This window comes from Impatiens glandulifera, chromosome 2 (genome assembly GCF_907164915.1).
Source record: "Impatiens glandulifera chromosome 2, dImpGla2.1, whole genome shotgun sequence".
Lineage (NCBI taxonomy): Eukaryota > Viridiplantae > Streptophyta > Magnoliopsida > Ericales > Balsaminaceae > Impatiens > Impatiens glandulifera.
In genome coordinates this window covers 36,744,158-36,816,246 of record NC_061863.1, presented here as the reverse complement: position 1 = coordinate 36,816,246, position 72,089 = coordinate 36,744,158, and the positions used below count along the sequence as shown (strand labels likewise).

Sequence of the window (72,089 nt, the reverse complement as noted above, 5' to 3'; positions counted from 1 at the left end):
TTTAAAGTTTTCTGTTGTACCTTTAAATAAGTCTTAACTAAGTTAACTTCAATACCTTGTCTAGGAGACTCCAAAATATTGTCACAATATTTTTTATTTGTATTATCATAACAAAAAAAAAATCAATTTTTTTTGTGTTCATTTTAATTTTTTTTTATCACATGAAAAGATATAATTTTATTTTTCAATATTCTCTTTCCATACTTAAAAAAACAATTTAATGTTCCTCAACAACATATTTATAAACAATTATTCATAAGCCAAAATAAGATAAAATTATTTAAAAATAATACACTTAAATAACCTTTAATATGATCCCAAAACCATTTTGTTTATTTGGTCGGGAGGGTTTTACACTTACACTACTAAACCCTAACTACGATTCCTCCGCAAGACACAGAACTATAAACTCCGCGAAGCACTCTGCTCTCAGCGATGGCAACATCCATCAGACGCGCATTCATTTCTTGTCGATCCCGCCATCTATTGCATTTTCTCGCCACTCCTGATGTCTACTCTCGCAAAACTATGTTGGTTCCCTGTTCGCCAGCCGTAGATTCTACCAGAGAAATTCGAAGAAATTATGCCAAAGGAAGAAAATCAAGTAGTCTCTCTCTCTCTCTCTTTCTTTACATGTATGCTCAGACGTGTTGATAGCAAGAAGATTTATGGAAATTGTATTATTAGTCCGTGCTTACGGACATTTCTCATTTTTTGATCGGGCTATGGAGATGTATTAACGAGTTAATGATGAACATCTTGTTTAATTTTGAATCATACGTTATTTGAACTTGGCGAGCACTTGCAAAGTATTGTGGCAGAATTCTCAATTGAATCATACGTCCATTTGATTAAAATAATCTGTTCGATTTCTTATGAAGTTACTGACTTTCAGGGGCGGATGATGATGAAGACGTCGTAGTAAATGTGAATATCCAGCCAAGTTTGAAGGCAGCTGCAGTGTCTCAGATGGAGGCAGCAACCGAATCACTGTCACGGGAACTAAGCAAGCTTCGAACTGGGAGAGCATCCGCTGGTGCTGATTGTCTCTGACTAGTTACATGTCCAATTAAATTTGGTTAATTTGCTAATGGTTGAAGTTCTTTTGTTTTTTCTTTTTCAGGAATGCTTGACCATATTATTGTAGAGACAAGTGGAGTCAAAATGCCTTTGAGCCGAATGGCCCTTGTTTCGGTTTTGGATCCAAAGACACTATCTATATCTCCTTATGATCCAAATGTAATCTAACTATCCAAAATCAATTTATTTTATTTCTTCTGTTTCTCATTTCACATCTTTTTGACCTGTTCTTCTTTTATATATAATCTGTGTTATATGTGGAGAAGCTAACTATCCATCAAGGGATTGAGAAGTATTTGTTTAATTCATTCTCGATGTTTGAAGCCTAATTTGTTTTTGTCCTGTAAATACTGCAAAAATCTTATCATTGGCGTTATCAGCTAGCTAATACTTATAAAGATCTTCTTTGTTTGCAGTCTCTGAAAGAATTGGAGAAAGCAATCGCTTCTTCTCCATTGGGTTTAAATCCACGGACAGATGGCGAGAGATTGATTGCAGCTATACCTCCGTAAAGTTCTTTTTTCTTGTACATTCTTTTTTTATTACAATCTAACATATATTAGGAAGGTCAAAATAAAGAGTTACTAGCAGGAACACAACAAATGTGGATATTACAAACATCAATATCCCCCAAACTTAAAGACTGATTTACCATTTACAGAGTTAATGGGGAGGCATTACATACTGATGAGAAAGAAAAGCTCTAGAAATAGAAGTGCAATACTATTTTGTCTTAACCATTTGCAAGACTACAATTGATTCCCAGGATATATTGTCTTGACCATCCTGCCTGTATGTATGAGACCAGCTGTCGTGAGTCACTGAATTATATAATTGAATTAATCTAGTTGTGAACATGATTGAATTGCCAATTCAATACCTCGAGCTTATGAAGTGTCTGAAAACCAGCAAGTTCCAGACCAATTGCAGATAAAACTGTATCATTCTCATCACAAACAATAAGAGGAAGTATTACCTGTGGGTAAGAAGCTGCCATCGCAAAAACACCAATAGTCTTCTTATTTCTGATAATAGAAACTTTGAAAAAATCTGGTAATGTTAATGCCTTGGGGTTTGGGGGAAAATGATCAGTGGATTCCATTACTATCCAAGAATGTGCAATAGCCTTTGATGCAACATAGACATTTGCAGCTGATGGAATAGAGATAACATCATTTCTAGTGCACCCATTATATCTTATCTGAATGTCCACAACTGATTGGGTATACTAAGATAACTAAATTGGCTTCATATACATCTTCTGCTATAAGCATTATACTTTGAGTTGCTTGGTTGCATTATTGTTAGTGCAGGAAACATAAAATATTGCAATTTTTTAGTTTCTTAGTGATTTTTTTCTTATGGCTTCTGAATCTTTTCTCTGAACAGATTGACAAAGGATCATATGCAGGTGAGTTCTTAAAATAAAACCTTGTAGTTTTGCTTCTTCATCATTCATCTATCATGACAGTGATAGAAATGATTGTCCGTTCCCTCTTCAGGCTTTAGCTAAAGTGGTTTCTAAATCTTCTGAAGATGTAAAGCAGAGTATTCGAAGAGCTCGCCAGAAGGTATATTTGCAAGAAACATTTCAGAAGCTTAAGTTCTCCCCATGAAATTCACGACCAAATATGTTGGTGACAGTAGAACTTGGTAAAATAGAGTTACTTCTAAACATTTCCTTTTTTATTGTTACCTAACATGGAAACGAGTTGAAACCTGAATAAGTGATTGATTCCATTTGGATAAGGAGGGCATTAACAATCTTTGTATTTTTTTTGGTTTGTCAAATAGCTTTTACAAAATATGAGCAAGTGCATTTTTTTCTAAATTTTTGTTGATCATACATAAAACTACGACTATGAAAGTTACAAAACTCGTATCTTCATCTAACCACACTTTTCATACCGAAAGAATCTGGATCTAGATTAAAAGCTTTTTCTCTATTTCTCAGCCAGATCAGATACACAAGGGTTTCAATTCCAGGCTTTAACAATATGATTATCAATTGCTGCACTTTGTGTATATATTTTCTTCCATTTCATCATAACTTGCATCCCCAATCTCTTAATTTGGTTTCTTTAATTCCTATTATTAATGTAAATTTTCACTGTTTATGAAATGAGAGTTGCACTGTCTAATTTAGTTGCCCTTTTAAAAAATAAAATATTTGTTTAATTTGGTTGTTATACAATAAACAAGGCTATCGACTCACTAAAGAAAGCAGGCTCAAGTATCTCTAAAGACGATGTAAGAAGATTTGAAAAAGAAGTAAGTTGGATCATCGAGATAAACTTTTATTTTGGCAAATCTTTTTGTCTGATACACTCTGATTCTTAAACTTACATTTCAGATTGACGAGCTCACAAAGAAGTTTATAAAGTCTGTGGAGGATATGTGCAAGGCAAAGGAAAAGGATATCAGTCAGAGTTGAGTCTTTTTCTTTTCTCGATCAGACTTTAAAAGGTGACTCCTCAGTAAAGTGGTGTTTTATTTTTTTCAGTTTAGAAATTTGTGTTCGACACTTTACGATTCAAAGTGAATTCGCCAAAAACTTCATTTGCTTCGTTTTTAGTTATTTTCCAGAAAAAATAAGGTGCTTTTTGTAGCTTTTAGTTATTTGAGACATGTATGCAAAAACTATATATAGCTGAGAGTTTGTCCTTATATCATGTATACTCCATTCCATCTTTAATTCCATTGAGCATGTATTATTAATTGGACCATTTCATCTTGTTTTATCATCGGGTTCGAATGAGTAACCGTTTACAACAGTTTATTTTAACTTAGTTTCGCCCAGATCCGCATAAAAAATAGGTTGAATTTTCTATCTAGTCACACCTTTTATACTAAATCTGTGTCAAAGATATTTATTGGATGTGTATTGGTTAGACTATTGGTGAATATGTAAATATTATTCACTAGAATATGGTGTCATTAACCAATAAAATAATAACAAAACGGTGATGATTTAATCTTCATTGACTCATTTTTAATAAATCAATTTGTGAGATATTTGTTATAGTTTACTTTGTTTGAATAATAATTTATTTGCTTTTGTTAATAATATTGGGATTTTGTTGAAGCTTAATTGCAAGATGGGTCATAACACTTAGAGGAGTGCTGAATTTAAGGTCATTTTGCTGCTATATTTATTTAGTAATTCAATTGTTTTTTATTTAATTGAAAATTTTCATTATGTAATTATTTGTATATTGTTAAAAATATATTAGTTTATTAGAATATTTCAAAGAATTATTATTATTTATAAACTTTACTAGTTTTATTTAACAAAAAACTTTGCTTAAAATTATTGTTAGATTGATATTTTTATACAAAAGTTGTATTTTAAAGTTGATATTCAAAGATACTCATTATCTAAAATATTAGAATCTGAGATTGGATTTGCAGGTTGAATGTAAAATCTTAATAGGTTGAATTTATTGTTTGAAAATTTAAATTTGACAACAACAATCCGCTGTCACTTATATTTACACAGAAGTCAAAGAAAATCCCAATTTTAAAATTTGATTTAAGATTTTAAAAGGGGAAATTTGATCAAATAACCTCAAAGATGAGGTTATTTGATCTGATGGTAAATTGATGATTTTATTGCGCTCGTGGTGATTTTATTTTTTTTGGACGATTTTGCCCTTGTCGCGAAACGTTAAGTCACTTAGCGTTTCGCGAAGTGACGACATGTGAAATGTCCAAATTGCCCTTACTATTTAATATAACCTCCGTACTTTTTTTTCATTTCTTTTCTTCTCCTTCTCTCTCTTCCCGCTCTTCTCCTCCTTCTCTCTAAACTCCGGCGGCGGCGGCGGTGATCTCGTCGGAGATCTCGGCGGCGAAGTTCGTTCGAAATCCACTATGAGCTCGACGACGTGCACGAGCACTGTTCCAATAGGTACGTCTATTTGAAGCATGTTTTATTGATGTTCGTTTTCTGAGATTGATTAGGGTTTACTTCCCGTTTCGCTAAGTGCCCAGCGATTCGCGAAGGACTTCTCGTTTCGCTAAGTGCCTTACGATTCGCGAAGGCCTTCCCGTTTCGCTAAGTTCATAGCGATTCGCGAAGTATTAATTATCCGTCTCTAAATCAAATCATGTTTTTATATTGCAGCTGAAGTTTTCGTTTTCTATAATGGAGAGTGGAAACTTGATGCTGATGGAATACTGTATTTTGATGCATCTTCAATAAAAACATTTGATCTACCCCAAAATACTCGTTATGCTGAATTACTTGATATACTCTACGATAGACTTAATCTCCAGATATCAGCATACGATTTAGTGCTCCAAGTGAAGTATGATATTCCGAATATCAGAAATCCAAAACCTGTTTTTATTGATAATGATGGGGATTTGAACACATATCTATCACGCTTGATTTTGGGTCGAACAGTGTCACCATTGTGTGTATCTGTAGTGGAGAAGTCAGCGTTTACTAAAGAAAAGATACTACTACTTACATACCCAACTCAAGAAAGTATACTACCACCACAACTTACTCAGAAATTTGTTCCACCTGTTGTACCCTTGGAATTCTTTGTTGAAAGTCAAAATGAAGCCGGAGAAACCTCTTTGCCTCACATCCCACTTACTCAGGACTTGCATGTTAATAGTGGTGAAAAAGCATCAATACCTATACAACCAAGTGCAAGAAGATCATCATTGGGTACACCAACTAGTGCAAGAAAGGCATCAAATGGTACACCAACAAGTGCAAGAAGATCATCAATGGGTACACCATCTAGTGCAAGACGATCTTCAATGGGTACACCATCGACAGACCCGACAGACACATCACCGCCAGACCCCACATTTGCGATGGCATTAACTAGTGAAACCGTATTGGAAGTTGGTTCGTTCTTTGAAAATAAAAAAGAACTTCAACTTGCTCTATATAAATATGCGATGGCCAATCATTTTGAATTCAAAGTGGAGAAGTCAAGAAAAAATCTTTGGGAACTCAAATGTTTGGATGAGACATGCAAGTGGAGTTTGCGGGCTGTGAAAGGTAAGTTTTCTGAGATGTTTGAGATCCGGACATTTGAGCATCAACACTCATGCTCAACTTTGTCGAGGCCCAAGAAAAAAATGCAAACACCAGCATGGGTTATTGGGCAGTGCGTGAAGAGCAAGTACATGGACCATCATCATAACCACTTGCCTAAGAAAATAATTGAAGACATGCAGACAACTTATGGGATATTTTTGACTTATAATAAGGCATGGAGGGCAAGGGAAAATGCTTTAATAGCGGTGCGAGGAACGGTAGAGGATTCTTATGGAATACTGCCATCATACCTTTACATGTTGGAGAAGTGTAATCCTGGTACCATAACCGACATACAGACAGACGAGCTCGGTCACTTCAAGTATATGTTCATATCCCTAGGCCTCTCAATTAGGGGTTTCAAATCCTTTTGTCGTCCTGTATTATGTGTTGATGCTAGTTTTCTTAAGCACAAGGTGGGTGGTCAATTATTGGTGGCTATTGCATTGGATGCGAATGAGCAACTATATCCTGTCGCATTCGGCGTTGTTGATTCAGAGAATAATAACTCCTGGACTTATTTCATGCAAAAACTGAGAGACGCAATTGGATTAGTTGATGATCTCGTCTTCGTATCCGACAGACACCCAAGCATCGCTAATGCCTTGTGTGCTGTTTTCCCAGAAGCAGACCACGGTGCGTGCACATATCACATAAAGATGAATATTGTGGCCAAATTCAAAAGTGATAAGTGTCATGCGGAGTTTGATTCGGCTTCAAGGGCATACACTGTCCACGAATTTAATCGTTGGTTTGAGAAAATCAAGGTTAAAGATCACCGGATTGCTGCCTATTTGGAAGAAATTGGGTTCCCAAGATGGAGTAGAGCATTTTTTCCCGGTAAGCGATACAATCAACTGACAAGCAATTATGCTGAGAGTTTCAATAGTCAGAGCAGGGAAGCCAGAAAGTATCCCATTTCAGAAATGGCTGAGTATTTAAGATTCACAATACAACAATGGTTTAACGATAGAAGAGAAAGAGCGTCTAATCACGAAGAAGTTTTATCTCCAAATTATGAGAAGGTGTTACGTGAGGGAATCGAGAAGGCCAGATTCTATACAGTCCAATCGCTTAACCGATTCGAGTTTTATGTGCATGACAATCAGTCTCATTTCAAAGTCAATTTGAAAGACATGAACTGCACTTGTAGAGTATTCGAAGTTTCGGGACTTCCTTGTACGCATGCAATGGCTGCTGCCCGTAGTCGGAATTTGGTTTCTTATGACTTCTGTTCAAGGTATTAATATCTAGCTCACGTGTTCATTCTGTTTAACCAATTAATAATTCGTTATATTTTCCCTACACACAGGTATTACACAACTGAGTGTTGGATAAATTCATATGCCGAGACATGTTATCCTCCTGGTGATGAAGAAAATTGGGATGTTCCTGAACATATCAAGCAACGTTCGTGTCTTAAACCAAATGTGAAGGTTAAGAAAGGCAGGCCACAAACAAAGCGTAGGTCATCCCAGGGTGAGGTCCGTAAGATCCCGAGACGATGCAGCTCATGTGCTGGGCTTGGACATAATAGGGCAACATGCAAAGCAGTTATGCCTGCACCATCTACTGCACGAGCTTCATCATCTAAGCAGCATGACTCATCATCTAAGCAGCATGACTCATCATCTCAACAATATGAACCTTTAGCTTGATAGATACTATGTTGTAATATATGTTGTTAATTGAACTATGGTACTGGTATGTTGTTAATTCAGGTTTAATGTTTATGTTGTATGTTCTAGTAGTAGTAGTATATGAGTAGGGAAACGATGAGTATTAACTTAGCGAAACGGGAGGCACTTAGCGAAACGGGAGGCACTTAGCGAAACGGGAGGGACTTAGCGAATCGAAAAGTGCTAACTTAGCGAAACGAAAAGTACTTGGCGAAACGAAGAGTACTGGGCGAAACGAAATACATCAATTTTGTTGCTTCCTAACTTATCTTTTTTGTAGGTTGAAGGGTCAATTTACAATACATCAATTTACACAAAATAATTTACAATACATCATCCAACTTCCAAAATATTCATCAAGGTTTACAATACATCAAAATAAGTTATCCAATTTACACAAAATAATGTTTAAGGTTCCATAATCTGATGGAATAACCGGACCGCCATCTTCTGCCTAAAAAACCCCATGTTTTCTGAGGTCACATTGTGCAAGGGTTGATTAGCGGTCAAGTGTTCCATGTACATTAGCGTGAAGACCCCACAGTCCCCGCTCTCTGTTGCCCGTGGGACTTCTCCAACCTTAGCAGCAGCGGTTTTCACTTTGGGGTGTGGAAACCGTTTGTAAGTCATTGGTTGGATGGGGCCTTCGAAGTTGAAATTAGGATACCTTACCCTCTCACCGGGAGTGATTGTTTTGGCGAATATAATTGGAATCATGTCGCAGAAGGGTTTCAAATAAGGATCCAGATTCTTATAAAGATAGGCATCACAGTCGTACACGTCAATGCGGTACTTTTGAAGACGTGCTACACATAAAATCCAGTGTTTCTAGTTAATGTTCACTGGCATGTAGACATCGTCAATTGTTGACCATTCTGGCATATATCTATGTGGTGCGCCCATATAATAGTCTTTAAATTCGTCGACTGGATATTTGGCAGGATCCTTAATAAAAGCCCTGTGCAGTCGCCTGATTCTATCCGACAATACGCAATCCCCAATTGCCGCATGTGTATTTTTATATGTCTTGGGATAGCAGGAAATCATTTTCCGCAGAAGATGGCAGAATGCATCGATTTCCTGCACAATGGGAGCATACAACATACATTTAGTACATATCAAACAACATTGACTAAGTACTTAGCGAAACGAAGAGTACTTGGCGAAACGAGAGGTACTTAGCGAATCGACAAGTACTTGGCGAAACGACAAGTACTTGGCGAAACGACAAGTACTTGGCGAAACGACAAGTACTTGGCGAAACGACAAGTACTTGGCGAAACGACAAGTACTTAGCGAAACGAAGATTAATGAATTGATTTGCACGACTTACAGTGTCTTCAATCCATGTAAACCTTGTTACAACTCTAACCAACACTTCCTTCTTTGCTTGAACCGTATGTAAATCCGTTGTCGAATTATCGGTTTTTGGATCATCCAACCACGCCTTTACTTTATCCAGCAGCTCATCTTCAAATTTTTGAAGGTGATTCACTTTCATAGGATCCTTTGTCTTGGGGATTTTTGACGAGGAAGGGTTGGTGTACGAGTCATCTTTTTTCGGCTTCCTCACTCTCCTCCCATAATTTCCTTTAGGAGGAGTATTGTATAACTGGAAATCGTCATTGTCATCATTGTCATCATTTGTCTGTGCCTTCACATCCCCCACAGTCTTCTCATCCTTCACCTTCAAATCCTTCACCTTCAGTTTCAGATCAACCTCCACATCATCCACCTTAGCCACACCATCCAGCTTCTCACCGTCCTCCAATTTAGCCTCAACCTCCATCTTTACGTCCTCCACCTTCGCATCGTTGTCTTTTCGTTCATCCTCCACCTTCTCATCATCATCGACCTTCTCATCGTTCTCCACCTTATCCTCATCCATCTTTTCATCATCATCCACCTTCTCATCGGTCTCCACCTTCTGTGCGTCCTCCACCTTCTCACCGTCCTCTTTTTGTTCATCCTCCACCTTCTCATTGTCCTCCATTACATCGTCTTTCCCATCAGTCTCATCATTCACCTTCTCATCATCCCCCACAGTCTCCTGCATCGCTATCATCTCCTACAAAATAGACAAAATTCACACTTAGCGAATCGACAACAAGTAATTTGCGAAACGAAAAGTACTTAGCGAAACGAAAAATACTAACTTAGCGAAACGAAAACTACTTTGCGAAACGAAAAATACTAACTTAGCGAAACGGAAACTACTTTGCGAAACGAAAAAAATTTTATTGGTTTCATAGGTAATCTATCTCGTTTGACAAGGTATCAACAACAAAGTCATGGTTTTGAAAAGAACATGTGTTAGCAAAACAAACCCTATAATTTTACATGGAAACATTTAGATTCTTCAGAAAAAGTCTTTGAAGAAGCGATCGTTGAACTCCAGATAAGAGAAAATTGTTTGAAATTTATTTCTTTAGCTTAACGACTAACGAAATCAAAGTCAGCCAATCTTTGCTTATCTGGAGGTCAATGATAGATTCTTCAAAGGCATTTTCTGAAGAATCTAAATGTTTCCAATGTAAAATTAGAAGGTTTGTTTTGTTAACACATGTTCTCTTCATAACCATGAAGTGATGTAAATACCTTGTCAAATGAAGTTCATGATTAACTATAAATAACAAAAAATCTTGATACTTAGCGAATCGCGAGGTATACTTAGCGAAACGGTAAGTCCGTAGCGAAACGGTAAGTCCGTAGCGAAACGGTAAGCAGATCTGAAACGGAAACACATACGCTCTTATCAGACAGAGATTTTCTGCAAATATGAACAAATAACAAATAATAACCTAACGAAATGCTTAAACATGAACCAATATGAACCATATAAGAAATAAGAATCAACAAAACGGAGAAAATGATGGACATAAAGGAAATATGAAAAGGTTTTTGAAATGAAGAAAATGTAAACAAGAACATAACTGTTAGAATGAAGATCTACCTCGACGCCGTTCAAATAGTTAGAATCGGAGAACTCACATAAACCCTAGTATAAGAAACCTGCATGCAAAATAGATCTAGGGTTAGAAATCGGCAATAGATAAACATAAATGAATTAGTTAGGTTAGAAGAGCTCTGATCGGGTTTGATTTGTATGGATATTGGAGGAAACGGAGACGTCGTCGCCGCCGGCCGCCGTCGTCGCCAGCCACCGTGAGTGAAGGAGAGAATTGGAGAAGAGAGAGAAAAAAATTTAGGGAAATGAAATTATTTGGGTATTTATACAAACCTCTAATCCACTTCGCGAAACGCTAAGTGACTTAGCGTTTCGCGACAAGGGCAAAATCGTATAAAAAAAATAGAACACCACGAGCGCAAAAAAAATTATAAAATTCCACCAGGTCAAATAACCCGGTTTGCAAGGTCATTTCGTCAAATTTCCCTTTTAAAAGAGGTTAACTATTCCGGCGAGGTATTTATAAATTATTTATTTTTATATATTTTAAAAAATATAACTTATTCAAATAAATCAATAAATAATTTATAATTTTATATTTAAAAATATAAATTATTTAATTAAATGAATTTATGTAATTAATTTTTTAATTATAATTTATATTAGAGTTATTTGTTTTCGACTTGGACAAGTCGTGTTAGACTCTCAATCGTATCGTGTTGTGTCGTGTCTTAATCTTATGCGCGTCGTATCATACCTTGACCCTCTCAAAATATTATGAGCCACGGTCTCTTTCATGTCGTGTCAATTCATATTCACAAGTTTATTCGTGTTTAAATTCGTATTTTGTATTATTCCGACTAGAGTTTCGATTCAATCGTATCGTGTCGATGTCCATTTTTATGTGTGTGATGTCGTGTCTTGACACACTCATGTTAATTATTTATATATATATATATATATTAAATTTTATTATTAGTAAAAATTATAAAATATGATTATTTATTTATTTTAATTTAAAAAACTTAAATTAATTTAATAAGTTAAATGTGTTAAATATGTTATTTAAAAAATTAATTAATATGTTAAATATGTAAGATATATAGATATAAATTTTAACATATAATTTTATAAATAATAATTTGAATGTAAATTATTTAAAATATATTTTAAAAAATTACAAATAATTATTCAAATAAAATTAGTTAATAATTTATCGACGCGACACGAATAGGTCGAAACTCTAGTCGAAATAACGCGAAATGCAAATTAAACACGAATTAGCACGACATGAATAAACTCGTGGACATTAATTAATACGACATGAAAGAGTCTGTGAATTATAATATTTTAAGTTAGTGAAGACACGATATGACACGCATAAGATTAAGACACGACACGATTGAAAGTCTAACATGACTTGTCACCGTCGAATACAATTGTTTAAGCATGATGCTCGGCTTTAGAATGAATTATGGGCATATTATAAGTTCATTTCTAAGTAATTTAAGATTTTATTAAATTGTTAGAACCAATATTAATACATTTTTTGTTATCCTTTATAATTCTCAATCAATAAAATATTATAAATTATTCTGGTTAACCATTCTTGTTTGACTATTTATAAATTTTTTTTATTTATATATTTAAAAATATAAATTATTCAAATAAGTCAATAAAATAAATTTATATTTATATATTTAAAAAAACACAACTTATTTAAATAAATGAATTTATGTAATTATAATTTATATTTAGGGTTATTTGCTTACTATTGTTTTACAAGTTAAATTAGTTCCATTTTAAAATTTTATATTATTTTACATCAATAAAATTATGTATATTTAAAAAATGTAATTTATTCAAATAAATTAATAAAATAAATTTATATTTATATTCTTAAAATATATAACTTATTCATGATCCTAAAAGGGTTATTTGTTTAGGATTGTTTTTAAATTTATTTTATATTTACTTATATATAAAAATAATAATATATAACTAATATTTTACAATTATAGGTAAACTTTTGATTCTTACTGCGGTTGTATATTCACTTACAAATTCTTACATTTCTTATATACAAGCCTTCACTTAAAACATTATTTTCTTTGTCAAATATTTTGTTTTGATTTTAATGTTATATATGATTACATTTAGAATATGTCTGTCTACCTACAAATAAAAAATGTGTTATTTTTTTTATTGATCCACACTTTAGGTATATTTTTTTTTATTGATCCACAAATATTTTATTTTGATTTTGATGTTAATCACTTAATCTAGATAGGATTACATTTAGATTGCTAGTACCTAAAAAGAAAGTATTATTCTTTTTATTGATCCAAAATATAGTGCAAAGTTATTAAAATATTAAATTAATCCTTAAAATTTTATAATTTTAGTTAACATATATTAAGCTATTTATATTTTTATAATTTAGAATTTTAATTTTACAAATTTATAAATTATTTATATTTTATAAAATAAATAAAGTGAATTTATATTTAAAACTTTAAAATAATTATCGCACTCTCAAAAAATAACTCATGTAACTTAATAATTAATTAATTTTAAAATAAACTTTTATATACGATAACTTTAATACAATAAAGAATACTTCTTGTATGATGAAAAACTTGTTGAATAATTTGATAAGTAATTAATATTTAACAATTATTTTCCTGTTTTTATATAAATTAATTGTATTTTAGTTTTAAGAATTCTTACAATTAATTTCGCAATTATATTTTTCATTACGGTTAAGAAATTAGTCAACAATAGCAGGGGTTGACCAAGTATTGTTAATCGCAAAAAACCTTAGTTCGATATTAACTCTGTTAGAAGTTAGTATATATTTCTATTATACGCAAGTCGTCACAATTTCTTGAACGGAGTCAAGTACGGAAGTGTTTGTTTAGACTTGAAGCGGTAGATAAAGGGTTGGAAGATTCAGAAAATAAAGAACACAAGACACAAAGTTTGTTTATGGATGTTCGGAGTAAACTCTTCTACGTCACCCCTTCTTCTCGACCTCGAGAAGAATTCCACTAGAAGATTTGATTTGAATAACACCTTTACACAAATCCAGTCAGAAACCAAGTCTTAAACACTGCCTGTTTCCGAACTCCTAACACACATAACACTTGTAACTCTATCAACTTACAAAGAACTCACAATATAAAAGTGATACAATGATTTTTGGTATAAACAATCTCTCACAAAAGAAAAATGCTAAGGCAAAAGATTGAATATATATTTATAGAGAGATAGTTTTTAATTAGCAGGAGAGCCCCGAGTGTCAAGTCTATGTTTCTGTTTTCCTTTAATCTTCTTATATCCAAAGCACAACTAGGGGTGAGCAAACGGGTAAACTCAATCCGTATTACCCAACCCATATTCAACCCAAATTAAATTTACTTAACCCATAACCCAACCCATATTATTTACTAATATGGGTTGGGTATGGATTGGGTAACCCAAATTATTAATTTTTTATTTTTTATTTAACATGTGTTTGACTCATTTAACACATTTTAATCCATTTAACACGTTTTGACATTTTAACACGTTTTTCACATTTTTCATGTTTTTGGCACGTTTGACACGTTTAACACTTTTTTTACGTTTTTGACATGTTTAATACGTTTTTCACACGTTTAACACGATTTTGACACGTTTAACACGTTTAACACATTTTTGACATGTTAAACACATTTTTGGCACGTTTAACACGTTTTAAACGTTTTTCATATTTTTGGTATGTTTAACACGATTAACATGTTTTGACACGTTTTTCACGATGATGACACATTTAACATATTTTGACATGTTTTTCACGTTTTTAGCACGTTTAACACGTTTAACATGTTTTTCACGTTTTTCACATTCTTGACACGTTTAAAACATTTTTAACACATTTTCACACGTTTTTCACGTTTTTCTCATTTTTGGCACGTTTAACATATTTTGACATGTTTTTCACGTTTTAGCACGTTTAACACGTTTTGACACGTTTAACATGTTTTTCACGTTTTCACATTCTTGACACATTTAACACGTTTTAAACATTTTAAACACATTTTCACACGGTTTTACGTTTTGGCACATTTTGACATGTTTAACACGTTTTTGACATGCTTAACACATTTTTGACACATTTAACATGTTTTCACCTTTTTGACACGTTTAATACATTTTTTACACATTTAATGTGTCAAACATGAAAAACATGTTAAACGTGCCAAAAACGTGAAAACGTGTTAAATGTGCCAAAAACGTGAAAAATGTTAAACATGTCAAAAACGTGTTAAACGTGCCAAAAACATATTAAAACTTGTCAAAACGTGTTAACGTGCAAAAACCATGTTAAACATGTCAAAAATATGTTTAATGTGCAAACACGTGTTAAACGTGCTAAAATGTCAAAAACGTGTTAAACGTGCCAAAAACGTATTAAACTTGCAAAAAAACGTGATAAACGTGAAAAACGTGTTAAATGTACCAAAACATGTTAGATGTGCTAAAAATATGTTAAATGAGTCAAAAACGTGTTAAACGTGTTCAACATGTCAAAAACGTGTTAAACATGCCAAAAATTGGGAAAACATATTAACACATGAAAAACGTGTCAAATATGTCAAAAACGTCTTAATAATGCCAAAAACGTGAAAAACATGTTAAACGTGTGAAAAACGTGTTAGATGTGTGAAAAACATGTTAAACGTGTGAAAAACGTGTTAAACGTATCAAAAACGTGTTAAACGTATTAAAATGTGAAAAACGTGTTAAACGTGCCAAAAACGTGAAAACCATGTTAACGTGCCAAAAACGTGAAAACCGTGTTAAAATTATCATAAATGTGTTAACGTGTTAAATATGTCAAAAACGTGTTAAATGTACCAAAACGTGTTAAACTTGTCAAAAATATGTTAAACGTATTAAACGTGTCAAAAACATGTTAAACGTGGCAAAAATGTGTTATTAGTGTGAAAACGTGTTAAACATGTCAAAAACGTGTTAAATGTGCCAATACCGTAAATATGTGCCAAAACGTGAAAACGTGCCAAAAACTTGTTAAACGTGCCCAAAACGTGAAAACGTGCCAAAAACGTGTTAAACGTGCCCAAAACGTGAAAACGTGCCAAAAACGTGAAACGTGTTAAACAAGTGAAAAACGTGTTATAAGTGTGAAAAACGTGTTATAAGTGTGAAAACGTGTTAAAAATATTAAAAACGTGTTCGACTTAAAATTGGAAGATGATTAGTTTATATTGGATGAATAATAAAGAATTAAATTAAATTTATATAATTTGGGTAACCCTAACCCAACCCAAATTAAATCCAACCGATAGTCAACCCAACTCAACCCAACCCAAATTAACCAACCCGAATTAATATTTTGGGTTTGGGTAAACCCAAATTATGCTCACCCCTAAGCACAGCAACGGTCATATCTTCTTCAATGGAGACACTTGTCCTCCTTCCGTTGGATGAGTGTCATGATAGTACATCAAAGAATATGCTCTTTTGATCTTGTCTGTACTAGATGATAATGTGTCAAATATTTATTAATGGATCATGGTGTACTAGGATAGTACAACACATGCAATTTGACTGATAGCGCATACGTGACAGTCTTCTATAGGATTAGCTCAGTTGCTTTGCATTAAATGATGGCGTGTTGTAGAGCTTCGCGTGTTGATGTAGCGTAGCTCTACTTGAGTGCTAACATACTACTGGACTTGAACATAATACCGGATACTACCGGACTTGAACATAATACCGGACTTGAATATAATACCTATGACATCTATAAGGTGAGATTTCATTGGACTTGCAAGAGGATGTTTATGCGAACTAACAAAGTCCACTATTTTAAACACTCCATTTTCTCCCCTTTAGCCTCACAACTAAACATTGTTTTAGGACGACTATATTTGACATAAACATCTCTTTTGTCTTTTCTCCTTTGACCTTGTGCACTACAACAAAAAAATCATATCTAGTATTGAACCTAATTTATCATTGTATTTTGAACTACGCTTTATATAAAAATCAAATTTCTTTAGCGTAAGCTAAATAACATTCATAGTCATCTTCTTCTTTCTCAAATTTCCTACCCATATGTGGTATAAATTCTTTTGAAATACATAGGGGATAGTGCTCTCTAAATTCTGATTGTTTTGATCATAATTTAATTGACGACGTCAACTCGTAGATTCACTCTCAATTCTAGATCATGAAAAAAATGTTGGTGAACATGATTCACTATCGTGTGATGCTCGCTTCACATGAGAGATGGTGTACAACAACTCTCTGTGAAGCGTGTTCTCATGTGAAGCGAGCATCACACGATAGCTATTATACATCAACTCTAATGTGTAGTGTGCTTCACGCGAGAGTTAATGTACACTCTTAGGCGATGTGTATTAATAAAATACATTATCTCCCATCATTATCGTTGATGTTATTGTTGGATGTTTCCTTAATATTAATAAAATAAAACTTTGTTAGTTTTCCAAACAAAACATAACATTTCACATGAACAAAACATAAATTTGTTAGTTCTCAAAAACGTCAAGGGTACCATTTTTGCGATTTACGGAGCTTGTTTCCGACAAATATTTGTGAAGTTTCGACGAGCTACTAAACTTGTTTCTAGCAAATATTTGTGAAGTTTCCACGAGCTATTAAACTTGTTTCTAGCAAATATTCGTGTAATAGGTTTCATAAAAAAATCGTGAATATCTAGAAAAAATCATAAATCATAATAAAATTGTGAAATTGGAAAAAATGATAACTCAAACAATTATGTGAGATGATGTGATATAGCGCAACGATTTGGGTAACAAAGAAGAAACGGGTAAACCAATTTTTTAAAATCAATTAAATTTTAATAATATAATATTCTGCTTTAGTTTTAGTTTGATTGTTCACCATTGAGGGTACAATAAATTTTTTGATTTGAACCGAATAAAAAGGATTATTATCACCTTCAACTGAAATAGTTTCTAAATTACCTGACCAAAAATTAGATGAGCTTGACTTATGAATATCTATATACAATTAATTTACTTTTTAAATTTTAAATAAGAATTCTTGATAGAAGAATAGGAACTCTTAAAAATGAAAACATCTTCTTTTTTCTCATTCAAAATACTAGAGACCGACTTCATTCAATTTTTTGTTTTTTTTAAATAAATGATTATTTTATTAGAAACAATAGATTAAACAACATAAATAAATATCACCCACAAAATATAGTTACTATTCAATTATGAGATTTTATGATGATTAAGGAAGCAAACAATACAAGATATAAGAGACGTTAATAAGAAACTTAAATGACTAAGAATGAAGATTTTTATCACAAATTATCGTATTATTTTAAATCTAAATGATTTAAAAAAATAACAAGATAAAAATTAATCTTATCAATTAACCATAACTTATATAGTACCAAAAATTGAACTCTGTATAACTCATTCCCTATATAAAAAATTCAACCAATCTCAAATCTAATACACAAATAAATATTGAAGGAGAATGTGAAATTTATATATATATAATGATGCTTAATTTTTAAAGTGTCCGGATTGTCGGGTCGCGTGAGAGTAAATGGATATTTGGGTCGGACTGTGGGTTGACCCGCCCATAAACTTAAAATGGTTAAAAAAAATTAAAAATGCTATAGATATGGTTCAAATTTGCAACCTAACAAAATAAGTACAACATTTTAACCAACTAGACTAATAACACTTTATATTTTAAATTCAACCAAAAATTTGATAAACGCATGACATTTTAACAATATAAGTTCAACTTTTTAATTAAATAATCTATATATATATAATGATGCTTAATTTTTAAAGTGTCTGGATTGTCGGGTCGAGAGTTGTGGTTAATTTGGATATATGTGAGAGTAAATGGATATTTTAGTCGAATTGTGGGTTGACCCGCCTATAAAAATTTTACCATAATATTTTTTCACGGTTTTTTATATTATTACTCGTGCAAATACACGGAATACATGCTAGTGTTAATAATAAATCTTATCTAAAATGAATAGAATGACAATTTAGATTGTCAGCTTCTAAAAATGGAATGAAAGGGATTCTTCAAAGAATATTAAGGTTATGTTTTTTTATAGGAGAAACTAAAATAATACTAGTTAATGTGACAAAATATTAAAGCATATGATTTGAAATATTATCTTACCATATAAAATTGACTTGTTTCGGTTAAATTTGTCATATCAACTATTCGTTGTATTTTTACTTGATATACACGTTTATATTTAGTATTATTACAAGCTATTTAAATAATTTTGTTAACTAAGTTCACACATGATAACAAGTTTTAAGGAGACAATTACATAGTAATTTTTTATAATAACTTTGATAAGTGAGATTAAGATGTAGTAGAATGTGCCTTGTTTGTTTAGAAATATTTGGATAAATGAATTTTGAGAAAAAGTATTTGTAGATAATAAACAAAATTGAAAAAACAAAACATTTATATCATGACTAAACGAGAAATTTGAAGAAATGACCCCACTGATGGGCCTAATAAGGGATAGTGTCAGCGCTAGATGACCCTTATTTATTTTTTTTTGACGAAAATGCCCCTATTGCGTCGCGCAACCTGAGGTTGCGTGACACAATTTTTTATTTTTTTATTTTCCAAAAAATTTTAGTTATGAATTTTTTTTGGAAGAAAATGGCCCAGTTGCGTCACGCAATAGTGTCACGCAACCCCAGTTGCGTCACGCAATAGTGTCACGCAACCCCAGTTGCGAGACGAAGAAAAAAAATCTCGCGATTTCAGTTGCGTCACACAACCTCCGACATGGGTAAAATCATCCAAAAACAGTAAAAAGAGTCACCAACGCTTTTTTTTTTTTAATCTTTGCACTTTCCGCAATTACCCCTTTTTGAGGGTCATCTCCTCAAATTTCTCGCGATTTCAGTTGCGTCATGCAACCTCCGACATGGGTAAAATAGTCCAAAAATAGTAAAATCCAGCGCTTTTTTTTTAATCTTTGCACTTTCCGTAATTACCCTTTTTGAGTGTGATCTCCTCAAATTTCCGGACTAAACAACTAATTTAATATATGGTTAAATTAGTATATCTTGGTTGTTTTTAAGAAAGTAAAAATAGATGAGAATTCAAACAAAGCCTTGGATAGGTTATTTGAAGAATATTTCAAGGCTTCTTTGAGACTCTATTTGCAGTATCGACCGTTTCTTCTTCTTCTTCTTCTCGTAAGCGGCAGAGAGCAGTGATGGCGTCTCATTGCTGAGATTTTGAATTTTCAAGGAAAAGAGAGAAGAAATAGCAGTTGAGGGGACACGAAAATGTTCTATTCACAGTGTCTTCTTTCTAAAAAGGGAACTTTAGGTAATATTTGGGTAGCCGCTCATTGTCTTAAGAGGCTTAAGAAAGATCAAGTGGCTCAGACGGATATATCTTCTTCTGTTGGTCAGTCTCAATGTTCTCTTTCTCTGTATAATTCTTTTTTTGAAGATTAACTCATAGAAATGAAATTAGCGGTTTTACTTTTTTAAACTGCTCATCAAACTCGAACCTGAAATTACTGGTCTTACCCTTATGGAAATTGTGTTTGTTTGTTACACTTATTTTGTATGTGTTTGCATTTTCTGTATTTTGGAGACATGATTTTTATACTTATAGTTCATACATTTGGAAGGTATTGTTTCAGGTTCTGTTTACAAAGTCATCTCCAGGAAGAAAGCTGTTTTTGTTTGAAAACTAGGGTTACACTTATAATGTTTTTTTTTTCCAGGTTTTGTTTAGAAAATCATCTCCATGAAAACATGTCTTCTTCAAGTTTTTGTTTGTTTGTTTGTTGTGAAAGTTGCAACCTTAAACCAAAATAGCAAAAATAAAGGATACCCAATAGGCTGAGTATCACAAACACAAAGAAAAATGCAAACCTTAAAAAGATGTTCCTTAGTGAACATCAAACAAATGATCCAAAGGAAATAAAAAACCTACCTTACTCAAGTAAAAAATAAATCATCTAAAGTTCATCCTTGTAGATGAGATTGATGACCAACGATGGATTACCAAAGGGTTCAAAGAATGAAACTTGTATGTTTATCAGAAAGCCTGTTGCAAGTATGAAAAGACTTAATTATTCCATCACAATGTCAAGATAATACTATTACCAATTCAACATGACCTAATGGTTGAGATGTTCAACGTGTTCAAGATTTGCTATGAATAATGTTTGTATTATTAGAAACCGCCTTCTCCTTCGAAACAACATTATTGTGTTCCTTCATGCGCGTCACTAAAATTTGTTAATCTTGAAAGCTTTATTATAGTCTTTTAGTGTAAGCATTGTTAGATCAAGCGGTAACAGTCTTGAGCTAATAAGATTTCTACTAAACACCTTGATTTAAGTCTCAAGGTTGGGTGTCATAGAAATGGATGGTGTGTAGCCTCCTTAGGGAATAAAACCCTGGTCTCAATAAATAAATAAAAAATTCAACATCTGCATATATTGCTTTCTTATTTTATCTTTAGTTGAAAAATCTTGATTACTAAACCACATATAGATGCTTCTGTTCTAATTTTTCTTATACCTTATCATTTTGTTCTCCTTGTTTCCGAGTTCAGAAAAGATTCTGCTAGATGAAGTTCCTGTTGTTACCTATAGAATCCTGGCATATCTTCTTCTGGGTGTTGTGAGAATATACTCCAAGAAAGTAGAGTATCTTTACAATGATTGCAATCAAGTCCTCATCGAAATCTGTCAGTTTGCTGGCCAGAAAAGTTCCAGTATAGCTGTCAATCCTATTACATTTGCATCATCTTACATGACTGTGACTAGACCTGAGAGGTTTGAACTTGATGCTTTTGATCTAGAGATTGTGGAAGACGACACCAGGTGAGAAGAATAATCTTTTACCAATAATATATTTGTTGTTGATCACTTTTGACAGTTATTGTTTGTTCTGAGTTTTCTGCAGGCTCATTATGAACCCTAATGAAGATACTACATATCAAGGTACTCATTGTTAGTCACTTCTCTCTTTGCTTATTTGGATTTACTTACCATATTTTTTGTTAATTAATTCAATAATTTCACAAAATAGATGCTCGGACAAGTGGTGATGCAGGTCATTGTCCATTAGACAAGGTATGTTATTTTTTAACCTATAAAATAAATAAAATTATCCTACATTATTTGGTTTATGTGAATAATCATCTGAGGGTTTTGATATGAGAAGAAGCTCAACTTATGGTCATTAGTTGTACTGTTTCATTCTAAATGAACTGAATGTGTTAATTGGTTTTGGCTGAACCACATAAGATCTTGGTGGCCCTTGGCTTATATTGTTGCCAGTATGAATGGATTTACCATCGACACATCTCACAACTTTGTCCAATGGTTTATGCAAAAGTTCACATAAACCTCAATGACTATGGACTTGTTTGATACATTAAACCACCATCCCATCAACTCTTCAATCTTATCGTTCAAAGCATAAATCAAAATACCAAAATAACCATCTTCGTTTGTTCACATCATTAAATTTAAGGGTATTTTGGTAAAATACCCCAAATAAACTGTTTTTTTGTAAAGTTAGATCAAACAAGATTTTCTCCCATAATCCCTTTTGGTATCTTGCAGTATAACCCAAGATCAAACAATATGCATTTTCCACCAATTTGAGTTTCAGCAACTCAAAAAGTTTTCTAGACATAAAATTTTGTGTCTGCTCCTCATTTTTATATTCATATTGTTACTATTGCTAATAAAATTGTCCTTGTTAATCATTTGTTCCTCTGAGTTCTTAATTTTATGATGCAGTTATACAATGCACAGTATCCATCTATTGAAACTGCTACTTGCTTTGGAGTCCCTTCTACTTCTCAATCTGCCAATAGATGGTAAACAATGAGCCTATTTGAAAACTAGTGTTTTTTCATTATCTTTTGAAACAATTACGATCTCGTTGGAAAATCGCCAAAGCTAAAATTGAAAATGATTATTTTCGTTTGAAACGATTACGTTATCTTTGATATAAGATTTTTCTCACTCATAATCAAATTATTTTCGATCATGATCCACCAAATTATAGTGTAATTTTTGTATGGTATACAAATCATTTTCTATATCATTATCCAAATTATAGTGTAATTTTTTTGTTTCATTTGGTATTAGATTTTTTTCGGATCATGATCAGATTATATTTTAGATCATTGTGATTTTTTACAATCATAACAAATTTAGATTTTCCCCAACAATGATCTAACATGAAAAATAACAACTCTTTCTCACCCCCTTACTAAATTTTTCTAATTATGCAGCATTGATTCACTTACTGATGTTAACCATGGTAATTTGGGGATCTCATCACATAATGAAAGTACCACTATTACGGACGATGAAATGGTAAAGAGCCCATCACATTCCAAAAGCATATTGCAGAACAGCATGGAGAATATACGGAATGCTAATTTTATACTAGAAGAGTGCCTTGAACCTATGTTATTCGATGAGAGTGAAGAAGAACTAGACACCACTAGAGGAGTAGAACAAGTTAATATCAACACTAATAATGATGGTTTCATTGTTGATGAAGAAGAACCTCCTGACTTGATTGGTGAAGAGAAGAAGCAAATGGAAGAAGAACATATAGTTGCTGATGATCCGATGACACCATTAAAGAATACCGAAAGCCACCGAGTAAATTTTATACTTGATGTAACTCCAGAATCAAAGTTTCCTGCCACTTCAGGTTCATTTTATATTTCCATAAGTTGATTTTAATTTTTACTGTCTTTTAAATTGTATAAAAAAATGTTTGATAAGGAGAAGAAAAAGAAAATTGTTTCTTGAATGCAGGAGTGACCACGCCAGAACTTCTGGCCGTCAGCACTCCGGCTGCAAAGGAGCGAGCTAGGATTCCAAGGAAAAGGAAATGCGCATTTGATGATGTAATTGTGTTATCGAACAAGTATGTCTGAGTTTGGATTCCTCAATTTGCAATTTTCAAGAAAATATTGATAATTCTAGTAATTGTTTACACCTTCATAGATTTTAGGGCTTACCTATTGCACCTTATTTGGACTATGGTATAATTGTTAATGTGAGGGTCTTCTTGTCTTGGGTTATTTGAATTATTTGAAAATAGTCTTGTGTGATGAGCAAGTGGATTATTTGGATAAAGTGACCAAAATACGCATTTATTATTTTAAATCTAAATAAACCACATCAAACAAGCCCTGATTACAATGATAGGAAAGACCATTCACAATGCAATCTAGTCTCCCAGACTATTGCATCAATCAAATCATTCATATCATTGACTAAAATACTAAAATATCCCCCATTTTATTTTTTTATAACAATTTAAATATTAAATTCTAAGTATATTTTGGTCATTTGATCATAATAATCCAAATAAAGCACTTTTTTTCATCAAATGATATCTTACATCAGTAAAAGAACCCAAATCAAAACAAAGCTCTAGGTGTCTTCCTAGATCCCCTGGAATATGGAATCTTGCTAATTTATTCAATTATTCATTCAATGCAGAGTGTAGCAATGTAATGAGTAAATTGGTTTTCAGATTGATAGAGATGGGAGAGGAGGATATATTGGAAAATGTTTGTGTTCTGTGTATAAGAGAGAAAGAGTTGTCAATATGCATCTTTTTCGGGAAAGATGGGTATTGAAAATCTTAAAAACCCGTAGGTTCCCAATTTTAAAAGACGGTCTACTCAATAACTAACTTCTTCGGGGACCTTTAGGAAACTAACAGGTCTTGTAACCAATAACCATATTGTACTTGATCCTCCTTTTTTACAGAGTTGTCAAAGAGATCATAAATGACGCTTCTGACCTTGTGTGTAAACGAACAAAACTTCCTCATACATGTCTACACATCTGGAAAGCAACTCGGTTATCAAATCTCCTACAGATTTTTTCAGATCCCCTAGTGCCTTGTGAGTTTTAAATGTCTAATATTATGGTGCACTGCGGCGCGGGGTTGTAATTTGTGTCTTACAGGAAAAAAAAACACTTTGCAGGTGCTGCTTATAACAACTCGGGTTTCCTATTCGTTAAAAAGATGTCTAAAGCTCAAGAGAAAGATGAAAGACATAGAATAGCTAGAACTACTGAATCTGTTGATGAAGCTGTTAAAGGCCAAGATACATTAGATTATGATGCTCATAGTATATCTCCTGTTCCAGAAAAGGACAGAGTTGAGTCGATATCAGCTATTCGTGTTGGTAATGCTAAATCTGACAGTTTTGTACCCGCAAAGTCTTCTTTAAGCAACACAGAAGAGGGTATTTTGTTAGAAGAGAATGGAGAATTAAATTTCAGTCTTGCAGACGAGGTAAGTTTTGTACACCCCTTCGCTTTTTCTAAGAGCGCTGGATGTGGGAATGATATTAGTGAATAGTATAAGTGTAATATTGTAATTAATTGATTAAGATAGTGGGTTATTAGTAGTTTATATAGTAGAGTACATAATATGCCGGGCTTTGAATTAGGAATGATATACCCTTCTCTTCTCATTTACCTTTATTCTAAAAATCCTAAATCTCTAGGTTTGTACATTACAATGCGCCAATTCATATAGGCTAACTAACATTTTTTGTTGTAATTTTATACCTTCCTCGATGTTAAAGATAATGATCAATTATATTTAGATAATTATTAGTTTGTATTTATCTAAAGATAATTGTCATGATTGTCTGTCTATATTTAAGTTGTTTCCATTTTTTATTCAGTAAATAAATATTAGTTTTGTTAGGCTACAGAAAAGGGTTCTCTATCTATGGTTTTCCTTCCAACTTTTTTCTCTAAATACAAGTTTTCGTTGCCTCCTTCAGTGACGGCTATAGCCACTAGCTGATGTTTTTCTTAATTTCATTATTCGCATTATCTTAGTCTCATCATCAATGAAAAATATAAATTGCTCTCTTAAAATGAGGGGAATAGTAATTAATTCTAGGGTTTGTAACATTCATGAGTTGTATACTTGTATTCATCAACCCATCTTGATAGCTAAGATGGTGCTTGGACTAAGGGGCTTTACCATTTACCATCTTAAGGTGTCAGTTCTGATTCTCATGGGCGCATGGCGGCGGGTTGTTGTATTAGCTTCCCCGGGGATTAGTCTGGGTGAGTCTGCCGTGTGTCCTCCATAAATGGATGGTGGAGATCTATACAAATGGATGACTAGAATTAAGCTTCTTCTAGAACATGTGAAGCTTTCCTAGCAAAGCTTCCTATATTTCTATATCCTAGGGTATCTACAATCTTCTATAGACTTCTAGACTAGTCTACATGTTCTGGACATTTCTAGAAGTTGACAGATCTATCTAATTCGACATGTTGATTTCAATTCTGTTTTGCTGTTCGTACATAGCTTGATAATGGAGAATCATCGTGTATTTCAGGAAATGAATGTCTCAGGAGGAGGCAATCCAGAGGATGTGCAGAATGAGAAATCAAAATGTATATTTGTTTTCCCTAGATTCTTTTCTATTCTGAATTATTAACATTCATATTTTTACCTTACATAACATTCTGATGTGTTTTTGCTTGCAGATGAATTGTCGACAAGAACAAGGTAAATTTAATAAAGTCTATTAATTTCATTGTATTTTCCTTTTCTCCCTTTGACAAGAACATTTTTTTTCTGTGTTGTGCAGAAGGCTAGCAAAGTTTCTGTACAAAAACTTTGAAAACCGAAAGAAACAAAAACAGGATGAGGAGATAAAGTTATCGCACGTCTTGCAGAAGAAAAGCAGTAGAGAGAGCGCAAAGGCATTTTACGAGATACTTGTATGACGTGCCCTGCTTCTCAGTGCAAAGAATCTTAATTTCTAAAACCAAGCTGAAGTTTCCTCTTTTGGTGCAGGTGTTGAAGACAAGACAGTATATTGATGTGAAACAAGATAACCCCTATGATGATATATATTTGAAGGAAACTCCCAAGTTAAAGAGTTGTTGGGAAGAAGATCATGTTTAGTAGAAGTAGAAGTAGAAGTAAAAGGGTGTTAGGTGGAGGCTTTTAGCTTTTATTTAGGAGTAAATGGAGTTGGGAAGGTTTTGAATGTTAATATTATGTAGTTGTTTTTACATACTAGCTACAAGATCTAATTTTCCTACCTGCTAATGAATACCATCTCAAAATTTAAGTTATAATAGTTTTTTGGGATTACTAAAGGCTATTGAGTAGCTACATTTTTAGGAGATAAAGTTTGGTTATAAGGAGAGGGGACTTGATTAAAATTTCTAGGAATTTATCATTTTATTTGAGAAATTATATTCTATTGGAATGGTTATCCAAACAATGAAAAAAGAATGAATGGGTTATAGCCAATGCTGTTAAAATCTCGAGTTGACTCTTAAAATTTTACGATTTCACATTAGGTTAACGAGTCTGAGTCTGATTTTAAGTAAATTCTTAAATTGGTAAACTTTTACGATTTTAAATTTACTATAATAAAATTTTACGAGTTTATAAATAATTTTGATTTTACGATTTTACGTTTAAAAAACAAATTTATATTTAAAAATTAAAAAATAAAGTTATTATTTTTTAAATAAATAAATTAATATAATTAATTTTGTAAGAATAATTTTTTTATAGTGTTATTTATTTATTATTAATTTTTAAATAATTTTATATTTATATATAAATATTTTTAAAATTGGTTAGGTATCAAATATTTAATTATATATATAAATAAGAATAATATATAACTATTATTTTTTAAAATTAAACTATTACGATTTTAAGTAAACTCTAGATTTTACGAGTTTACAACTGACCAACGATTTTACGTAAACTCTCGATTTTGACAGTCTTGATTGTAGTCCTGTAGAATTTTTTTTATAAGGAAATATGATTTTTATTAGAAAAATGTATAAAATCAATAGATATACATCAATTTTATAATTTTAGAGAAACTTAATGAGTTTGATATAGGTACATTAAACAACTTTTAAGATTTTAGAGTTTATAAACAATTTTGATTTTATGATTTTGTATAATTTTATAAAATTGAGTTTTATACTTTAATTAAACTATCATTTTATTGAGTTCTCTAATTCAACATAAACTAATAAGTAACTATTTTCTAAGCTAAATTTCAGGTTAACCAACCAGTTTACAAGGGGAAACTTGACTGGATGAAATGGTTCATTTCTCTCTCTACATCTTGATTATCTTTCAATACTCTGTATTATTTTTCAAAGAAGAAGAAGAAGTAATGGATGAAATATTCAGCCAAGTTGACAACTGGTTCAGTCCCGATTCAATCATACTAATGAGAGTCTTAATCTCCGCCATGGACAAAGAACATGAAAACATCCATTATAAAAACGGGTCGATCGAATTCCTAAATTCCAGATCCAAATACTACAACCTCGCCATGATCCTTGTCGAAGGCTGTTCAAGAATGATACAAGAAAACTCAGAAATCCCAGAAACCAACAGCCAAAAGATGCTGTTGGATCTAAACGAGACCCTAAACCAGATTCAAGTCCGTCTGAGCGAACTATCAATTGCAGATTGGACTAATGAGAAGCAAGAAACGGAGAAGAAAGAGATGGCTTCGTTAACAGCTAAGTTTCATTGTTTCTCAAGGAACAGAGTGTGTAAACAGAGTAAGAACATTTTTGAAGATGATAATATGGATTTAGAGAAGATCTGGGGATTCGAAGTGGAAAAAGATACCATTTTAATTATGATCAAGGGTTTCATTGAGAATCTGAATCAAAGAAATTTCGATGGGCCTAATTTATCTGAATTTGTCGAAAAGGTAATTGTTTTAAGAAATGATTTTGCGGGTCTAATCGCCGACGAGACGCCGGCGCCGTCCAAACCAGCCATACCCACAAAACTTCAAAGAACAACGAGCGAGCCTACGCCGGAAATTCGAAAAGAAGGTAAGGAAAAGGAAGAAGATGAAGATAGTGATGGAAGTAACTACGTGGCTAAGATGATTAAGAATCATGAGTCTATTATAAGAAGACAAAACAGAGAATTGAAACGATTGAAAGGAGAGATTCTTGGTGGGAAAGTTCAACAAGCTTTTAAGAAACTTAAGGGGACAGATGATGATGGAATGGAAAGAAACCTCCATCAAGTTATTGCTCATTTGGATGAAATCATTGCATGGAATGCCGAGAAAATGGATAAAGATTCAATCTTGATTGATCAAAATCGAATGAAGTTAGAACAAGAGAGGGATGATTCAATTTTGACAATGTCGATCATGGAGGAAATTTATCAACTTCTTTTAAAAGGTTTGGTGAAAGATTTTCAGCATAAATTGGAAGATGAAACGTCTCATGATCTTGTAATTGAAGGGCTAATAAGAGAGGATGTTTTCAAGGTCATTTGCATGGAAATGATTAAAGAATGGACGACAAAAACTGATTCAACTTTCCATAATATGAACAAGGTCATGGTCCAATCGAGAAGAGAGTTAGAAGAAGAACGGGAAGATTCGGGAATCAAAATGTTTGTTATGGATAATATCAATAAACTTGTTCTAAAAGGTTTGGTAAAAGATCTCAAAACCCTAGAATCCATCAATAAATCTTCGAATTGTATTGAAATAGAGTTTTTCATAAGAGAGGAAATTTACAAGGTTTTTTATAGAGAAATGATCAAGGAAAGAAATCTAGACAACTTTGGAAATGTGATCGCGGAGGAAATCTATAGTGTGATCATGATTGAAGCAATGAAAGACGTTTACGACAGCAAAGAAGAGCCACATCAATTCGATAAATGGTTGAAAAATGGGTTGATGAAGAAAGTAATTTCTCTCGTGAGTTCCTTAAAGATGGGTGAAGTTTTGATGTGTAGGGCGAGCTCGGAGATAAAAGAACATAATACGAAGAATGAAATGGTGGCAATGGAATGTGATGAGGCCGATGAGCGAGATATGATCCAATGGCTATTAAATAGTGAGGAAAGTACATTTAGTTCTATAAGGGACAAATTGGAGAAATCTTTACAACAATTGCTACAATGTAAGGCATTGTTAAGGGAGTTTTTGTTTACTCTAGGTCAAATAGATACACAGGAAAAATTGTACACTTTTGGGCACACCAACGACGAGGTCTTGTCGTTAGGTGCAGCACGTCGGTTGTTGTCGCTTCCTTTGACGGGATTCAAGGAAACTATATTAGAATTTGAGACCGTGGCATGTCGAAGATTAGAGAACAATTTTTTCAGGTTCTTTTACTTATTTCTCTTTCTCTTTTACAAATATATAAACTTGTTTTTTTATAAGACACCAAAAATAACAACCCCCATAACAAGCTTGAAATATACATAGACATTCCTTTGTGTCATTTTAAAGTTTGGTACATTATCACCTCCTCTACTTGAGCATTATATTCAATTCGATCCTTTTAATTTTATTTGTACCAAATTAATATCCCAACTTTTAATACATGAGCCATTTTCAAAAAAATATGGACCATTTTCAAAAATATCTCAACTTGCACCAAATGTTAAATTCACCCTTCAACTTGAAATATGAGTCAATTTGAGATATTCAACAATGGGTTGAACATTTGTTGAAGTGCTTGAATTAGGTTAGAAGAATTGGAGCAACAAGTGAAGTCTTTGATAACCATCACAACTTCGTTAAGGAAAAAGGCGACACTTTATGAAAAGGCGTTTTTTATACGATGTCAAAATCTTCGTATCGCTGAAGCTGAGGTGCAAAAATACATCATTAAGTATTTCACATTAATAAATTTGAACCTTTACAAAGTCACGTATTTTATAATTTTCTTAATATTCATAGTTTACGTAGATGAAAATATTATTATTTGTCTCAGGTTGACATGTTGGGGGACCAAGTAGATATGCTTGTAGGTCTAATTGGGAAGATATACTCAACATTAGACCAACACTCTTCGGTTCTATCGCGTTATGTCCCAGTATGAAAGAAATCATAGCTTTTCATTCAAACAAATGCAAATATTTTCTCATTTTGTGTGTGCATAGATTGTCATGCATGCATGTCAAGATTTTATTAATGTTTTGTTTGTATGTAGGTTTGGGATGCTTTAAAGATGATTAAGAAGGAAATAGATAGTTTTGCTGCCCATAGAGAAAATTAGAGCCTGAGATTAATGTCTTATCAATTGAAGTCTTTCCAATTGCTGAGTTGATGTACTCAATGAACTCAGATATGAAGAACTCAGGCTCAATTCTGAAATGTATGATCAGGATTCTTAAAAAAAATTAATATAATTCGTTGTGTTTTTATCTAATTATTAAAAAAATGGTAAAATTTTACTTTTATATACTTGTTTTTTTCAAAATTTTTCTGTTATTATTTTAAGCCCAACCTAAATTTTTTTCAAGCCCACCCCAATTCAAAATTCTGGGTCCGTCCCTGTATATGATTGATAAAATTAATCCGATACAAATTGTAATGATTTTGCTGTATATAGTCTATAAGACCGTCATTCAACATGAAGAATGGTTCTTGTGCTATCACATACTATGATTCTCGAGCCATGTCGTGAAGATGCAAATTTCATTGTCTTGTATGTATAAATAATGTGAGGTGCATAAAAAAATATTTATATATTTTAATTGATTTTTCAACAATTAATAAAAGTATATTTGATTTATACAAGTAAATTTTAGAGGAGATTATTAATCTATATTAAAAAAAGGCATTTGTAATTAATAGGAAATAGTTTATAATGGTAGATATTCATTAATTCTATTGTCTAGTTTGGAAAATTACAATAAATACTCCTATAAGAGTGAAGTTAATAAACCTACTATTTTTACTATGAGTAAAACTTATATAAAATATTGTGAAATTTAAACTAGAAATCAATCATTTAAACTATTGTGAAATATATTTTATTTAGTAAATCAGTTAAGATGATAATTAATCATGTTTTTATTTATTTATTTTTTTGTTATTAAGTGGATATTTTAAAAATATGTTTTCTCAATTTTTTTTATTTCTTTTTGTTAAGCTTAAATTAGTCTCATTTAAATCAATTTGTATGGATAATTAAAAAACAAATAGTGTAAATTTGATAATGAAATTCTAAACACCCCACTTTTGGTCAATTTTGTAATTTCAACATATATTTTAGAATGATTCCAAAAATATTATTTTTAAATTTATAAAAATAATAGTTATCTATATATATATAATGATGCTTAATTTTTAAAGTGTCCAGATTGCCGGATCGAGAGTTGTGGTTAATTTGGATATACATGTGAGAGTTAAGTGATATTTGAGTCGGATTGTGGGTTGACTGTCCCATAAACTTATAACGGTTAAAAATTTTGTACAATCATTTAACCAAATAGGCTAATAACACTTTATATTATAAATTCAATACCAAATTTGATGAACGTGGTTGTTCATCAATAGTTTTTAATAAATATTTCACATTTTCACTTTTATTAGTAAACAATAATGGAAGAATTCAATCATATTTATAGAAATAGGGGTCATAATTCATATGGATATAGTAAGTCTCGCATTGACTACTTTAATTGTAATCTTTACATTTTTTCTTTCACTCGTAATATGAGAAAGAAGTGGACTCTAGAGGTCAAACTAATTGAGTTGAAAAATAAAAGTGTATCAATTGTTTTAAAGATCGTTCTGCAATGTGAGAGTAAATGAATACTTGAGTCGGATTATGGGTTGACCTGCACTCCTTCCACTTTTCATTTTTTCCAACCAATAATCATTCCCTTTCCAATTCCTTTCCAAAATTTCCTCCACCTATAACTCCTCTTTATATAAAGTCATTCCTTCATTTCCAAGCACCCATAAGAGAGTAATAATAAACATATAACTCATGTTCATCTAGTTGGATTGCATGCATGATTGAAGTATAAAATCAACACCCATGTTTTTCAAGTGTCCGAAAACTAACACACTTACAAACCATAAAAGAATCACTCATCTAAATAAGTTTCTCAAAAAAAAGATCATTTAATCACTATAAATTATTTGGAAGGAAACATTCAAACAAGCCCAACTAATCAAATCACCCAAGATCAAACAAGCTTATGCATATTTATCATTTTCAAATAATCCAATATCAATGTAATCAAACATGTTTGTCTTTAATTCGTTCAATTCTCAGGTCATTATGCATTAAGTACATACGTGGCAGATTTCCATTCGTCAAAAGATGACAAAACTCATGTTTTTCCCCGAATGATAGATCGCCACGTCATACATATGACCCTTCTCCCCCATTGGTCAACGTGAGTGAGTCACACTGTTTGCTGATCAGTTGACTATAAAATAATTGCTTTCATTTTCAATCCAGATCACTCTTTCTCTCTCTATAATCGCGTTAATGGCGGCCAGTTCGATTCTGATCTTCTTGATTTCGATTCTATTCATATCAAGTACCTTCTTCTGCTATACAACAGCAACTGTTTCCAAGTCTGAAGATTCCGATATTGATGAAGATCTCAAGTTTCTGGAAGAAGACAGCTCCGTACCAGATCTACATCAGTTCGGAGGTTCTGATTTAGGAGACTTCGACAACTATGACGACCTTGAGGAAGAGGGAGCCGCCGATTCTGAGGACGATTCGTATTCACCGCCGATCGTTGACGAGAAGGATGTGGTGGTTCTGAAGAACTCAAACTTCACCGATTTCATTGCGAATAATCATTATGTGATGGTGGAGTTCTACGCTCCTTGGTGCGGCCATTGCCAGGCATTGGCGCCGGAATTCGCTTCTGCTGCTACTGAGTTGAAGGGCGAAGTTGTGTTGGCGAAGGTGGATGCGGCAGAAGAGAGCGAACTGGCGCAGAAGTACGAGATTCAGGGGTTTCCAACCATATATTTCTTCATTGACGGTGTTCATAAGGATTATTCTGGCCAGAGGAACAAGTAACTACTCTCTTCTTTGATTGCTCTGCTTTTTATTTCTCATAATCTTGCATTTGCTTGAATGGTTCAGTTCTAAAACCAACCTTTTAGCATAATTAGCTAGCTGCAATACTCAGATGATGAACATACTTAAATTGAACCGATGCTTAATCGATAAGTTCCTCAATTTTCAAATGGAATGCTTGTATTCAACTAATTTTGTGTTAATCTTCGGGAATATAACATTGAAATCGTGTATCGGATCTTGCTTTTATAGAACATAAATTTAACTTGAAGCTTATGGATCTGTTACCATTATTTTGCTGGTGATAATGCATTAAACCTTGTTCTAGGTGTCTCCTTAAACATGGTTGTAGAGTAACCCATAAATCATTCATTTTTGCACATTAAAATTCTTGACTGTCTTAATTCTGTTTACAGTAGTTTGTGATTGTTGCTACATAAGAGTAAAAGCAACCTGAAATTAATCAAACTTATTAAGTTTATGTCTGTTTATTAATTTTGGAACATTTATCCGATCTTGATTGAGTCATCCACGATAAAAATTTGGAACCTAATGAACTGATTCACATGCTTATGTTAATATGAGATTCAAAGGAATTTGATTATGGGCTGAGAGCTTTCTCGGCGATGTCAGCACCTTTCTTCCATATTTTTCTAATTTATTGTATTTTAATCATAAAATCATCTTAAATTACTTTCCAAATATGTATTTATTAAAAGGAATCTTAACATATATTAGTGCACCCAAAATGTTATTATATTGCTGATTTTATAATAAGTAAACTCGCGAGCTTATAATAGATCTTGTTGTTTTCTGGGGTGGGATTGCGTGGCCAAGGTGCCACTTGTGCCAATGACACATCCCTATAATACTTTTTTTTTTCCAACAAAATACATCTTGTTCATTTTTCAGATTTATGAATAAGTTGTGCACTTTTCAAATTTTGACTTGTTTAGAAATTGAGTCAAGGTTAAACAAGGATTCATCAAATAGATACCAAACTGCTCACAAGCCAGTTGGCTCAGTTACAGCCTCATTCTGAATTTATTTATGCTTGACTATGCAGAGATGCTATTGTATCTTGGGTGAAGAAGAAGACCGGCCCTGGAATCCACAACATTACAACTATTGAGGAAGCAGAACGCATATTGAAGTCTGAAGCCAAAGTAGTCCTGGGATTCATTGACAATTTGGTGGTAATTGCAGGCTTCTTTTCAATATATATATTTTTGGCATACACATCACTTTATTTTCTAAACAATTACTAGTACTTGGTATGTTGGCAAGGTTCTTATCAGTTGCATTTCATTTCATTCCTTGTCATATTCTTTGGTAGATTTCACAAATTTTGTATTCTTAGACATCCATCAGACCTTCCATTAGATAATCAGATATAATCTAGTTTCTGAACACGCGGGATTCACTTTTCATCTGTTTCTCTAATAGAAGTGATAATTGATGCCTGCAGTGACTAGGTATCAGAATTAAAAATTTTGATTTAAAGATGTCAGCTAAGTAGAAAGTTATGGTTTAGTTCCAAGTGACCTTCAGGATTCAAGCTCCCTTCATTTTTCCTGGTACATACTCTTGATCCTTAAACAAAGATCCATCTCATAAATTTAAACTTATTATCTGAAAAGTTGGATATTTCTTGTTAGAGGGCACACTAAAACAAATTAGTTTTTTTCACTCACAATTTCCACTTGACGCATAACATAATTTATATGAGCCAATCATCCATTGTGCCATTAAGGAATACACTAGTAATGCTTATGCACAACCAAAAATTTTATGAAGAGGTGAATCCAAAACAAATGCTTGTCGATAATGTTGGTGATACATTTACCTTGTAAATTAAGCAATAAGGTTGAAAAGATGAAATTGTGTGGATCATCATTCTATGTAGAAATTTAAATCACATTAACTGGGTTGTTAAGCATCTTAGTTTTGAAGAGTTAGATTGATGGCATATTTATAACATGTTGGCTTTGACATCTCTTTTGTTTGTTTCTTTTACCCATTAATTGCTTAAGATTTTTGTCCAAGTGGATAGAAGACCAGCCCTGTAATCCTGTAGGAAATATCACTATTTTGTCATTGATTTTCCTAGGTTGTGAACCAAATATCATTTTGATGTTCAGATATTTTGTTTCAAACATATATTAAGTGCCAAATTTGTTAAGTGTTCGAAAAATTAAGATTGAATAAACCTGAATTTTAAGTATTTGATATGTAAGTTGATTTGATAAAATGTGTAACTAATGTTAGGAAAGTATTTTAAAACTATTTTATCCTTTTATTGACGCAATTTGATTAATTTTTAGGAGACACTCTTGTTATATTATAGTGCAAGTTATTCATAATTTACCGAATTACATCAAATTTTATTTGAGTTGAATCTAAATAATTAAGCGATTTAAAGAAACATGTTATCATATGAACTTAATTCAAATAAGCACTTACTTATTTGGATTAAGTGATAAATTGTGTTGTCAAACACAATTGACTTCTATGGAAAGCTGATGTTTTAGAATGTTGAGTTTCAATTGCTCTATGTTCCCCAGAGTGAACACAATAGAATTTTTCAGATGGTGTGAACTTGTATCAAATCTCAAATTGATAAATATATTGGTTCACTTTAGAGAATCCAAATATCTGCTTTATCAAAATTGATAAGTTGTCTGTGCAGGGAACTCAAAGTGAGGAGCTTAGTGTTGCGTCAAGGCTAGAAGACGATGTCAACTTCTATCAAACAGATAGTCCGGACATTGCGAAGCTTTTCCACATTGATCCCCAAGCCAAACGTCCGGCTTTGGTGATGATTAAAAAGGAAGCTGAACAAATTAGCCATTTCGGTTAGCCTTCATGCATCAAGAGTTATAGTAGGTCATGGAAATGGTCTTTGTTTAACTTTTAGCTTACAATTCTATGTATTAATATGTGTAGATGGTGAATTTTCCAAGTCAGTGATAGCAAGTTTTGTATTTGAGAACAAGTTTCCACTAGTGACCATTTTCACCAGGGAAGTTGCTCCTCAGATATTTGAGAATCCAATTAAGAAGCAGGTAACTCATGCTTACCTCTACATTGTTATAATTGAGAGATTTGTATTATTTTTTTCTAATGTATGGAATTGTAAATTCTTCTGTTTCAGTTATTGCTTTTTGCTGCTTCAAATGAGTCTGAGAAAATTTTGCCTATCTTCCAAGAGGCAGCAAAATCTTTCAAAGGAAAAGTAAGTATGAAACCAAGTTACTTAATAGAACAATATAGGTTCCAAGCTGTTTGTTTATTAGTTGCCTCATTCATTTCAATGGAGTATGTTTTTTTTTTTTTTTATATATATTATTGCTGGCTGTAGTCAATTAACATTCCCCTCTTATGTTCCTGAAGTAGCTATGAGAATTCTTGATTATATTATTCAAAACATTTTGCAGAAACATGTGTAAATAAATATTCTTTGCATGCCATTCACCAAGACCTTGGAGAGTTGTAACTGGTGGAAGTATTTTCTTGTTCTAATTTAGTTTGAATATTTGTAGATCATCTTTGTTTATGTTGAATTGGACAATGAAGATGCTGGCAAACCAGTTGCAGATTATTTTGGTGTTACTGGGGATTCTCCAAAAGTAAGCTTTTCCTGTAATCTTGTTGCTTTAGTTTTCTCCTGTCCTTTTAAGGACTTTTTTATTAGCTAATGGGCTGATTTGCTGTCAACTTTTTTCAATCATGATCCCGAAAAATATCTACAGAGAAAAATCACAATGAACTAAATAATTAATCTGGATTATGATCTAAGAAAAAATCTGATCATGTTCATGATCAAGAAAGTATTGTCTAACCAAATGACGTAAAAAACTACCCTATAATTTACTCTATAAAATAATTTGTATGACCAAATGAACTGACAAATATCACACAATTATCGGTATTGTGATCCAAAAAATATCTTATACCAATTTTAATTTTGGCAATTTCCCAATAGAAGTCATGATTTCCACAAAATACTAGTTTTCAAATAGGCCCAATATGACCAGAGTATGATGTCGGATGCAATACATGCAGGTTCTTGCTTACACTGGTAATGATGACAGCAGAAAGTTTGTGTTGGATGGTGAATTGACTCTAGAAAGCGTTAAGGTAATAATAATAATAATTATTATTATTTTGTTCTTATATATCCATATGAATGAGATTACATTCTGTTGCAGTCATTTGGAGATGATTTTCTTGAGGACAAACTCAAGCCTTTCTTCAAGTCAGATCCAATTCCAGAAAACGTAAGTTGTTATCAATTGCTTGAAAAAAATTCAGGAATACTTAAACTATTCCAAAATCATTAATACCAATTTGTTTCTACTTTTGAGTGGTTCAGAATGATGAAGATGTAAAAATAGTTGTTGGCCTAAATTTTGATGAAATTGTTCTCGACGAGTCGAAGGATGTTCTTCTAGAGGTTCTTATCCTTTTCCACTACCCATAATAAGACTTTCCTATTGTGTTAGATCATACAATAATAAACATTTGCTTCTTAAACTAGATATATGCTCCATGGTGTGGACATTGTCAGTCACTGGAGCCAATATACAACAAACTGGCCAAGCATTTGAAAGGCATTAATTCACTTGTTATTGCCAAGATGGATGGTACCACAAACGAGCACCCAAGAGCCAAGGTATCTTGTTCTCATCTAAATTTTATGTGACATGATTGCAGTTTTCCTACTGTATAAACTATAATAGGACTTTTGTCATTCTTTAGAGACAACATTTCCCTAGAGTTCACCCTACATCAATTATGTTGCGTAAGATCAATGTGCTTTGTATGGGTAAAAGAGCAATTTTTTACCAAAACTTTCACATAATTAGGACATATAAGTATCATATAATAGGAGAAGGGGAGTATGCCTTCATTAGGCATACCCTAATCAATTTTTTTTAATCTGTGTAAGATTGTTCTGTTTCCAAACGTGATCTCATCCGAATGTGAATCTAGATAAGATATCTAACGTTAGATTCACATTCGGGTTTCTCATTTATATTTGAATTCAGATCCAGAAAACATAAAGTGTTTTGGGGTCCACCGGAGACACTTTTTGATTTTTTTTTGTGAGATATCTTATCTCTACGTGGATCAGTTACACATTTCACATTTGGAAACAAAACTTAGTCATAGAGATTCAAACATTTAAGCAATTTCTCATATGGTTATGAATTCATATAAAAAAAAGTGTTTCCAAATGGCATTTGTCAATAAAGAATAATAGTTTGCTTCCATCTTTTCCTTGTTCTCATGAATTGTAAAATACATCGAAACAATCACAGTCAGGCTTCGCCTGATCAATCTTCTGACTTAATTCCATCCATCCTTGTTACAATACGGTAGAAATTTAAATTTATTTTTAGAAATCCCGATTTATCCTAATAATTAAAGAAAAACCGTTCAAACTTGATGAGAATAACATATTTCCGTCCATTTATTTTTGCAGCCTGATGGGTTCCCGACGCTTCTCTTCTTCCCAGCTGGAAATAAGAGTTTTGAACCAGTGAGTGGTTGAATTTCCTTAAACTAGTTTTTACCGCAATTTTGTGGTCCAAAAGGATACGAAAAACAAAAATTGAACAATTGTTTTGATCATAATTTCCAGATAACGGTTGAGACAGATCGAACAGTGGTGGAATTCTACAAGTTCATCAAGAAGCACGCTGCAGTGCCATTCAAGCTCCAAAAGCCAGAGAAAGACACAGCAGCAGTTGATGGCTATGTGAAAGATGAATTGTAAAATGGTGCCTGTTCAGGTATCTCAATATATTTTTTTACCATGTACTTTAATTACTACTTCATAGGCAGCAGTATCAAGGGCAGGGAGAGGAATTGTAACACAAAAACTTATAAGTTACTGACAGTTTTTACTTAGCCTTAAATGAACTTTTTATCTCATGCAATAAAAGTTGTCAACCATGCAGATGCAATTTCACAGTAGTTATATCTGTTGATTTATTTCATCTTTTTCAAGAATAAAATAAGTATATATATAGAGAGAGAGACTAGAGAGCGCTTTCTGGTATACATATCCTGATTTTTTTTCCCCTTTTTGGTTTGGAATCACATTTTTATTACAAAACTAATTTTTTTTTTTTAATTGGGGTGTAATTGATCAGATCTTTATTTTCCATGCAATTGAAAAAGTTTCAAACATCTTTAGAAATTAGAACTGGGTTTGTGTTAAGAATAATTAAAATTTCATCTATCAAAGCAAACACTTATACGATATGGATACGACAAAATTTGAAAATATAGGATTTGATACATTTAAAATACGCAAATTATTAAAAACTATAAAAATATTATATATATAATATTTAAATAAATTTAGTATTATATAAATAGAGATAAAAACTTGATGTTAGAAAAAGAAGCAAAAAGGGAATGATAAGAGAAATAATGAAGGATTAGGAAAAAGAAAATTAATTTGTTTAATTTTAGTAATTTTAATTGTCTCTAAAATTTTAAAAATTTTAAAAATTTCAATTTGATTTTAAAATTTTTATTTTTTAAAATATCTACCAAAACGTGTCCAATACACATTTAAACTGTATCGGATTGGTCAACCATACAAAAAGTTAACGATACTTATTTTGTCGTATTTGATACCGATTTTGCTTTATAGGATTCTCAAACAAAAAAAAATCAAAGTTTCGATGCTATTTAGCTTAACACTCCCTTCTTAGGTTGCATTTGTAAATGTTCAAGCAAATCAATACAAATAAGTTACTAACTTTTTTAATTAAAAAGAACTAGTCATGACCTTCCTCCGCCTGTTTCCATGGAAATAAGTTACTATTTTGTGTCATTGGTAATGAATGCAAAAATATTGGCTAAAAAATATCTACGAAATCCAAAGTTTGTTTCATTCTAGACTTTTCTCCATCCATCTTCTTGCTTTGCATATGAATAAGAATCAAATTCTAAGTTAACCAAGAAAATCAAACTGAAGAGGAATCTTCTATATATAATGATGAATTGATATCTAAAAACAAAATAATTGTAGTTTATTTGTTGAATCAACAATAATTGGCGATCAAAGTGGATGGAAAAGAAGCTTATAGACGAGATTTATGCAACTCCAAGTACTTTTTATCAAGGTTTTCGATCATCAACCCGTTTTTTTGGTGTACTTCGGTTCGACCGATTAAACTACTGGTTGAACCGAATTTTTATATTATCAGTCCTATATTTATTTGTTTGCTACTCATCAATGATAAACCAACATATTATCGGAAATACTACAAAAATTTATATTTACCGAAAATCTGAAGAACAACCGTAAATTTGACGAACAAACGTAGATCCGAAGAACAGTCGAAGATCTGAAGAATAGTCGTGAGTTAAGAAAAAATTAGATAGTCGTGAGAAGAACAATAGTCTTTCTTCTTTCGTCTTCAAGCTTTCTCCTTCGTCTTCAGCATATTTCTTCTTTCTTTATTGTTTACGGTAAAAAGCTTGGGTAGAGGGAATTTGAGGGAGAGAATGATGTGTCGCAATTTGATTAGCCAAAAAAATAACAAAACTTCTCTTTCTTCTCTCTCCTCACATTTTTTTTTTCAACCAGTGATGTAGTGACACATCATTCCCTCCCCTATCACTCCTCTTATAATAATATTATAATAATAATTATATAAACTTTATATAATTACTTTTCCAACCGGAAAAAACCGGTTCGAAAGATGACCGTTTTGAAGACAAAATCTGGACCGCGCTCACCAAACCGTTTTGCGGTCGGACCGGTTGGATCGTTGGTTGGACTGCGTATTTTAAAACCTTGCTTTTTATCCATATACATGATTTGCTTTAATATAAGGTCTACTTGGTTTAAGTTTTTTTTTTTTGGGTACATTTGAGTTCTTTAAAAAGTTAAATTGTTTTTTTCTTTTTTCACATTAAATATATTTTAGACCCTACAAAAAAAATGTCATTTGTAGAAGAAACATTACATGATAGAAATTGAAGGATCCATTAATCAAAAATCTTGTAACAAAAGAATTGAGGATTTACGACTTCAAAGCTAATAATATAAATTTGGAGTGGAAGAAGAGTTTGGTCACACGTAAATATGATATTTTCTTCTTAAACAAATTTTATTATATTTACATGAGATTTGTTTAACAAAAAAAAACATATAAAGCCGTTAATTGAATGGGTCGTACACATACAAATGAGATTTATAAAACTACTTTACCTATTCCAACTCTATCATTGACCATTCCTAATGTTACATACTCTCAATGGCATTTCCTATGTCAACATTAATTATAAATTTATTATATACATATTATATAGTTTAAATGCATAAGCGATTGAGTGTAAGATGGTGAAAGCTAATCACAAGGCTTTGCAACTTAGATGAAGATGAAAAAACAGAAAAAAATAATCAAGATTTATCTAAGCTATTTTTAAATTATATTCATCACACATAAATTTGTCTATAAATTTGTGTCATATTTATTTAGACGGAATAGAGAAAATTAGTTTTTTTTCTTACTAGAGGAGTCCTACATGGTGTCGTTCTTTGTCAAACTCCAAAACTACTTAGCTATAACTCAATAACTATTTAAAATATAATATTTTCATATTCAAAATCTTTCTCTAATCTTATATTTCGAAATAGAGTTGGTCATCATGCATAAACGTTCGTATTCAACTCGGGCAAGTTGTGTTAGACTCACAATCGTGTCGTGTTGTGTTGTGTCGTGTCTCAATCAAATGTATGTCGAATCGTGTCTTGACTCACATTTATAAATAGATTTAGAGACGTGATAATTTGATAATGTTAATGTAAATATGAGTAGTCTGAGTAAGAAAATAAGTGGGAAAGATGAGAAATGTTGATAGAAATTATAAATATATATTATTATATTATTAAAATTAATATTATTATCATATATTTATTATTTAATGTATTAATAATAATTAAAATTATAAATAATTTAAAATTTTAAAAATTAATAAATAATTAATAAAAATAATATAGAAAAAGAATTATTAATAGACTCACATTTTTTTTATATAATTTTTTTTTATATTTATATTTTATTTTAACTTATATAATTTAATTTAATATTTTATTTTAATATTATATTTTAGAATGTTTAATTTTAATTATAAATATTACATCTATAAAATTAAACAATTTATTAATTGAATAAGGATATAATAGATTTAGAGAATGTTAATGTAAATGTGAGTAACTTAAGCATGTGACTAATTATGTTTATATCGTTTCGTGTGTATACTCGTACTCGTATCGTGTTTATACTCGCGTTGTGTTTGTAATCGTGTTACAATCGTATAAATTTATAATCGTGTCACGATCGTGTCGTCCCGTACTTGTATCGTGTTAATCCAAGACCCGAGTGAGATAATATTGTATCGTGTCGTTCCGTACAAATATCGTGTCGGTTCATGATCCAACTCATTGCCAGCTCTAGCCTAAATACACCCAAACAAATCAAAATGAGCTTACTCACATATTAAGAACCCAATTTGATATGAAATAAATAAGAGACTTAATGGGAAGATACTTAATTACTTTCATACAAGTGTTGCATGGCTGTCGTTAGCTCGTGCTGTGAGATATTTAGTTAAGTCCTATAACGAGCGAAACCCTCATTTTATGTTCCTGAGACATGCGCCTAAGGATCAAGTCTTTGCAACCGAAGTGAGTCGAGGAGCCGAGTGACGTGTCAGCGCTACTAATTGAATATATAGGTCTAATTAGTTGGGAATTTACACTTTTTTGGATAACTCACTCATTGAGTGATAAAACCACAGGGCTCTTCCTTCGAATCCGACGCGACCAAGACAGAACGAATGCGATGATGTCTGAGTCATTTGTGGTTCTGGATAAATTAAATAAATCAAACCAAATAAAAATTTAAAAGTGATTTAAGATTTTTTTAAAATGATTAGTGTATACAAATATAATCAATTATTAATGCAAGTATTTAATACTTTCTAATAAATTATTGGAATTGATATATTATTAATTTTTTTTATTAACGTTAAATTATTATTATATATTTTTGTATTTAATGTATTAATAATAATTAAAATTATAAAATAATTTAAAATTTTAAAAATAAATAAGTAAATTAATAAAAGTGATATGTGAGAGAATTATTAGGAGATTCACATTTATAATCGTATAATTTATTTATTTTATATTTATATATTATTTTAATATATTTAATTTTAATTATATATATTATATTTATAAATCAAAAAAGAATTTAAATAGATTTAGAGATACATAGTAATTTGATAATGTTACGTAAATGTGGCTAGTTTGAGTAAGAAAATAGATGAGAAAGATAAAAAATGTGGGTAGAAATTATAAATAAATATTATTATATTATCAAAATTAAAATTATTATCATATATTTATTATTTAATGTATTAATAATAATTGAAATTATAAATAATTTAAAATTTTAAAAATTAATAAGTAATTAATAAAAATAATATAGAAGAAAATTATTAATAGACTCACATTTCAATTAATCTAATTTATTTTTTATATTTATATTATTTAAGTTAATATTTATTTTCATATTATATTTTAAATTTTTTAATGTTAATTATAAATATTACATCTATAAAATTAAATAATTTATTAATTGAATAAAGATATACTAGATTTAGAGAATGTTAATGTAAATGTGAGTAATTTATGTCTTGTGACTAATTATGTTTATTTCGTTTCGTGTGTATAATTGTGCTCGTGTCGTGTTTATACATGTGTCGTGTTTATACTCGTGTTGTGTTCGTAATCGTGTTACCGTATAAATTCATAATCGTATCGTCTCGTACTTATATCGTGTCAACTCAAGACTCAAGTGAGATAATATTGTATCGTGTCGTTCCGTACAAAAATCGTGTCGGTTTGTGTTGATCTAACTCTTTGCCCAACTCTTTTCCGAAATAAGAAAATGATGGAGGTTGTGGGTATGTTGGGTTAGAATAAAACTTGGCCGAAATTATTGTTACGGGTTTTATTTGGTGCTCTCTTGTCGTTTCAATTCTACCTATTCTACATAAATTGATTCTTGTTTCTAAATTCCAATATCCCTTCCTTGACGAAAGGCCAAGATCATGTGAAATCTTTTTTTTCGCTTGAAATTAATTAATTAGTTTTTAATTAGTCTACCACTAATTTTGATTCCACTAGTTAAAATTTAACACGATTTCGGATAAACACACTCTTATTATACCTCGGTTCATGGGTCGTGGAAAGCGAGATCATCCTGTTGCGTTTCCTCATAATTCTTCTGTTTTAGTGCCACCAAGAATTATAAATCCTAAGTAAGATTGGGCTGTTTATGGATATGGAAGTGTTTATTGGAAAGATAGAATGGAAGAAGACATAATGATAAACTTCAAGTTGTTAAGCACGAAGGTGACGATGAATCAGTTCATCCCGATTTGCCTATGTAAGTTAATTTACTCTTTTTGACTTTCGAATAATCTTTTGAAGTATGAATTCAATTTGGTTGTGCTATTTCATACAACATTACCCATAAGGGTAGTCAAGGTGGTCGACAAGTTATATTTTAAATAGTTATTAATTTAATAAAAATAGTGTAATTCAGTGATTTATAAGTCAAAATGAAATTTCACATGCATATAGTCAGAGTTAGTCAAGTGAAAAAAAACTATTAAAAGACAACCATTTAAGAGCTTTGTTTTTCGTCCTAATTGAACTGTTATGAACAAAATTTTATTGGGTGAGCTTATATATATGATAATCTTAGGAATTTTGAACATGTTAGATATAAATGTTCAAAATGTCCTTCATTTGCCTTGTATATTCCACAATCCTGGTAGATTCCACACTTGAAAGGCTAAGATTTCGGTTCAATAGATAATTTCATAATCTAAAAATCAATTTCTCAAGATTTCATATTTGATTAACCTTTTATTTGATTAACCCAATAAATAGTATAAATGTCGAGAGTGATTTCTAAGAGAATAAAAGTCACGATTTCGATTCTCATTTGGAATCTTTAAGTTAAAGTGAACATTCTAGCTTCAACATTAAAAAGGCTGAATTTCGAATATTTTAAACATCATTTTTTATGGTTAAAGTTATACAAAAGATGTTTTGTTTAACGGGTTCAAACGCCATAAACTTATTATCTACTCGACATTTGTGACATTTATAAGTAAATCAAATATCAATGTCACTAATTTAACTACCGAATTTGAACGTATTAAAGGTTTTGAATACCAAATTTTATACAATCGCTAGTCAAAACCATATCTCTGCTGAAGTTCGATAATTAAATTAGTGACATCAATATTTATTTATTTATTTATTTATAGATGTCACATAAATAATAATTAACGATGTTTAAAACCGTTAAGATAATAATTTTTATAACTTTAACGATAATAAGTCCCAAATTTTGAGGTTTGAAATAAAATATTCAAAATTTTATTAAGACCCAATAAAAATCTTAATTTGACATTTCGAACTTAAAAAAAATACAAAAATTGATTAAATTAAATATTTCTTTGTTACGACAACAAAGACTTTATCTCTTTCTTAACAAAAACAAATTTAATACCAAATCTTAATTGTTAATTTTATTTAATATATTATATTCAGTTGACATGATTAAATTTGAATAAATATGGCATTAAATTATTTTGAATTTAAAGTAAAAAGAATAAAAAAAAGGAAACTAAATATATTGTATGACTTTTTTAAATAAGAAATTAATATTTGAAATGAATTTGATTTAAAATAAGTTTATATGGAATGAAAGAGTGACTATTTGCAGCCGATTTATTAGATGATTTATATATTTTAAAGCTATCAGATATGCTCTGAGAAATCCCTCTTCAGTTTCTTCCCTTTCTCTTTCATCTATCATCCTTTCATTCAATCTTCTTCTTTCATCTGCAAAGAAATGATTCAATTCTACAGATTATTGCATGATGCTCCTTCAGAAGTCTGAATTTGTTTGTTGCTGAGCTGTTACGATGATGAAAGAGAAGGAGTAGAGATTCCTTTTTCTATAACAAATTCAATTTCAGATCCTTTCACTTTTTCAACTTCTTTTGTGGCGGGAGTTACAAGGTAAAACCTCTTTTCCTTTCCTTAGATTGTTTGTTTGATTCATTCATAATGGATTTTAAGCATATTTTGTTTCTGTGATTCTGTGTGATTCTGTGTGAATTAGATGATGATGAATACTCGAAATCAATCAGAATCTGCTCAGGAACCTAACGATAATAAGCTTAGTTACGAGATCTTCTCCATCCTTGAGAGTAAGTTTCTTTTCGGATATGAAGAACACAAACTCAGGATTCCAAAGCAGATATCAACTCCGACGACAGAGACGAGATCAGGACCGTCGTCTGATGATAGCATTAACGCAATTAAAAACCAGAGAGGGAAGATATGTATTCTTTGTATAGACGGCGGTGGAATGCGTAACATCGTATCTGGAAAAGCCTTGGCATACCTTGAAGATGCTCTCAGACGAAAATCGGGGAAATCTAATGCTAGAATCGCCGAGTTTTTCGATGTAGCTGCCGGCGCTGGCATCGGAGGGATATTCACGGCGATGCTATTCGGTACGAAGGATCAGAGTCGTCCGATTTCGGAGGCTACAGACACGTGGAAGTTTCTCGCCACACAAGGGAAGAATTTCTACCAACTGTCGTCGTCGTCGTCGTCAGGCTCTGGTTCTAGTATCCTGAGGCGATTTCTAGGACGAAGTTCCATCGATCGATCCTCGAAATCGATGTCATCAGAATTGGAGAAACTTATGAGAGAATTGTTCAGCGACGCCGACGGCGGTGGCCGGAGCTTAACTCTGAAGGACACGTTAAAACCGGTTCTAATTCCCTGCTATGACCTCTCCAGTTCAGCACCGTTTCTCTTCTCTCGAGCTGACGCGTTGGAGACTGACGGATTTGATTTCAAGCTATGGGAGGTCTGTCGAGCAACGTCGGCTCAACCGGTTCTTTTTCAACCAGTATCGATGAAATCAGTTAATGGAAAAACTCATTGCCTCGCCGTTGACGGTGGATTGGCGATGAACAATCCAACGTCGGCGGCGATCACGCATGTTCTTCACAATAAGCAGGAGTTTCCATTCGTAAGAGGCGTGGAAGACCTTTTGGTACTTTCATTAGGCACAGGACAACTTCTTGAAGCCAGTTACGACTCCGATCAGATAAAACGATGGAAGGCCAAGCACTGGGCTCGGCCGATGACGAGAATCTCCGGCGATTATTCGTCGGAGATGGTCGATCACGCCGTATCAATGGCGTTCGGTCAAAACCGATGCAACTATGTCCGCATACAGGTATGTTTTCTTTGTTTCCTTTTTTTTTTCTTCTTAAAAAAATTTCATTTAATTAAAACAATAACCTATTTGATAATACAAACAAATTTTCAATATTTTTCAAAATTTAAGTTCTTTTCAAATAAGTATCTATTTAATTAAAACAACCATATTCCAATAATGATAAAATAAGTAAAGTTTTTATGACAAAGGATTTGAAAAAATAATCTGATTCAGTTTAACTTAAGTTTTTCACTATTCCAATTGTATGAACCTTGTTTACAATAACTTTATTAATACAAAATTTGATATAGAAAGATCATGTGTATATAATAAATTATTCTCAATAAATGCAACATTCTTTGTAAAAATATTCTGGACAATAATTTGAAACAAACTAAGGACTTGTTTGATGTATTTTTTTAAATAAATTTATTTTTATAATGATGAAAAAGAGGATTATTTTGATTAAAATATTGAATATCAAAATTTTATAAAAGAAAATGTATAATTTTACATTTTGAATGATAGATGAATATATATATATATATATAATATATATATATATATTTTAATTTAGAGATAATAAAACCTATCACATTTTTCAATTTATTAAATTAGCCTGATTCTTAATAATTAGGCATTAGTTATTTGAATAATTAAAATTTAAAAATAAATATTATTTTACATATCACTTGTACATTAATTAAAATACTCTACTATTTTTTATTTTATATATTAATATTTTTCAAGTTTTTTTAAAAAAAAACAAAAAAATCATATTTCTTTCAAAATTAGCAACAATTATTATTTTTTGAAATAACAAGTTTTGTTTTCTTAAAAGTACCCTAATTGAAACAAGACCTTAAATTACCCTAGTTAGTTACAATAAAACAAGACTTTACATGATATTTATTTGTTCAATCATAAATTTGATTTGATTACTAAACAAATCAGAAAAGTATTGTTAAGAAATCAAATAGTATGAAAACAATCTAATAAAAACTTATGAAATACAACAGTATTGAGAGTTGAGAACCTATTTATATCCATTTTGGTGTAGACTTAATCGCAGTCTACTTAGACAGCGTTGTCCAGTCTGTACCTGTAATTAGCTTGTATAAAATGGACCGGACCGGACCGGACGGTTTATTCTTTGAAGCCGTATTCAAATCTATCTATCTGCAACATTTATCTTTACTGTAGTAATTCAATTGCCAGTTTTACTATTATGACTATAATCACTGAAAAGAAAAATAACTAAAAATGACACATTCAATGGTAGTAAAATGGGTTCCAGTTGTTTATAATTTTGTCTTATTTAATATATCTGTATATATATATATATATATATATATATATATATATATATATATATATATATATATATATATATATATATCTAGTAATTTGTTTTTGTTTTTGTTTTTGTTTTTAGTACTGTTGTTTTGCCTGCTGAATATTTTGCAAGCATCTAGTTTGAGAAACATTATTGTGATGCAGTACAGTTAATAGGTCTGTAGGTTCAACCCACTAATTTCAACAGGCTGTTACACATTCAGTCTTCATTTTGTTTTTCAAAAAATAATTTTACTCTCTAGCAATGTGTAATCTTTTTGTTCACAAATAATTGAAAAAAAAGTCAACAAAATACACATGTTAAGAAAGATCAGCATTTTAACTTCTATCCAAGCACCTCCAAACCTGTGCTTGTATTTTGTGTTAGCTGGCAGGGATATATATTACCAATATTCACACCATTTATATCATTTTTAATAAATATTTTGTAGCTTTATTATTGTCTAGGTGTTTACATTTCAATTAATTACATTATATTGGTAATAATTTCTCTATACATGGTATAATATCATTTATCCCATAATTATTATTTCTGTTAATAAATATTGTTCTTTAGATACAAGTTTGGCCCATGACTTAATTTAATGTAATAAAATAATATTGTAATTGATGGAGATATATGGGAAATAGAGAATGTTATAAATATTCTACATTTCCCATGTATCAAGGTATTCTATGTTAATTCCCCATATCTTTTCCTTGTTTTGAACATTAATTGTTTTATTGTATAAATTGTCATAAAAGTTCTAAACATAATAATTAGTATTAATTCACTATTTTTTAAGATTTTATAAAGATTTTTGCTTCCAATATCACCTAAAAATGCATATAATCAAACATCACCCATTGACCTCTAATTAGAATCAGTAGCAGTTATCCTATCATTTATCATTTGTTTGTTAATGATATTTAATTGATTGAACAATTGAAAATGGAATAGAAGCTGAAATAAAATATGCCATCCCAAAAAGGGTGTTTATATTGACAGACAGAGGCAACTAAATTATAGTCTTAGCTGATTAAAGAAAGTTGGTTGGACTATATAATAAATTTCTTTATTTGTCATTACACAGGCAAATGGGTCCAGATTGGGTGGTTGTGGGCCAAATGTGGACTACGATGGTAGTCCAAGCAATGTGAAGAAGCTTAGTGATATTGCCGACGAAATGCTGAAACAGAAGAACATGGAATCGGTTCTGTTTGGTGGTAAAAGAATCAGTGAACATAGCAATTCAGAGAAACTAGATTGGTTTGCTGATCAACTTATACTGGAACACCAAAGGAGGAGTTGCAGAATAGCTCCTACTGTTGCATTCAGGCAACCCGACTTATAGATCATCCCCACCATAGTCTATTCTAACTCTAGACTTACGTGGAGAGAAAAAAAAAATCACTGTAAGTTTCCTGTTCTACCCTTCTTCTTATTGCAATTTGGAATGCCTTTTGACTGATAAATGTTACTTGGAGCTTGTTTGAGTTTTTTTTTGGGGGGTTTTATTAAAAAAAATTAAAATTGTTTGATGAAAAAGTAGATTAAGTTGAGTTTTTAATTGGTTAAATTACTATAATTTTATTTTGTATTTAAATTTTATAAAAAATAAAATAAGAGTATTTTAGTATTTTAGTTGATTAAACAAAGTGATTTATTTATTAGAGAATTTATAAAATATAAACAAAATTTCAAAAAATCCACATCAAACTACTCTTGTTAACTAGAATTGTGTAGTTATTTTGTTAGGCTATGAAATTTGTTTAATCTAGGGCTTGTTCAATCTTGGGTTATTTGATTAAAGGAAACCTTTTTCATTGTAAGTTATTGAGGTAAAATGATATTAGGGGTTATTTTGAAAAACTAAAATTATTTTAATATTTTAGTTAATTATTTGAATAATGTATAGATTAAAATGAGATATTGAGTTGTGATTGAGAGGGGGAGATTAGTTATATGACATTATGACCTTAGTTTAAGTTCAGGATTCTAATTATTTAAAATATTGTTTATTTGAGATTATGAAAAAATATTTGTGGATAAAAAGATTTACAAAGTATTATTATATAATAAAAAAATTTAATATTTTGGTCGATAATTTAAATGAATATATATTGTTTTTTCTTAATATTTATTCAAATAACTAAATTTGGAGTAATTATTTTCTTGTTTAGTGTAGGTTTACAGGGTAAAATATATTAGAGAACAAATATAATAAAAATACAATTTTTTTTCTCTTTAATAATACTTAAGAAACTAGGCCCTTGACAGAGAAAATAGAGTTTATTTGAATTATTAGAATAAATGAGTTATTTAAGGTTTGGAATGATATGAATAATTCAAAATTATTTAAATAACCTACCTAACAACTTATTAGAAAATTTTTGAAGTTAGGATAGGTGGACCACATGGTCCCAACTTCCTAGTACCTTCTTCTGATGATTTCATAGAGTATTTTTTTGTTGTTATTTAAAAAAAAAAAAAACATTTTCTGTCTTGACTATGGAGGAAAAAAAAAGGTGTTGCCTTTTGCTCCCACGCCTAGTCAAATGGTTACTTTTGAATCTTTAATAGATACTCTTGTACTTCAAAGCCTTGATGGATTTTTTGGTAGTGCCATGTCATAATGTTGTATGTTTTTTTGAAAAATATGTTAGTGGTCTAGTCTTTTTAGATTGAGAAGAAACTACAGTATAATAATGTATTTATGAAAAAAATTATCTAACTTGGAAGAAAAAAATTAGTTAGGGATTCATTATTTTAAAATTATTAAATTTAGGTTATATCCAATAATGATTGGTTTTATTTAGATATAAGTTTTTTTTTTAATTAAAAAAACTAGCACACCCTAACCCAGTTTGTGCATGTTGATTTAATGGTCATCATATTCATTGTTTAGTAATTATATATTCAATTTTCTTGCATTAATATTGAATTGTTTCTTAATATGCAGAAAAACGAAAAGAGATATCAGTTAACCTCGAAGATACACAAAAGACAAATAAGAGAATTATAATAGATTTGAGTTAAGAGTTAGAAGACCAACTCAATTCCATTATAAATACAAGAGGATGATTTCAAATGGGATCTTTTGCCAGCAAAAGAACAAGTACATATAAAATGAATGATAATGAAATTCCAATTAGAAACAATATTATTAGATGGCTTCGAAAACTAGGTGTGCAAATATAATAGCCAGTGGGTTTGAAAAATGCAAGAATGTGTCTTCTATTTTTTCTATTTTGTTCTAAACCTTTGATGAAAATGGTTCCAATTTAAAGGGCCTTTCTTAGAGAGTTTGTTGTCCTTTATTTTGGATTATATTGTGAATGACATCCAAGCTTACTTTATACCTTCTTCTTTGCTTTTGAGTCATCATGGTGGTTTTCTAGATTCTTTTTCTTTTGGGATTGTTTATAGATTAAGGATGCTTGTTTGTTTTGTTCATAATCTTTAAGGGTGGTTGAATATAAGTGGAATCAAAACATATTTTCTTTTTTGAAAAGTATTGCACGTAAGGAATGATAGTGGTCAAGTGGTGATATTTAATTATAATTTTTAATCTCAATAGTGGGTGTTTGGTGGCCACTTTTACAAGTATGTGTAGGTTTGGACTCTCTCTCTCTTTTTATTTTTTGCTTTCTATGCTTACATGTCTATGATTTTGAATGATTTAATAAAATTGAAGCTACCAACTTTTGTTGAAGCTATAAATTGGTGAATGAAGTCACTTGTAGCCAAAAAGAAATGTTTGTTTAAATGCAAGACTTAGTATTTTATCCAATTCCTTTATCTATTTTGAGATTTTTTAAAGAAAGTTATAGTAAATAATGTCTTTAGAACAACACCAATTAGATTTTTTTATAAGACTTCACAAGACAATACTTAAAGAACATTAAATTAACTAGCATGTATCCCGTGCATTTGCACGTGTAATAATATAAAAAACTGTGAAAAAAATATTACGGTAAAAATTTTATGGGCGGGTCAACCAACAATCCGACCCAAGTATCCACTTACTCTCACATATATCCAAATTAACCACAGCTCTCGACCCAGCAATCCGGACACTTTAAAAATTAAGCATAATTATATATATATATATATATATATATATATATATATATATATATATATATATATATTAAATTTGCAAAAGGGTACTTCAATTTATAATGAGACAATTTAGAAGATATATTGGATTAGGTCTTTCAAGCTCTCTATATCAATAACATCGTTAGATTTCTTGAAAGTTATTTTTAACTTCATTTAAGCAATATGAGATTGGTTGATAGGAGAATATGTTATTTACATGGATTAAAATATAGCACAAATATACTTATTTACTATCATGCTTATTATAATATTAAAAAAATTATGACAAGAAAAATAAAACAAGCCAAGGTCAAAAGAAAAAACAAGAACAAAGACAAAAATGTCACAAAACAAATATGTTTGAATCAAATTTTGTAAAGAGATCCAAAATACAATCAACAAAAACATGGAAGGACCTGAACAAACATCAATAAAGGTCGTCATGAAAATGGACTCATAACAAGTCTAGAATGAAACCCTTTTTCTTGAAAACTCTCACTCCATTCAAACTAAATAACAACACCATTAAAAATAATTTCTAATTAAATTTACACATTTATTTTTAATAACCACTTCTGTTATTAGCCTGTTACTACATTTATATTTAGTATGATATAAATATAGCATTTTAAGTGAAAATTGAATACTCATCTTGATCTTTTAAAAAATATTTTTGCCACGTTTTTAAGTGAAATTAACATGAAACCTCTTATTACTTGAGCAAGTGAGATAGATCAAATAAAGAATTAATAATTATTATAATTGAAATGATGTTTCAATTTAAAATGAACAGATAGAAGTCTTTTACAAATTATTAATACAAATGTGTATTATACAAACTAGGAAGATCCTCGTGCGATGCACACGGATAAAAAAATATTGTTACAACGTTCCACGTTCATCAAATTTGGTGTTAAATTTAAAATATAAAATGTTATTAGTCTGGTTGGTTAAAGAGTTGTACTTGTTGTGCTAGGTTGTGAGTTCGAACTATACCTATAGCATTTTTAATTTTATTTTTAACCGTTTTAAGTTTATGGGCGGGTCAACCCACAATCCGACCCAAATATCCAATTACTTTCACATATATATCCAAATTAACCACAACTCTCGACCCGGCAATCCGGACACTTTAAAAATTAAGCATCATTATATATATATAGATTGTTAAAATGTCCCGTGTTCATCAAATTTGGTATTGAATTTAAAATATAAAGTATTATTAGCCTAGTTGGTTAAATGGTTGTACTTATTTTGTTAGGTTGCAAGTTCGAACCATACTTATAGCATTTTTAATTTTACTTTTAACTGTTTTAAGTTTATTGGCGGGTCAACCCACAATCCGACCCAAATATCCATTTACTTTCAAATATATATCCAAATCAACCACAACTCTCGACCCGGCAATCCGGACACTTTAAAAATTAAGCATCATTATATATATATAGATTAGTTAGTTAAAAAGTTGAACTTATATTGTTAAAATATCCCGCGTTTATCAAATTTGGTGTTGAATTTAAAATATAAAGTGTTATTAGCGTAGTTGCTTAAAAAGTTGTACTTGTTTTGTTAGGTTGCAAGTTCGAACCATACCTATAACATTTTTAATTTTATTTTTAACCGTTTTAAGTTTATGGGCGGGTCAATCCACAATCCGACCCAAGTATCCATTTACTCTCACATATATATCCAAATTAGCCACAACTCTCGACCCGACAATCCGAACACTTTAAAAATTAAGCATCATTATATATATATATAGATGCTCTCATCTTTAAGATGCATCCAATTGGTTTTAATAGAGTACGACTGTTTTGGTATACAATGCTAGACATTTGTTTTATACAACACAATATTAAAAAAAAAGAAAAGATGATATTAAGCCTCAAAATAATTTAATATTTTCTTAAACTTTATGAATGCGAAAAGATTTTCACTGAATTTCACCGCGTTCGTCAAATTTCATTTATTGTGATTACAATTATTTTTTATACAAGATTTAGATTGCGAGTCTCAAGATACTCTCTTCACATAAATGAGATTCTCTTCTACACATAAATGAGATTCTCTTCTACAGATCCCACCTGCTCATAAGGGTAATTCATTTTTTAAAATATTATTAACTCTAAGGTAACATGTGTGATTCATAGAAGATGATCCCATCTGCTCTTCACAATGTATAAATTGATAAGAAGGTACACAATTTTAAGTTGCAATTTCATGTTAATGTAGTTTTGGAAATTTCTGAATCAACATATTTGAATAAATTTGTATATCTTGACATTTTTTTTACTTCAAATTATATAAGAGCCTTAGCCATGTCTAGGATTGTGATCGATTTTTTTAAAAAAAATATTTTTTGATCAACTAGTTTGAAAATTCTAGTACACTCTTAAAAAATATTTGAATTTTGAAATCGTGAGGGGAATTAATTTCAATGTTAAAAAAAAAATAATTAAGTTTTAAAAACGAGGCTTTGTAGACAACTCCATAACTTACCTTCCCGTCGAATCTGAGAAAGATTGAAAGTTTTTTAATGGAAAGTATGTCATAGGCCTTTTTTAAACTTTTTTTTTTCAATATTAATTAACCTCACGACTAGAGAGTCGCCACATAATTTCAAAAATTAGGAAATTAAGAGATGTGAGTTCGGCGTTTGGTTAGGTGTGGGAAAATGTTTTTTAGACGCTATGTCCCAAAACGCCCCTAAAGTCTCTACTAATTAATTTTGGCCACTTTTTTAAATTTCTTACGCTTTAGATTTTAGAATTTTTTCCATTTTAAACATTTAAAGAGTTTGAATGAGAAAAAAAAACAAAAAAAAAATAAAGAAAGAAAAAGAGAACTAAAACAAATATAATAATAATAATAAAACTGTACAAAGAAAACAATTTTTTTTCTCTTTTTTTAACCTCTTATTTTCATTAAACTTTCTGTTTTTTTTAGTTATATTTTATGGAAAATGATACAGAGCGGTAAATTGGACGGAAAAAATGTAGGGAATGACATGGCATGGTTACGTGTCAATTTTAATTAAATTATGTCTTTATTCTTCCGTTACTTTTTTCTCTCTCCTAAACCAAACCCGGTTATCTCTTCCCGTTTCTTTCTTTCTCCCCTGTTCTTACAAAGTGATACCTCAATTCCATAGACTCACTAAAAATCATTTTTGATTTATTCTTCGTCCGAAATCATTTTCGATTCAATCTTCGTTCGATTCGTTCGTTCTCGCACCTCGTCGTTTATCCATTATTTCTGACTTCCGCTTTCGACCTAACAGAAATATTCATCCACCGATTCTGCCGCTTCAATGTCTTCCAGCGCCGACCGATTAGAAATGTTACTTTTATTTGGTAGATCTATTGTTTCTGTATAGATTCTTTGTTTTTTCGTTCGTTTTGTGTATATTTGAAAGGTGTATCGAATGTATTGATAATCTGAAATAATTCACAGTAAGGATTTAGCTGTTACTGTTAGAGGGCATTAGTGTTGATATGTTTGAGAAGATGAGACTACTTGACTTTTGATGTATTGATTGAAAACTATTGTATAAACTTCACCTTAAACCTTGGATATTAGATGAATACTTATTAACTTGTTTCATAAATTGGACAGATTTTTTAATATTATTATTTTAAAGTTTGTTTGGAATTTAAATCACACTTAATTAGCAATTTTAGATGTGAATGAAGAATCTGATAAGATATTAATGAAGAATCTGTAAATATGAACATGAAGCTTTTTAAACTATCTATACAAATCTAATATGAGCTAAAATAGAATGTATTGATAATCTGAATCACTATAAGTCAATGACACCATAATCTAGTCTTTTATATTTATGATCGATGCATCTCTATTTGACATAAACATTTTGTTTGAGTGTAGGCTTTAAGCTAATATGGACCAAACAACAAACAACTCAAGTGTGTTATTGAATGAGAGTGATGAGAGTGATGTGCAATGTTTGGGTGGTTCGTCAATAACAAATCAAGTCAAAACTCCACAACTTGGGATGCTCTTCTCATCAGAAAATGAACTGCGTGATTTTTACAAGTCCTATGCATAAGGTGTTGGTTTTGGAATTTGCAAACAAAGTTCAAAAAAAGGAAATGATGGCCAACAAAGGTTTTTACATATCCTCATTTGTGGAGATGTTAGTGGAATGGTGAACTCAAGTCACCTTTGTTGATTCATCTATCTTCAATTATTCATATAACTAGGAAGTTTTTGCGATTAAATTGTAGATAACATTGTTTATGGTTTTGAATTCTTGTAAGACTGTTCTTTGTCGAATTGTTTATGTCAACATATTCTATATTGCTTCAGTAATTGAGATTGAAATGATGTAAATAGAGGTCTTTTGTCTTCAGGGATCACGGGTTCTTATATTATTTTTCTCTGTTGGTCCACCATTAAAAGGTTGATTGATTTGTTGAATGTCCATCATGAAGTTAATGTCTCGTAAGATTTGTAATTATTTGTTTGTTGATATTGAGGTTAAGGTGCAAATAATGGGTAGTACTTTCCAAGTTTAGTAGTCATGCCAAATATAAGATGTCTTGTATTCCCCCTTAAGGACCATGTACTTTGCAATGCTATTTATCAATTGGAATCTAGAAAGCTTTACTAACAACAAGTGAGATCGATTTCAAAACAAAATTATTAAAAAAAAAATTTGTTACTGCTTCACCTTTTAACAATATATTTTCATCTCTCTTTTTACTTTATCTCTCTTGAGTTTTAACAATTGTTATTGTGCTGATGGTCGGAGCTACATTGAATCCTTCAGATTGACCGATAAAACTACTTAATGCTGACTCCTTCTCTATTATTCAAATCTTGTAGGTCTGCTTTTATTTCTCAATTTAATAACAATCTCATCTAATATCAAATGTTTAAGATGAAGTTTAACAATAGTTTTCAATTAATACATAAAAATTGAAGGAGCATCATCTTCTCAAACATATCAACACTAATGTCCTCTAATGGCAGCGGCTAAATCCTTACCGCGAATCACTTCAGATTATCAATACATTTGATACACCTTTCAAATCTATACAAAACAAAGAAAAAACAAATGATTAATACAGAAAATTCACACAAAAGCAGCTAAATTCTTACAGTGAATCATTTCAGATTATCAATACATTCGATACACCTTTCAAATATACACAAAACGAACGAAAAAACAAAGAATCTATACAGAAACAATAGATCTACCAAATAAAAGTAACATTTCTGATCGGTTGGCGCCGGAAGACATTGAAGCGGCAGAATCGGTGGATGAATATTTCTGTTAGGTCGAAAGCGGAAGTCAGAATAAGGGATAAACGACGAGGTGCGAGAACGAACGAATCGAACGAAGAATGAATCGAAAATGATTTAGTGAGTATGTGGATTTGAGCTATCACTTTGTGTGAACAGGGAAGAAAGAAAGAAACGGGAAGAGATAACGGGGTTTAGGAGAGAGAAAAATGTAACGGAAGAATAAAGACATAATTTAATTAAAATTGACATGTGACCATGTCATGTTATTCCCTACGTTTTTCCGCCCAAATTTACTGCTCTGTATAATTTCCCATATTTTATTTACATGTTAAATATGTTATTAATGTTTACATAAATCATACAAAAAGTTAAAGACCTAATTAGCTAATAATCATACCTACAATCATATTATATAATAGAAAAACCAAAATCAATCTTATTATATGAAGACAAAAACTAAAGGTGAAGTCAAGAAGCTTACAAAGATGGTTGCTTTCTTGACTTAAGTGAATGAACTCTTTTATTTCAAAGGGGCAGCCTAAGGGCACTTGAATATTAAAATTTGGGGTCTTGAAAAGAAAAAGAATATCACGTGCAATGTGAAAAGAGAGAGAAGAAGAACCCATTGCTAGGGTGTTAAGAGGAGTATTTATAGGTAAATCTATGATACCCTAGACCCTTAAGGCCCATTTAACACACTTGACCGTTGGAAAGAAAAACTATTTCAAACATTTACAAATGTTTAAAATAATGGATCAATTTCCACTTGACATGTCACTAAATTCAAGTTTTCACCCAAGCTTTTAATGATAATAATGATGTAATACTTGGTCATTTTAATTTTTAATTAAAAAATAATGACCTTCATGCTCACAGTTGAATCTTTCTTTATTGTAACTTTTTTTTTTGAATCTTTCCTTTCTCTCTTTGACCGCACTTCTTCCTTCATCTTTTTTTTTAACTCACGGTTGTGGAGAGATTTCACGTTCTTCAACCGTTAGTTTTTTTGTACCGTTATCCCTTTATCATACAAAAGAAATAAAATTAAAACAAACAATTAAACAAATCAATATTATTATTATTATTATTAATTATTCCTATGTCTAAGGAACAAATATAATTATAATAAAATGCTAACTAATTTAAAAAATAAAATTGTAAAACCTAATCTAGGTACTTAATACATATTTTGTAAAATATATATTTTAAGTACTCTTCAAGGTAATTAATTAAATAAAACCCTAAATATTCTAAGTATAATAACTTCCCTAAGTGTTGTAACATAGATACATTACTACCTTAACTTATTAAGAATTCAAAATCAATTATTTTCAAAACTCAATTGTTCTAAAAATAATCGTTTTTAAAACAAATCGTGCAATAAGCCCGTGAATGAATTCGTGAAACTTGTATAGACTCGGATTTATTAAAAGCATAAACTATAAAATTGGCGGGGTAAAAATGAGTGTCTACAGAATGCCCTTCTTGGACAAAATTTGTAGAAAACACTCGGTTTAGAAAAATACATGTCCAAGCTTGAAAATAGGCACTACATTTTGAAAACACCCAATTTATAGTTTATTTTTGGCTTCCTTGAATGAAATGAGAACAAACCTGACGAGTCTCTCGAGAGAACCGTGTAATTTACCATCCACTCGTTTACGATTCAACTCTGTTTAGAATATGCATCGCTCCTGGTTTATCGATCATGTAGATCGAGCCGGGTGGTTTCGACCATATTTCTACACACATCGCTTAGTCTTTGGATTGTAAATGAGTACACATCTTGACTTAGTTTGCTGATTGTGTTTTTTTTAGCGAAATACTATTTAATCACAATTCTGCTTAGTGATTATATAGATTTAAGTACCGCTAGTCAGTTTAGAGGATACTATTTAATCACAATTCTGTTTAGTGATTATATAGATTTGAGTGTCGCTGGTCAGTTTAGTGAACTACTATTTAATCACAATTCTGCTTAGTGATTATATAGATTTAAGTATCGCTGGTTAGTTTAGCGAAATACTATTTAATCACAATTCTGCTTAGTGATTATATAGATTTAAGTGTCGCTGGTCAGTTTAGCGAAATACTATTTAATCACAATTCTGCTTAGTGATTATATAGATTTAAGTATCGCTGGTCAGTTTAGCGAAATACTATTTAATCACAATTCTGCTTAGTGATTATATAGATTTAAGTGTCGCTGGTTAGTTTAGCGAAATACTATTTAATCACAATTCTGCTTAGTGATTATATAGATTTGAGTATCGCTGGTCAGTTTAGCGAATACTATTTAATCACAATTCTGCTTCGTGATTATATAGATTTAAGTGCCGCTGACCAGTTTAACGAAATACTATTTAATCACAATTCTGTTTAGTGATTATATAGATTTAAGTGCCGCTGGTCAGTTTAGCGAAATACTATTTAATCAAAATTCTGCTTAGTAATTTTATAGATTTAAGTATCGCTGGTCAGTTTACTGAAATACTATTTAATCACAATTCTGTTTAGTGATTATATAGATTTAAGTGTCGCTGGTTAGTTTAGAGAAATACTATTTAATCAAAATTCTGCTTAGTGATTATATAGATTTAAGTGTCGCTGGTCAGTTTAGCAAAATACTATTTAATCACAATTCTACTTAGTGATTATATAGATTTAAGTATCGCTGGTCAGTTTAGCGAAATACTATTTAATCACAATTCTGCTTAGTGATTATATAGATTTAAATGTTGCTGGTCAGTTTAGCGAAATACTATTTAATCACAATTCTACTTAGTGATTATATAGATTTGAGTATCGCTGGTCAGTTTAGCGGATACTGTTTAATCATAATTCTGCTTAGTCATTATATAGATTCAAGTGCCGCTAGTCAGTTTAGCGAAACACTTTTTAATCACAATTCTGCTTAGTGAATTAAGTTCGAAGTTAGGCTTCCTTAATTTTCAAAGCACTAGCGTCTTCTTCAGCGGTCTTGAAATACTTTCAAGAATCGGTTCCATACTTTCTTCCTTAGAGTGTGTCGAGAGGAAACCACATGTAACTGATGTTCTTCGAGATTCATGCTATCACTTTTAGGGACTTGTCTTTCGCCGAGACATTTTGCCCTGAATTTTTCGAGGGATTTGTTCGCTCGAATGTTTAATCTTTCAACCATGCATCACGAGGTTGAGTCTCGCTTCTCAAATTCGGAGGTCAGTGTGCTTAAGATTCTATGGACTTGGGCTCTTTTATACTCAGGGTATATTTAATAGAATGGGTACATTCTTGTTCTTGCATTGACAATTTAGACAAGAGTCTAAATGAACAACAAATGATGATTTCAATATCTCAACCTCTACGAGTATTGGTCTATTTTCTCCGGCCTCTTTTCTTTGTGACCGGGGTGTATCTGATAGATTCAAACACTTTGTTCTTGCTTGACAATTAGATAAAATCTAAATGAACAACAGTATTATATTTCATATCTCTACCAACACAGTCTTTTATTAATTTTACTTTACTTGAGGTCTTAGATCCTTTGCACTTGACCTCTAATTGAGACGAGACATCACCTTGGTTGATGACATGATTTCGAGTTTGGGCATTCATCTTTTTATGAGCTCCCTCTTAAACATCAGTAGTTTAATCTTTCGTCTAGGCTCGAGGTAGATCCATTTGCGAAGTGCTTTACTCGGATCCCACAAGTTACATTGGTTCGTCAAGAGATATTCATTGGGGAGAAACCTATTTTCCCGCATCCCTACTTATTTCTTACACTCGTTCATCAGTTCGCTTGGCACGAGAAAAATTCAGGGATCTATCTTGTTTTTATCTTCCGCAAATGCCCCTAGTTTCGACACAAGGGGTTTGATTGTTTTGGATAGATTTGTGATCCTAATTTCTCGTTGGCTTGAACTCTATGGGGATGTATTTTGTCCTAGTTCAAGATTTGTCTTGCTGGGGATTTGGGACCGTACTTGTGAAAAGTTGCCTACATCTTCTCATAAAAGGAGAAATCAAGTTTGAACGTAGTTCCGAAATTGTATCACGGATAGATAAAGTTTCTGTTGGGGATCATGATTCCGCATTTCGTTGAGGTTGATTTCTCAAGTTTCTGCTAGAGTTGTAATTGACTTGAGTTGTGGGAATTTCTTAAGTGTCTGTTGGAGTGTCAATTGACTTAAGCTGGGGAGGTTGTTTAAGTATCTACTGGAGTTGCAATTGACTTAAGATGAAAATCTTTTAAGATCCTAAAGTGCTAGAGAATAAAGTGCTTTAGCCATGTGTTAGGCGTTATATTTATTCATTTAAGCTAACTCTGTGAGGATCTTTCAATCATTTCATTTTCATAAAATGCCTTTAGTGTCGATACAGGGTTTGATTTTTGAAAATGTTTAGGACCGGGCTCATACAAGCTGCCTACGTATCCCATAACTAGGGGAATTCAGTTCCAACGTAGTTCCATGCGCTTTGTTTGTGAAAAATGTTTTTTTAATTTTTGTGAAAACATTGAGATCCAAAGTCGAAGAGAAAAATACTTTAGCTTTGGGCGTTGTATTTTCTCAAGTGGGACTTTGTGAAGATCTTGTGCTCATTTTTATTTTAAAAAAATGCCCCTAATGTTGACTAGGAGTTTTTGGTTTAAGAGTCAACTCAGAGTGTGATTAACTCCCTTTTTGATGTATATATGCAATGAATGTATGCGATGTGATGTGAAATGAAATGTCTATCAACTTCTTTCGATAATTGATAGTGGTGACCGCACCCTGGATGGGCTGCCTACGTACTCTCGAGAGAGATTAGGTCTGACGTAGTTCACAACTTGTGAAGTTATGAACTTTGGTTATATGTAATGTGTATGTAATGCAAAATGTCTATCAACTTTTATCGTTAATTGATAGTGGTGACCACACCCTAAATGAGTTGCCTACGTACTCTCGAGAGAGATCAGGTCTGACATATTTCACAACTTGTGAGTTATGAACTTCAGTGTATGTAATGAATGCATGTGGTGTGAAATGAAATGTCTATCAACTTCTTTCGATAATTGATAATGGTGACCGCACCCCAGATGGGTTACCTACGTACTCTCGAGAGAGATCAAGTCTCACGTAGTTCACAACTTGTGAAGTTATGAACTTTGGTTATATGTAATGTGTATGTAATGCAAAATGTCTATCAACTTTTGTCGTTAATTGATAGTGGTGACCGCACCCTGAATGGGTTACCTACGTACTCTCTCTCGAGAGAGATCAGGTCTAACGTAGTTCACAACTTGTGAGTTATGAACTTCAGTGTATGGGATTCAACACGCATGCTTTAGACGAAGTATCTTTTGAGCATGTCGACATTGAAGGGTTCTGAGAGTTCTTCTCCATCCAAGGTGGTCAATCTCGTGGCGCCGCCTAAAAAGACCTTCTTGACGAGGTAGGGTCCTTCCCATGGTGTTTGGAATTTCCCTCCAGGGTCTAGTATCCGTAAGTTCTTCTTTAGGACTAGATCTCCTTCTTGAATGTTCCTAGGTTTCACCTTCTTGTTGAAACCTCTAGTCAATCTTCTCTGGTATGCTTGCGTGTGACATAATGCATCTAACCTCTTGTCTTCCATAAGGGCTAGATGATTGTACCGTGACTTACACCAATCTTCCTCCACTATTTGTGTCTCGAGTAAAACTCTTAAAGTAGGCACTTCGATTTCGATAGGTTGCACTACATCCATTCCGTAGACCAATGCAAATGGTGTTTCTCCCGTTGACGTTCGAATGGTTGTTCTATATCCCCATAAGGCGCATGGAAGCTTCTTGTGCCAATCCTTGTACGTATGAGTCATCTTCTTGATGATGGTGATGATGTTCTTGTTGGCTGCCTCTACCGCGCCATTGGTTTGAGGACGATAAGGTGAGGATTTGTGGTGTTCAATCCTGTATTCATCTAGTACTTTGAGTACTTCTCCTCGGAAGTGTCCACCATTGTCTGAGATCAAGGCATTAGAACTCCATAACGTGTAATGATGTTCTTTCGTATGAACTTGGGAACATGTGATGACTTGAGAACCTTGTATGATTGAGCTTCGACCCACTTTGTGAAATAATCGATAGCTACAAGGATGAATTCGTGTCCGTTTGAAGCGTGAGAATAAATTTTTCCGATGATATCTATTCCCCATGTCGAGAATGACCATGGTGAAGTCATGTTGTAAAGTAGAGATGCCGGGGTGTGTTCCAAGTTCGCGTAAACTTGACATTGATGACACTTCTTAACATATTCTACACATTTTTGTTCCATGTTTTTCTAGTAATAGCCAAAGCGAATGATCTTCTTAGCGAGTGCTGATCCGTTCATGTGTGGGCCACATGTTCCTGCGTGTACTTTCTCCATGATCTGTGATGCTTGAGGTTGGTCGATGCATATCATGTTCTGACCGTCAAAGGAGCGTCGATATAACTTTTCTGCGAGTAGCACGTAGTTGGTTGCGTATTGGCGTAGAGCTCTCCTCTTTTTCTTTTGAAAGTGTGAAGGATACTCTCCATGCTCAACGTACTTCTGTAGAGGTTCGAACCAAAGTTTGGGCGCCACTTTGGTGTTGTCAATCGTCCTCTTCTCAAAGTCTCATTTTTGTTTATGACAAATCTTCAAATGCTTGATTTTGATTCCTTCCAGGATTTGTGTCATGGCTGCTAACGTGGCCAAAGCGTCCACGAATCGATTCTGACTTCTCAAAGCATGTGTGAATGTTACATGTTCAAACTTTTCCATTAGAGTCGATAAGTGTTGATGGTAGGGTTTGAGGTTCTCTCCTTTGACTTGCCTTTCACCATTAGCTTGTGAAATGACTAAATTTGAGTCTCCTACTACCTCCAGACGTCTCGCTCCTTTTTCATGAGCAATCTTCAAGCCAGAGATGCACGCTTCATACTCTGCCTCATTGTTCATCACTTGATATTCGAGCTTGACTGAGATTGGGTTTTATGTTCCCATAGGATCAATGAGTAGTATTCCGATGCCATAACCTTGTTTTCCTGAAGCTCCATCGAATAATAGCTTCCAGGTTGTAGGGTTAATAGTCATCACTTCGTTGTCTGGGAATGCTAACTCCTCTTCGTCTGCAACTTCGATTGGTTGGTCTGCGAGGAAATCTGCTACAACGCTCCCCTTGATAGATTTCTGAACTATGTACACGATGTCGTACTATGATATTATCATCATCCATTTAGCTAATCTCGGAGACCAAAGCGTTTTCTGGAATAAATGACGAATTGGATCGAGTCTTGATACTAACTTGACTGTGTGGGCTTGCATGTAATGCCTTAGCCTCTTGGTGACCCAAGCTAAGGCCCAACACACCTTTTCTACTGGCGAGTAATTAAGTTCATAGTCTGTCATACGCTTGCTTATGTAGTAGACTGTGACTTCCATCTTTTCCTCGTTTTCTTGGGCCAATAGACTATCCATTGCGTTTTCCGTGACTGTAAAGTATAGGATTAGCGGTACGCCTGGTCTTGGCGGCATCAAAATAAGAGGATCCTTGAGGTATCCCTTTATCTTCTCGAATGCGTTCTGACAAGCGTCATTCTAGACGAATCTTTCATTTTTCCTTCAAAGTTTAAACAAAGGATCACATGTCATAGTCAACTTGTTTATGAATCGACTTATATACTGGATCTTTCCTAGAAAACCTCGCACTTCTTTCTCGCTTCGTGGAGGTGGCATTGTCATGATCGCTTCTATCTTGCTCGGATCAACCTCAATTCTTCTTTGCGTGATTAAGAAGCCTAACATCTTTCCTGCTGTCACTCCAAATGTGCACTTCTTTGGGTTGAGCCAAAGTTGGAACTTCCTAATGCGTTGTAAGAATTTGTTAAGATTTTGGATGTGCCCTTCTCGATCTTTTGATTTGAAAATCATATTGTCGACATAGACTTCTACTTTCTTGTGTATCATATCGTGAAGAATCATCGTGGCAGCTCGTTGATACGTTTCTCTTGCGTTCTTCATCCCGAAAGGCATGGCTCGATAACAAAATGTTCCGACTTCTATGATGAACGTTGTCTTCTCCTTATCTTCTGGAGCCATTAGTACTTGGTTGTAGCCTGAGAATCCGTCCATGAATGATAGGAATTGATGGCCTGCTACATGATCCACCAGCACGTCGATGTGTGGTAGTGGAAAACTGTCTTTAGTGCTTACTTTGTTGAGATCTCGATAGTCTAAACACACTCAGATCTTTCCATCTTTCTTTGCGACTGGGACTACATTGGCAATCCACTCTGGGTAATCTACCACTTCGAGGAATTCTGGTCGAGCTGTTTCTGAACTTCCTCCTTGATTTTGTCTACAATATCTGCCTTCATTCTTCGGAGCTTCTGCTTCACCGGTTTTGCGTATTCGTAAAGTGGTATGCAGTGTTGGATGATGGATGATTTCTGGATCAATACTTGTCATATCTTTATAGGACCATGCAAAAAAATATTTATTTGTTTTTAAAAGTTTAGTTAAATTTTCTCATTCTAAATCATTTAAACCTTTACCGATTAAAACAATTTAAGGCTATTCTTCTGTGTTAAGATTTATTTCAATTGTTTCTTCTACAGTGGACAAATTCTCTTGTTGTTCTAAGTAATGTTTCATGTTGCAAGTTAATTCTGACTCGAATGTTATGTCCGCGATTGTAAAATTAGAAATTATTACTTCATTATGAAAAGCATTGTTCAAAATGTTAGAAAAAATATTGTTATCGAGGATTAAATAAGCTGAAAAATAGATTGTCCATTTTAAATCGTTATCAATTGATTTTAGCCTTAGGTACTGGGATGATCTCGATGTCGATCAAATCTTGAATCTTGTGTTTAAGAGTGAAACAGAAATCGGTGGAATGCCCTCTAGTCTGGTGATATCCGCACCACTCATTTGCAAATTTGCCCATTACTTCTCTCTCGGGTTCTAGTGTTAACGTTTGAATCAACTTCTTCTGCAACAAGTTCCTTAAGGCCATCGACATTGACATCCCCAAGTCGTCAAATTTTCTACGAGGTGGAGTAGTAGTGGCACTCCTTGCTTGTGATGATTGTTGACTTTGTGTAGGAGAAATGGGTTCTCTTGATGAGCATTTTGTTCTTGAGTTTGATGTTCTTGCATGAATCTTGTTTTGAATAGACCTTTCTACAGCTTTCCAACCATCCATGATTGCCCTGCTTACCCTTTCTCTTTATTCTTGCATGCTCTTTGGTATGGGGGGTTCAATTGTTGCATAAGTTTTGATATCTATTGTGAGGTCTTCAAGCTGTTGCCCCAATTGTATTAGCGTATCACGAAGATCGTCTAGCTTTAGATGAACTGACTCATTGAACCTTCTTAGTGGATTAGTCATTGTAAATGATGATTGAATATGAGTATGTTATGTTCTAGAGAACAAAGTTAATTCGAACCCTTTTATCAAATAAAACAAGCAATGCGTTGCTCGTATGCACATAATCCCTAACACGCAATAGACGCTTAATTTACCCATTCACAATATATAACATGTAGAAAAGGATGAGTAAAATAGAATGAGTTATTTTATTTAAATCCTAAGTGTTATGGATAAAATCACAAACTCAAGTCATAAAATAAAATATGAAAAGAAAACAAGCATCCCTCATCCTTTCGTTACAATGTCGCTCATGTATCTTCATAAGGAGATTTACATTTTAAGCATAAAGAAATCTAGTCTAAGTCTTTGAATCTTGAAGTTTATTCGTCTTTCTTGATCGTCTTTGCACCTCATGCGTCTCTCTTGATCGTCTTTGTGTCTCACGCATTTTCCTTTATTAAATCTTACACTTAGAATCTGAGTAGTAAAGACACAAAGAAAGAGAACTAGTTAAATTAGATTCCTCTAGCTTTTCTAGGTTTCCTTGATTTTATTCCTTTAAAGTTATTAAGTTTATCCTCAAACTTTCGAAATTATTCACATGTTTCATGACATTTTAAAACTTTGAATGGATAAATTGAGCGCCTAGAAATATTTATATCCATACTTGTATTTATCATATATAGTAGTCAAGTAAAAGGCTTCGTGACGTGGCTTTGTTGCTCGACAGGACGAGACGAGACAACGACTTGGTAGAATTGGCTTTTTGGTTTTTTTTGTTATAAAGTTGGAAATGGCTTAAGAGAGAGTTGTTCCACCGACAAGGATACTATCCCAAAAGGGATCTCTCGATGTAAGGGGAGCTCTCAATTGGACATCCCCCTCACCTCTATTTCAAAATCCCTCATTTTCAATAGTAGGGGATATTTGAAAAGAAGAGAGGGTTAATCCGTGTTTTTTCCTATTGTTTTTCTCAACTCTCCTATCACACAAAAGCCTTCAAGGCATAGGGTTAAAGGTGTCATTCACATTGACTACCCTTAACACATAAAATATAGATGTGTGAGCTTCATCCAACGATGTATACCCACACACCTCCACATTGGAGCTCCAAGTTTCATACAAATATTCAAGTAATGTGAACATGGAGTATGAATTAAAGCGTAAGAAAGTTTAAATACATGACCAAAATTACTTTGAAGTCAAACGTCGCATGTCCCCAGTAGAGTCGCCAGAACACTGTGATCGATTTTTTTAAAAAAAATATTTTTTGATCAACTATTTTGAAAATTTTTGGACACTCTTAAAAAAAATTTGAATTTTGAAAAAGTGAGGGGAATTAATTTTAATGTTAAAAAAAAATTAAGTTTTAAAAACGAGGCTTTGTAGACAACTCCATAACTTACCTTCCCGTTGAATCTGGGAGAGATTGAGAGTTTTTTAATGGAAGTATGTCATAAGCCTTTTTTAACTTTTTTTCAATATTAATTAACCTCACGACTAGATAGTCTCCACCTAATTTCAAAAATTATGAAATTAATAGATGTGAGTTCGACGTTTGGTTATGTGTGAGAAAGAGTTTTTTAGACGCTATGTTCCACAACGCCCCTAAGGTCTCTACTAATTAATTTTGGATACTTTTTTAAATTTCTTATGCTTTACATTTTAGAATGTTTTCCATTTTAAAAATTTAAAGGGTTTGCATGAGAAAAAAAAATAAAAAAAATAAATAAGGATAAAAGAGAACTAAAACAAACAAAACTTTACAAAGAAAACAAATTGTTTTTTTATTTATATTTTTTTACTTAGGGTTCTTCAAATTCAAATGGCCCTTAAAGTTTTACAAAAGTTTATTAATATATAATTCAACATTATCTTAGATCTAATTATTCAAATAATAATAATATAATAATAAAACTGTACAAAAAAATTTTCTTTTATTATTTTTTACTTAGGGTTCTTCAAATTCAATGGTCCGTAAAGTTTTATAAAAATTTATTAATTTATAATTCAATATCTTAGATCTAATTATTCAAATAATAATAATAATAATAATAAAACTGTACAAAGAAAACAATTTTTTTAACCTCTTATTTACATTAAACTTTCTGTTTTTTAGTTATATTTTATTTACATGTTAAGTATGTTATTAATGTTTACATAAATCATACATAAAGTTAAAGACCTAATTAGCTAATAATCATACATACAATCATATTATATAATCGAAAAACCAAAAGCAATCTTATTATATGAAGACAAAAACTAAAGGTGAAGTCAAGAAACTTACAAAGATGGTTGCTTTCTTGACTCAAGTGGATGAAATCTTTTATTTCAAAGGGCAGCCTAAGGTCACTTGAATATTAAAATTTGGGGTCTTGAAAAGAAAAAGAATGTCACGTGCAATGTGAAAAGAGGTGTTAAGAGGGGTATTTATATGCAAAACTATGAAACTCTAGGGCCCAAAGGCCCATTTAACACACTTTACCGTTAGAAAGAAAAACTATTTCAAACATTTACAAATGTTTAAAATAATTGATCAATCTCCACTTGACATGTCACTAAATGTCAAGTTTTCATCTAATGGGATTTAAGCTTTTAATAATAATGATGTAATACTTGGTCATTTTAATTTTTAATTAAAAAATAATGACCAAGCCTTCATGCTCACGGTTAAATCTTTCTTTCTTGCAACTTCTTTTTTATTTTTGAATCTTCCCTTTCTCTCTTTGACCGTACTTCTTCCTTCATCTTTTTTTAACTCACGGTTGTGGATAGATTTCACGTTCTTCAAACAATTACAGAAATCAATTTTATTATTATTAATTATTCCTACGTTTAAGGAACAAATATAATTATAATAAAATGCTAACTAACTTAAAAAATAAAATTGCAAAACCTAATCTAACAATCTAATCTAACAAGGTACTTAATACATATTTTGTAAAATATATATTTTAAGTACTCAATGTAATTAATTAAATAAAACCCTAAATATTCTAAGTATAATAACTTCCCTAAGTGTTGTAACATAGACAAATTACTACCTTAACTTATTAAGAATTCAAAATCAATTATTTTCGAAACTCAATTGTTCTAAAAATAATCGTCTTTAAAATAAAAATAAATTGTGCAATAAGCCCGTGAATGAATTCGTGAAACTTGTATAGGCTCGGATTTATTAAAAGCATAAACTATAAAATTGGCGGGGTAAAAATGAGTGTCTACAAGGATGGATAGATTTTACGAGGCCCTTTGATGAATCATGGGGCAACATCCATGTTCGTGTGAAGGTTATCCATTGAGCTGTTTGAATCATCTCCCAATAGTTTAGAAAAAGTTAGGGTTTGGATTAATAGACCATTTAAGTTAAAAAAAATAAATGGTTGAAAGACTACCTTTATGAATCGACTGGAAATATGGTGAAATTCTAATTTGTCCCTCGACGACCATGAGAATATTTTGCAAGCTAAAATTGCTCAAAAAGAAATCAAAGGCGAGAGGACTAGTTCTAGAGCCTCATCTACAAAAAAAAGTTGAATTAATGAAATCCAAACTATTTGATTTAATGGAAAAAGTAACAAAGAACCTATTTAAAAGGTGGTTAGAATGGAATACGAGAGATGAAGTAAACAATAAAGAAAGACACAGATTTAACGTGGATCACTAAGATAAAACTTAACTACGTATACCTAAAAAAATGAATATTATTGAGAAGATCAGAACAAAGATAATAACATAACAAACTAGGTTATGCCAATAATTTATATAACATTTAGTTTTTGAAACCCTAACAAATACATAACCAATACAAAGCTCATTAATAAAGCTCAAATGTTTATTCAACAAATCTCCACATTGACTTGAATTCTCTTAGATGTCCTAGTTACATTAATCAATTCCTAAATGACCCAAATATATTAGTCAATTTCAGATATTCCAAATGCATTAGTCAATGCCTATATGTTTTATATTCTCTCTCTTCTAGAATTACCCCTAAGGCATCTTAACAATTTATGAGTT

The 72,089-nt window shown here is 31.8% G+C and overlaps 5 protein-coding genes across 7 annotated transcripts; all 5 read left to right on the top strand.

Annotated features, from left to right (window-relative positions):
- The first annotated feature begins 348 nt into the window (after positions 1 to 348).
- LOC124926501 (ribosome-recycling factor) lies at positions 349 to 3,824 on the top strand. Its single transcript, XM_047466736.1, has 8 exons — positions 349 to 604; positions 896 to 1,036; positions 1,124 to 1,239; positions 1,497 to 1,588; positions 2,470 to 2,491; positions 2,583 to 2,651; positions 3,283 to 3,351; positions 3,434 to 3,824. The coding sequence occupies exons 1-8, from the start codon at positions 436 to 438 to the stop codon at positions 3,512 to 3,514; spliced, it is 759 nt and encodes a 252-aa protein (XP_047322692.1). The 5' UTR covers positions 349 to 435; the 3' UTR covers positions 3,515 to 3,824.
- A 16,145-nt stretch (positions 3,825 to 19,969) lies between these two features.
- On the top strand, positions 19,970 to 26,946 carry LOC124926770 (sister chromatid cohesion 1 protein 2). 3 transcript variants are annotated; one of them, XM_047467061.1, is made up of 13 exons: positions 19,970 to 20,212; positions 21,377 to 21,647; positions 21,730 to 21,767; positions 21,856 to 21,899; positions 22,575 to 22,654; positions 23,075 to 23,505; positions 23,592 to 23,724; positions 24,579 to 24,715; positions 24,800 to 25,113; positions 26,183 to 26,240; positions 26,334 to 26,355; positions 26,438 to 26,570; positions 26,647 to 26,946. In XM_047467061.1, exons 1-13 carry the CDS (start codon positions 20,089 to 20,091, stop codon positions 26,755 to 26,757), a joined length of 1,896 nt encoding a protein of 631 aa, XP_047323017.1. In that variant the 5' UTR covers positions 19,970 to 20,088; the 3' UTR covers positions 26,758 to 26,946. The 3 variants fall into 3 exon arrangements, with proteins under 3 accessions (XP_047323017.1, XP_047323018.1, XP_047323016.1); XM_047467062.1 differs by having other exon boundaries at positions 21,730 to 21,776; positions 23,613 to 23,724; XM_047467060.1 differs by having other exon boundaries at positions 21,730 to 21,776.
- A 1,049-nt stretch (positions 26,947 to 27,995) lies between these two features.
- Positions 27,996 to 30,878, top strand: LOC124924618 (WPP domain-associated protein-like). The gene is made up of 5 exons (XM_047464631.1): positions 27,996 to 29,082; positions 29,218 to 29,979; positions 30,345 to 30,471; positions 30,594 to 30,695; positions 30,813 to 30,878. The coding sequence occupies exons 1-5, from the start codon at positions 28,004 to 28,006 to the stop codon at positions 30,876 to 30,878; spliced, it is 2,136 nt and encodes a 711-aa protein (XP_047320587.1). The 5' UTR covers positions 27,996 to 28,003.
- Positions 30,879 to 33,075: 2,197 nt separating this feature from the next.
- LOC124925965 (protein disulfide isomerase-like 1-4) lies at positions 33,076 to 39,622 on the top strand. The gene is made up of 12 exons (XM_047466113.1): positions 33,076 to 33,655; positions 34,726 to 34,855; positions 36,349 to 36,514; positions 36,606 to 36,724; positions 36,814 to 36,894; positions 37,202 to 37,288; positions 37,725 to 37,799; positions 37,871 to 37,939; positions 38,035 to 38,115; positions 38,200 to 38,334; positions 39,148 to 39,204; positions 39,307 to 39,622. Exons 1-12 carry the CDS (start codon positions 33,111 to 33,113, stop codon positions 39,439 to 39,441), a joined length of 1,680 nt encoding a protein of 559 aa, XP_047322069.1. The 5' UTR covers positions 33,076 to 33,110; the 3' UTR covers positions 39,442 to 39,622.
- Positions 39,623 to 46,620: 6,998 nt separating this feature from the next.
- On the top strand, positions 46,621 to 50,784 carry LOC124926394 (patatin-like protein 6). Its single transcript, XM_047466608.1, has 3 exons — positions 46,621 to 46,800; positions 46,904 to 48,037; positions 50,449 to 50,784. Exons 2-3 carry the CDS (start codon positions 46,904 to 46,906, stop codon positions 50,707 to 50,709), a joined length of 1,395 nt encoding a protein of 464 aa, XP_047322564.1. The 5' UTR covers positions 46,621 to 46,800; the 3' UTR covers positions 50,710 to 50,784.
- Positions 50,785 to 72,089: the final 21,305 nt, after the last annotated feature.

Coding starts and splice junctions, on each gene's coding strand:
- LOC124925965 (XM_047466113.1), top strand. CDS start 33,111: ATGGCGGCCAGTTCGATTCTGATCTTCTTGATTTCGATTCTATTCATA. Junction 33,656..34,725: donor TATTCTGGCCAGAGGAACAA/GTAACTACTCTC, acceptor TTGACTATGCAG/AGATGCTATTGTATCTTGGG. Junction 34,856..36,348: donor GATTCATTGACAATTTGGTG/GTAATTGCAGGC, acceptor TTGTCTGTGCAG/GGAACTCAAAGTGAGGAGCT.
- LOC124926501 (XM_047466736.1), top strand. CDS start 436: ATGGCAACATCCATCAGACGCGCATTCATTTCTTGTCGATCCCGCCAT. Junction 1,240..1,496: donor TATCTCCTTATGATCCAAAT/GTAATCTAACTA, acceptor CTTTGTTTGCAG/TCTCTGAAAGAATTGGAGAA. Junction 2,492..2,582: donor TGACAAAGGATCATATGCAG/GTGAGTTCTTAA, acceptor TTCCCTCTTCAG/GCTTTAGCTAAAGTGGTTTC.
- LOC124926770 (XM_047467060.1), top strand. CDS start 20,089: ATGTTCTATTCACAGTGTCTTCTTTCTAAAAAGGGAACTTTAGGTAAT. Junction 21,777..21,855: donor TACATATCAAGGTACTCATT/GTTAGTCACTTC, acceptor TTCACAAAATAG/ATGCTCGGACAAGTGGTGAT. Junction 26,241..26,333: donor GCAGAATGAGAAATCAAAAT/GTATATTTGTTT, acceptor TTTTGCTTGCAG/ATGAATTGTCGACAAGAACA.
- LOC124926394 (XM_047466608.1), top strand. CDS start 46,904: ATGATGATGAATACTCGAAATCAATCAGAATCTGCTCAGGAACCTAAC. Junction 48,038..50,448: donor GCAACTATGTCCGCATACAG/GTATGTTTTCTT, acceptor GTCATTACACAG/GCAAATGGGTCCAGATTGGG.
- LOC124924618 (XM_047464631.1), top strand. CDS start 28,004: ATGGATGAAATATTCAGCCAAGTTGACAACTGGTTCAGTCCCGATTCA. Junction 30,472..30,593: donor TTCGTATCGCTGAAGCTGAG/GTGCAAAAATAC, acceptor TATTTGTCTCAG/GTTGACATGTTGGGGGACCA. Junction 30,696..30,812: donor TTCTATCGCGTTATGTCCCA/GTATGAAAGAAA, acceptor GTTTGTATGTAG/GTTTGGGATGCTTTAAAGAT.